The sequence below is a fragment of the Elaeis guineensis genome, chromosome 1 (genome assembly GCF_000442705.2).
Source record: "Elaeis guineensis isolate ETL-2024a chromosome 1, EG11, whole genome shotgun sequence".
In the NCBI taxonomy this organism is placed as follows: domain Eukaryota; kingdom Viridiplantae; phylum Streptophyta; class Magnoliopsida; order Arecales; family Arecaceae; genus Elaeis; species Elaeis guineensis.
Window position 1 is genome coordinate 119,258,897 of NC_025993.2, and position 59,950 is coordinate 119,318,846.

General features: G+C 37.3%; 1 protein-coding gene and 2 pseudogenes across 5 annotated transcripts; 2 read left to right on the forward strand and 1 right to left on the reverse strand.

Annotated features, from left to right (window-relative positions):
• Positions 1-25,827: 25,827 nt before the first annotated feature.
• LOC140854794 (arabinogalactan O-methyltransferase 2-like) lies at positions 25,828-28,868 on the forward strand (annotated as a pseudogene).
• Positions 28,869-29,614: 746 nt separating this feature from the next.
• On the reverse strand, positions 29,615-43,468 carry LOC105032426 (uncharacterized). 5 transcript variants are annotated; one of them, XR_012142925.1, is made up of 6 exons: positions 43,192-43,467; positions 40,552-40,655; positions 39,417-39,530; positions 36,258-36,341; positions 35,929-36,105; positions 29,615-29,860 (listed from the first exon to the last, which is right to left on the reverse strand). XR_012142925.1 is itself a non-coding variant. In XM_010906873.3 (5 exons), exons 1-5 carry the CDS (start codon positions 43,433-43,435, stop codon positions 32,806-32,808), a joined length of 552 nt encoding a protein of 183 aa, XP_010905175.1. In that variant the 5' UTR covers positions 43,436-43,467; the 3' UTR covers positions 32,467-32,805. The 5 variants fall into 5 exon arrangements, 2 of the variants coding, with proteins under 2 accessions (XP_010905175.1, XP_010905173.1); XR_003798717.2 differs by lacking the exon at positions 29,615-29,860 and adding an exon at positions 32,467-32,811 and having other exon boundaries at positions 40,552-40,652; positions 43,192-43,468; XR_829804.3 differs by lacking the exon at positions 29,615-29,860 and adding an exon at positions 32,467-32,811.
• Positions 43,469-46,667: 3,199 nt separating this feature from the next.
• Positions 46,668-47,947, forward strand: LOC105032455 (probable galacturonosyltransferase-like 9; annotated as a pseudogene).
• The last annotated feature ends 12,003 nt before the right edge of the window (positions 47,948-59,950 follow it).

A 59,950-nucleotide genomic window follows, 5' to 3' on the forward strand; every position in this document is an offset into this window, starting at 1 on the left:
AAAACATTTAAAGACGAATAAGCTTGGACCAAAGTTTGATAGATGCTTGCTCGTAGGGTACCAAAAGGAAACTAAAGGGTACTACTTTTATCTTGCTGTAGAACAAAAGGTGTTTGTCAGCAGTCGGATAGTCTTTTTGAAAAAAAAGTTCCTTGGTGAAGGATCTAATGCCTGTAAAATTGAACTTGATGAAGTTCATGAGGTAAAAAAATTGACACATACAGAATTAGGTTCGATTGGTGAATCGAATCTGGAGCCAGTAGAGGCACCATTAAAGGAGATCTGGTAGAGTACTGCATCAGCCGAACAGATACTACGATTTTCTGATCTGAGACGGTGATCCTATTGAACTTGATAAGAATGATGAGGATCCGATCACCTATATGGAGGCCATGCAAAAGCCCGACTCTCAAAAATGACTTGAGGCCATGAAGTCCGAAATGGAGTCCATGGAGATCAATAGTGTCTGGATACTAGTTGATCCACCCGAAAGGATAAAATTCATAGGATATAAATAAATTTTCAAGAGAAAAAGAGGAGCAGACGGAAAGATAGAGACCTATAAAGCCCATCTAGTTGCTAAAGGTTACCATCAGCGTTATAGTATTGACTATGACGAGACATTCTCTCCTATAGCAATGCTCAAGTCCATCCAGATTATGCTTGCTGTCGCTGCACACTTAGATTATGAGATCTGACAGATGGATGTCAAAACTATTTTTTTTAATAGAGAGCTGGAAGAAGAAGTGTATATGATACAATCTGAGGGTTCATATCCACAGACGAGTCGAAAGTGTACAAGCTGAAAAGGTCAATTTATGGACTTAAGCAAACATTGAGGAGTTGGAATATACGTTTTAATAAAGTGATCAAAATATATAGCTTCATTAGGAACGGAGAAGAGCCTTGCATCTACAAATGGGCTTCCGATTCTGTGGTCATTTTTCTTGTACTGTTTGTGGATGACATACTGTTACTAGGAAATGACATTTCGACTTTGCAGAGTGTGAAGCTATGGTTATCATCACAGTTTTTCATGAAGGACTTGGGAGAAGCATCCTACATCCTAGGGATGAAGATCTATAGGATAGATCTAGAAGGTTGCTTGGATTGTCCCAATCCACGTACATTGACACCTTGTTGAAGCGGTTCAACATGAATAACTTTAAAAAAGGCTATTTTCTGATAGGCCATGGAATTACTCTCTTCAAGAAGGATTGTCTGACAACTCCTGAGGAGAGAGAGCGCATGAGTAGAATACCATATGCTTCGACAGTGGAATCTATCATATATGCTAGGACATATACAAGGTCAGATGTGGCCTATTCACTAGGGGTAGTGAGTAGGTACCAGTCAGATCCGGATGAGAAGTATTGAAATATTGCAAAAGCAATTCTTAAGTATTTGAGAAATACTAAAGATCAATGGCTTATCTATGGAGACTCTGATCTGAAACTTGTGGGATATACTGATTTTAATTTTCAGTAAGATTGTGATGACAGCAGAAGCATGTCGGGCTACATTTTTATCTTGAATGGAGGAGCTGTTTGCTGAAAAAATTTCAAACAACATATTGTGGTCGATTCTGTATGTGAAGCAGAATACATTGCTGCATCAGATACTGTAAAGGAGGTGGTGTGGTTGTGAAAGTTTATTATCGAGCTGGAAGTTGTACCTTCCATTGATGATCCTGTCTTGCTGTATTGTGACAGCTCCAGTGCCATAGCTCACGCGAAAGAACCTAAGTCGTACCATCACATTAAACATATTCTGCATCGCTATCACCTAGTATGAGAGATATTGAACTGAGATGACGTCGAGCTTCAGAAGATCAATGAAAAGGAGAACCTAGCTGACCCCTTCACTAAAGCTCTCGAGATCAAAGAGTTCGATGACTTCAAATAGAAGATGGGTATAAGATACTGCCCCGATTGGCTTTAGTCCAAGTGAAAGTTGTTGGAAATTGTATCCTAAAATTAATTGTGTGACGATTGAGTTCATCCTTGTATATGAATTATTAATTATTGAATAATAGTTATTTTGATATTTTTTCATCATAAAATGACATCTTTCTTGAACTCTTGTACTGTGATGAAGTCCCTAGAACTATGCTAGTATATGATAAAGAGAGAATTTATTGTATAGTTCTTAAATAAGTTCGCGACCAAATGATACGTCATTACGGGATGATGATGTTTATCGAGTGAAAGTCATTGTGTACCATATGGATTGGTTATCCTCTTAACCAAAGAGTGTGGTGACACTGGTATGGCATACAGGTGAGATATAAGGGTACATCATCACTGAATAAGTGACTCATTTGCTGAGCGCTCTGCTGTCAAGAGCTGCTCGCGAAATACATGGGTATAAATATCCTTCAGATCTGAGATCACCATAGTGACTTGCAAGCAACTCACTGTGCTTTGGTGCCGAACTACCTGAATTTTTAATGCAATGACGGAAGGCTACTGGGTAAAGTCAAGTACTTGCGAAGTCTGTGTATGGATCAAGATGGGATTGACCTCTCTGGATTATTGGAGTTGATGTATCACTATATTTTAATTTAGTAAAGCCTTGGCTAGGGTAATCCATGAGATGGATTTGAAAGGTTGAAATACAATGTAGATGAAGCAATTTTGGTTAACAGTTAATCTGAGACCATCCTAGAGCATCCAGAGTCAAAAGGATGAATTATGCGGTAACCATGAGTATGAGTTCTGAAATATTTCTTTGCGATAATTCAACCTATCTGGATATTGGAAACCATTACTAGATGGTATCTCGATTAGTACAGGAATTGGTTTCTGTGCTACCGACTTAGTGTTTGAACCTATGGAATCACGCACACAAGTCAGATAAAGTAGAAAGTAATTGACCTATGTTTAGATGTCCAATCTGGAAGTACTTGACTTGATTGAACATATAAGCTAACTTAATTGAGAATTGAGTTATGGGTCAAACGGAATTGAAGAGTTGACTATGTCTAGCTAGCACTACACATGAGGTTCAGATTTAATCTCGGAGATGAATAATTTCTATCTATGATCCATGGAACATATGAAAGATTGAATTTAAGTACTAATTAATTTCATATTAGATCTGAATTAATTAGACTTAAATAGGTCTAAAATCCAAGTTAGACTTGGTACAAAAAGTTTTAAAGAGTTTAGGATTGACAGCCTTTCGAAATTATTTCGAACCAGCTTCGAATCAGATCTGTTTTAGATGAGATATGAGTATTCCTACTTGCACTAGGAATACCCACTCATGAAGCATGACCAAAAATTGGTTTGGTGCTTATTTGGGACGTCCTAAGTGGGTGTGGGAATGGGTGCAAAGTGGATGTCATAAGTGATGGCAATTATATCTCATGTAGGAGTCCTTCTTTCATAAGTATTGGACCAATTCAAATCAGATTTGAATAAAGAGTCCTCTTCTCATTGGGTCATGAGAATCATCTATAAATAGAGAGGATCTCTACCTATAGATGAGAGAAGAAAATAGAATAGCAAATAAATCAAATTGAGAGAAGAGAAAAAGAGAGAGAGACAGACGTGTGAAGAGAGAGATCCTCTATCTTCTACATCTCTCCCTTTGTTGCCGCCTCCTCTCCTTGGACGTGGATCCTTCATGGGCATCCCACCTATTGGTGTGAGGTATCACACCATCACATCTCATCCCTCGATTAATTGAGTTGTGAAGCCAATTGGATTGGAGTTCATCCTACTTTCCTGCGGCATCTGACGTGCACGCAAAGTAGAGGATCTGCATATCCAAACCTCCGTGAAGGTTTATATCAGATAATTTGATATTTGATCTCTGGTTCCACTATGATTCAGGTAAGGATTTGATCCTTAAATAAATAGAATATTAGAAAAAAAATTTAGATGCAACCTGGGCATTTTGGAGGAAAAATGTTTCCTTCCCTTCACATACTTGCTTACGTATTCCATCTCGCTCGGAGTTATCGGTCCCGACCATCTTAGATCGAGACCATGGAGTGTTAATATCGCCTCAGCAACTATATGGGGAGGGATGAATTCATGCAGACATACTTTCTATTTTTTTTAATCCTGTTGGGTGGATATCTGGTCAGGACACCACCTCCCAAGATCTTTTCAGTATTGCGCGATGCAGCAGGAAGAAAAAAAAAATAAAAATAATCAAAATATGTGGATCAGCCAAAAAAGGGCTTGCCTCCACGGGGCATGCAAACTTTACTATGAAAAAGAAATTTTACAAGAGGAGATCTCACCCTCAACCCTCGTACACCTAATTTTTCTCTCACAGAAAGTTTTTCCTCACAAAAGCTCTCTCTAGGAAGAACCCCCGAACCCCTGAAGTGACCACTATCCGCTGTCCAGAAGCCTCCTGCTCCTTCTCTCCACAGCGTCACGGTGCAAAAAAATCTTGGGAGGTGGTGTCCTGGCCAGACATCCATCCAACAAGTGGTATCAGAGTGAGGTGGTACAAGGATGCAGATTGCAACAGTGATGAGTAAGATTGAAGATAGAGAAGACAAGATCAATCAAGATGAAGATCAACAAGTTTGATTGAAAGAGTAATTTCTCTTTGTGGCAGGTAAGGGTGAAGGACGTGCTCATCCGGCAAGGGTTGATTGATGCTTTCTTGTGCGAAGAGAAGCTGATCATCATGGAGGTGCGGGATTGAAAATGGCTATGATGCATGCGATGAGTACCATCCGTATGTACTTAGCGGATGAGGTGGTGATCCATATGCTTAGCGAGACTTCTCCGACAGTGCTGTGGTCGAAGCTCGAGGAGTTGTACATGATGAATCTCTCACCAATGCTCTTTTCCTCTTGAGGTAGTTTTATCAGCTGCGGATGACTGAGGGACAGAGCGTGTAGGAGCATCTCAGCCACTTCAAAAGATTCTCACCGACCTCCTCAGCATTGGTGAAAATGTTGAAGAGAAGACTAGGGCACTGGTTTTGCTAGCGTCGCTTCCACCTTCGTATGAGTCCTTGGTGACTGCTCTTCTAGTGGGGAAGAGCACCATCAAGATGAATGAGGTCATCACGGCGATACTCCAGAACGAAGTTCCCAGGAGGGAGAACCCAGCTTCGAGCTTAGATGGCGGTAGCTCAACTTTGGTGGTTTCTGGAGGAGCAGGAGGCAGTAGACGAAGCGACAGAAGATCGTGACGAGGACGGTCCAAGTCCAGGAGGGACTTGAGCAAGACCAGGTGTTACTGGTGTAAGAAGTTGGGGCATCTAGTCAGAGATTTTCCTCAACTCAAAAATCGAACGGTGGCCGCTGTGGCGACGGCCGGCAGTGATTTAGAAGGAGATATCCTGGAGATATCTGATGAGGTATCTCCTTCTTTCTAGTAGTGGATATTAGATTCTGCATGCACCCATTATGTATGTTGCAGAGAGGAGCAGTTTGACTCTCTGGAGAACAATGAGGGCACTGTTTATCTGCCGGATGGATTAAACTGTGCAATCAGAGGCATCGGGACGGTCAACTGGAGGATACATGATGGTGCAGTAAGGAGATTGGGGGAGGTTCGATACATATCCGATTTCAAACAGAATCTTATCTCACTGAGTAAACTGAATTCGAGAGACTACAGGATGGTAGCTGGTGGAGGAATCCTGAGGGTGCTATGCGGCGATAGAATTGTGCTGGAGGAGAAGAAGGGAAGCAGAGGACATTATTACCTTATAGGGAGCTCAGTGCAAGGTGGAGCTTCAAGAGCCAGACGGAGCCCAGAGCGAGGTGGAGCTCCAGATAAAAGTGGATCGGACACGAGACAGGAGACTCAGGAGGATGAGAGGCGACGTCACAAGGTGAGATTCCTATTACCGTAGGATGATGCCCCGAGCAGGTCTCAGGTCAGGAAGAGCACAGCATACGACAGAGATGGGATCGAGCGGTCTGGCTTGACTCCCATGTTTGTCCATCCATAATCAGCAGGCGATTGTCCCAGGACATGGGGGCGAGGAGATCCAAAAGCTCTCAAAGTTAAGAAGAGGTCGAATATCGAATCCAAGTGGAGATTGTTAGATTTGACATCTCAAGATTTGATCTACATTGAGCCCATAGCGAGGTTCGCGATGAAAAATGGAGTCCAACGAGATCAAGATCACCTCAAATGGAGCTCAGACAGAGGAGATACGCGCTTTTGAAGTCAGCACGGAACTCGAGACGATGGAGGACCGTCGACGGCTGGCGGCGGGCCCGCAGAGCGATGGTGGTGCGGCCGCAGGCGGTGGTGCATGGCCCAGGCACGGCCAATGCGTGGGCTGGGCGCACGTAGGGCGCGGCCCAGTAGGGGGGCCCAGCCTAGGCCCGGGCGCACAGGCCCGAGCGCGCAGGGTGCACGGGCCGGCCCAAGCGCGGGCGCGAGGGGCGTGGCTCGGGCCCAGGCGCACGGGCGCGGGCCGGCCCAGGCCCACGCGCACGCCCTCACGAGCTCATTAGGCCGATTCTCTGGTCCATGGTGGATCATGCGATCTACGGTCGGGTCCGTGGACCGCATAGGCATTTTTCACGCATTTCGTGAGGTCCATGGCACTATTCCATGGATTGGCATGTGATCGGATGGTCTGAGAGGCTTGCGATGATGATCCAACGGTCCAGATCTCTTCCAGGTGTTCTCAGGAGTCTTTAATCGAGTCTAATTGGTTTTTAACCCGTGTTTTAAGCCTATAAATAGGTCTGATCAAGGAAACAGTGGCGGTGTGTGGGTCTTGCGGTTCGGCTGGTGGTCCTGTGCAGCAGACAGGCTTCAACACTGAAAAGCCTAAGCCCATGAAGAGAGAGAGACCGTGATGCTGTGGAGAGAAGGAGCAGAAGGCTCTTGGACAGCAGACAGCAGTCACTTCAGGGGTTCAGGGGGATCTTTCTAGAGATAGAGCTTTTGTGAGGGAGAACTTTTTGTGAGAGAGAAATTGGGTATACGAGGATTGAGAGTGAGATCTCCTCTTGTAAAATTTTTTTTCATAATGAAGTTTGCATGCCTCGTGGAAGCGAGCTCTTTTTTGGCTGATCTACGTATTTTGATTGTTTTTATTTATTTCTTCTTTTTTCCTACTGCATTGCGCAGTATCGAAAAGATCTTGAGAGGTGATATCCTGGCCAGACATCTACCCAACAGATCCATAATCAGATTGCAATATAAATCAGATCTCAAATAGGCATACTTCTTACGAAATAAGATTGGGGAAAAGAGCATAAGAGAGAGGCACCTACCTTGATGATCATGCTATTTGGTTTTTGATTTGGGAGTGGTGATCTGAGTATTGAACTCAATTTTGCTGCTTCATTTTCCCCTCCAACTAGAGACTGCAGGTAAAGCATATTAATGATACTCCCTACAAATATGAATCTAAAGAAAGAATTTTTATTGCTTGAAACTTACGAGAACATACCTTAGGTTCCATATGGAGAATAAGTTCTTCAACCCTATCTCCTGATTATTTTTTAGCTCATGTACTAAAGAAACCAAGTGATTTGCTTGGCAGTACTGACAAGCAGGAGGAAAGAATGAAACAAGGGCTTGTTTGATGGGAAGAGACCAACCCAAACTCACCAACAAGCTCTCTTGTTTCAGGTGTTGATCCAAATTGGGATGCTGTATGTGGTGACAACATAAATATACCATAAGAGAGCAAAAAGGAAAACAACTACCACAACAATGATAACAGCAATGTACTGCACCTTAAAAACAATAGAGCACAAAAATAATCAATCAACATGACCATAGTTTAGTGATATAATATCTACAGACTTTAATCTTCTGAACAGTAATTTCGGTAGCTTACACTAAGAAGTTATATTCTGGATTCCCCAATGATAGGATAAATGGCATTGCTTAGGCTTTGAGTAACTTATTTAGCTGATGGAGGAATGATAAAGATTGAATGAGCCATTTGATTGGGTAACTGGTTAAAGAAGTGAAGGCTTTTGGTTTGCAACCTTTGGTTATGTGATCAATATATTTGGACAAGATTTCTACCTTTACGAATCTGAATAGAATAAATCATGTGGAAGAGTTCAAGGGGAAGGTGCAATGGTGATTCCAGAGGGCAGTGTCAGTATGGAATTTAAAAGGTTTGAACGGATGGTTACCGTTTGGGTGGTTTGCGAGAGTGGGGGAACCGAAGGGACCCACTCAAAATTTTAAATTTGGAAGGTGTAACCTTGTGGCGGGACACGGACGAGTATTGGAGTCAGCAGAAAGAGATGGTAATCAGGTTGGGTGGGATACAGCTTAGGTCAAAAACCAATCAACCCGGACTCGATCTATTTATTAAATATATCAAAAATTCAAATTCCAACCTGATCATTTCATTATACAGATAATCTAATAGGATTTGCAATAGATTAAAACAAGTTAAACAGATTAAAAAAATTAAGCATTGCCACTCAGAAGGTAGCCCGTGAGAAAATGATGGGATGAGCCTAATTATAATTTTTTTCCTAGCTTCCTTGAAGGTTCAGATTGATCGGGTGCTGGTCTCCCATTCTGCATTTTAGATTGATTGGGTGCTGGTCTCCCATTCCGCATTTCAGATTGATTGGGTCAATTTGAGGAGTGAGTCATAGTCATGGTGATGGTGAGGGCCACAACGACCAAGATTTGGTGTTTCTTAGAGCAATGACAAGGTCATGATAAACTTGATCGAGTTTGCGACACTGACCTGAATTTGAAATTTAGATCCATGGATCAGATTAAGACTCAAAACCTGGATCCACTTCTCCCACTAGATGAGCATATATTAATCTCAACCTTTTAGTCATAATACTGAATCTTGTTATTGATGTTTTTATGTTTACTGAAGTCCTAAAAATCTTCAGAAGTTCTAATTTTCGGACATTGTTTAGGGAACTTGTGAATCAAAATTTAATAAAATACCTGCCATAATGGTGTATATCAAGTGAAGAAAATTGACAGACATTCAAAAGATTGTGCACTCTCTTTCCATCATAAATTCATAACAATGCCTTTATAATGATTTCTTGTTTCTTTTTTCTTTTTTTTTTTTTGAGAAAAGAGTAAATGAAGAAAGAAAGATTGGAAACGTTAATGCATTTGTTTAAAGCTTAATGCTTGTTGAAATGTTTTTGTGAAATGCAGAAAATGTAGAACGGCTTGCTATATGTAGTAGATTGATCGTGCACTTAAGATCCAAAATAAACACCAACCAAAAAAATATTTATGAAGAATCGCAAGAAAAAATAATTGTTGAAGAACAAAAAATTGGAAAACAAAAAAAAATTATTCAAAATAGAACAAATATCTCTTACCAAAAAAAAAAGAAGAATAAATATCAAAACCTCATAAAAATGCCTCACGAAGGAGTCTCCACGTACAGAAATAGTCTCTCCTCTCTCTTTTCTCTACATCTTTCTCTATGATTTCTATACACTAAGAAGATACTAAGGGTCTCTTTAAATAGACCACCATATGGGTAGAAGTTTGACTCCTATCTTGACTCACAAAACAAAATCCACTACAATACAAACTCCTAGTCCTATTTCAAATAGAACACACATAAATAAATAAATAAATAATAGAGTCCTAGTTGGACATGCAATGAGTCTCAACACTCCCTCTCGTTGCGAAGTCTATACTAACGATGCTGAAGTTGTTGATGTTATGAAGAACTATCATAGTCATTGCCATCATCACCGCGGTAACAGTAATATGTAATAATTTATCGAAATAATCATTAAATAATGAAACTTTTTTATTGGCTTGAACTATAATTCTTTTGCTGGCTCATCCTCTTTGATGCATATGTTGGAGATGATAACATCTTGCAATACTTAATTCCTCTCGATATTGACTCCACAGTCATGATATCGAGACTCCTTCAAGCATCCAGCTCATCCCAACAAACATCAAATTATCGATTGCAATAACTATGAGCATCGATCATTACTTGCATACAAGTAAAATCAAGAACAAAAGTTTTATTATATGTATATGCCTTCATTTGGATTGAGTTAAGTATCTACAAATAGTTGGCTTCTTCGGAACATGGAATCAATTCCTTATGCATAGAGTCTTCTAATAGCTCAAACTTTAGAGTAGCTTCAAAATCAATTGATATTAAGATACAACAAGAATCATGTCCAGGGATGCCTTCATATAAATCAAAGTCGAGCTGAGCCCAAACATCTGGATCAGCTGTAACAGCCAATGAAGAAGCCTCTGCAGAAGACGCAAGCTCCTCCTTTCCAGCTCCGTTCATCTTGGAACTAGAAGACTTTGCAAATCGCTCAGTTTCTTGCAGAGGAATACTGCATGGAAGCTGATTGTCGGCAGATCCAGTAAGACAAACCTCAAGAGGCTGCTTTATTTCTAAGTTATCATCCACTCCATTTCCATAGACAAGTGGGACTACAGTTGATCCAACTCGTTCATTGATGCTCGAAGCGTCAACACTTGAACTTTCTTTCTTTTCACCGTTACTGAGGTCCAAATTACAAGCCCTCAAGCTATCAGACTTCTTGGTCTTGGACCCATCATCATTTTCAGGACAAAGAACTTCATCAGCACCACAAAGAGCAACAGCATCATCAGCACTTCTATCTAAAGCCTCTGCATGATTTGCCGCAACGGGAGGTTGCTGTTGGTCCGCTAAGGTGGCACCACCAGGCGATTCTTTGTCAATGGGAGGACAGGAGGGACATTCTTCAACGAGCAGCTTCTCAGATTTTCCGCCTGATCAAGCAGTCTTTTCAAACTCACAACCAAACGCCAAGGTGCTGCAAACAACTCCACAACTGCACATACCGCCCTCTCCAATATTTTCACGGGCATAATCAATGGGTTTACTCTCATCCATTAGTAACCTGCCCACTACTCGTCAACCAGTCCCGGTGTAGATAGGCTAGCTCCATCACCATCACTCTCCTTCTCCACATTTGATGGACCAGACATAGAATAACATCTATCAGCTCTCTCTTCCTCAAGTTTTCCTTCTGAACTTGATTGATCCTTAAGTTGATGCTCTAAGTCCTTAGAAATTAATTCAATCTCTAACTCATCAAGCTCCTCCTATTTCAAAACTTCATCTTTAAATCAATTTTGTTTCTCTTTGAAATTTTTAGGAAAGCTTGGAACCAAAATCTACTCTTTAGGTAATTTTCGTTTGGAATGTCCTGTATTACTAGAACTTGAGTAGACAGTCGCAAGAATATCCCATACTTTCTTCGGCTCTTTTACATCATGAATATAAAAAAAATTTTCTTTATCAACTAAAATTTGAAGAATCCATGTAATCCTTCTGGATTTTATATTCTACTTAATTTCTTCTCGCAATCTCATCTGTTGGCATCATCTTTGACTCATCCAAAATATCCCATAAATCTTGAGCTTTCAAATAAGCTCTGACAAGATCATTCCAATATAAATAACAGATATTGTTCAACTTATGAAGATAAGTGGTAATAGTAAAAGCAGCCTTACCGATGTCAGTAAGATTGGACATCTCATGTTCAAATCCATTGATAGAAACAATAATAGCATCGGTCATAATATTCACCCTATAAATCACCAAACAAGAGTCCAAATACTTGCACCACCGCACAGCAAATTACTGAAAGCTCTTCAACTACGTCGAGCTACAATGCACGAATCAATAATCTCTAAGACTATGGTTCTGATACCATGTAGAATAGTACGCTGCATGTAGTAGATCGATCGTACTTACCCAAGATCCAAAACAAACACCAACCAAAAAAAATATTTGCGAAGAACTGCAAGAGAAAATAATTGTGGAAGAACAAAAAATTGAAAGAAAAAAATAATTTATTCAAAAAAAAATAAATACCAAAATCTCACAAAGGTGCCTCACGAAGGAGTACTCTTCACATGTATAAATAATCTCTCATCTCTCTTTTCTCCACATGCTTCTCAAAGATTTTCACAAAATAAAATCCACTACAATACAAACTCCTAGTCCTATTTCAAATAGAATATAAATAAATAAATAAATAACAGAATTCTAGTTGGACTAGAGGTGGCAAAAATCAATCTGATCCACCAACCCGACCCGCATACAACCCGCCTTAAACAGATTTGATTTTAGATTACATAGATTCGGATCATAAACGGATTGATCTGTTTAACCTATTTAATAATCAGGTCAGATTTAGATTTTAAACAGCTGATCTATTTAATCCGTTTAATAAATAGATTGAGTCGATTTGGATCGGATCGGGTTGTAACCCATTTAACCCATGATAACTAGAGAGCTTTAACTCTTTAAGGACTTTAGGAATTAGGGTTCGGTCATTCACCTACTTCTGTACGTGTCAATTACATTGCCCTCCTTGCCACCATCCTCGCCCTCTCACTCGTCTCCCATGCATCCCTTCTCCCTCCTCATCCTTCTCGGCCTCCTCGCCGCTTGGTGCTTCCTTTACCTATTCCACCCCGCAAATCTACCCATCATTCTATTCGGCTACACCTTCTCGGACTACGAGACCCTCGGCTCCCTCATCCTCCTCTCATCTTCGTCATCTTCCTCACCTCTGTCAGATCCCTCCTCATCTCTGCTCTCATATTCGGCGTTGCCATCATTTGCACCCATGACGCCTTGCGCATGCCGAGGACCTCTTCCTCAACGACTGAGAGATCTCAGTGGGGCGAAGGAATGGAGGCGGCTGAAGGCCGTGGTAGGGCAAGGTCGGCAACCATCGCTGGGGAGATCAGAGGGCTGGCGGCAGGTTTCACCATCGTAGGGAAGCAGGCGGTCAAAAGATACGTTCTCATCTCGATTTTTTTTAGGGTTTAGGATTTCTTTTTAAATCAATTTCTTTTTGATTTTTCTGTTCCCATCCTGTAGTCCCACTAGGGCTTTTTTTCTCTTCTCCTAGGCCCTCCCCTTTCCTTCTTCTTCGTGCCATCGGAGGCTTGCCGGAGCGCGGTGATGTAGGTGAGGGCAGAGGGGGTTCAGGCGGAGGGGCGAGCGGCGGCAACACCGGTGAGGGTGGAGAGGCGAGTGCGTGGTGATGCCAGCGAGGGTGGAGGGGCGAGCTGCGGTCAGGCTGAGAGCATGGCGACTGGCGAGCCACAGAGATCGAAAATAGAGGTGAAGAGTTGATTTTTATTTTTTAATTTTTTTAAACGGACCATAATTCATAAGCAAATTTTTTTTTAACTGGTTATAAATATAAATAGGTTAAACAGGTCGAAACGAATGATCTGTTTATTAAATGGGTCAGGTTCAGATTGAAAAATCTGACCTATTTAATAAACAGGTCGGATTCAGATTTGATATTTTCTGATCCGATCTGTATCTGATCCGATCCGTTTATAATCCGATCCGACCTGATTGCCATCTCTAGGTTGGACATGCAGTGAGTCTCAATACAAAATACTAATAAATTTTTGGGGGAACACTTTATTTGCCTCCATACAGTTGGTTTTCAGATCAACTATGATTTGTAAACATATTAATTTTACATCTGGCTTGCATTTTAATTGCTCGCTTGACAGATTGATTTTAAGCATTGTCAAGAGTCGCCTAAGACAACTTTGAGGCCTGTCTTGGAACCTTGAAATCCAACCAGTGGAAATGAAATCCTATGTCATTTCTGAAGCTTTAAAAAAAAAGACCAACCTTCAAGACTATCAAACCTTGAGGAGGTAAGATAAAATGCATGTTATCTAAGATGCAAAAGATCCATCATAGGAAATTGCATTCATCTCTGACATATTATATACCCAACATTCTAACTACAAGACTATCCATAGGTACACCTTGCAAGACCTGAGTACCAATAGTTCAGAGCACATTAACATATTATGTGCTCACCTCTACCATGGAAACTACAAATATATTGAAGTCAATGATAACTAAGTGATAGAAACATAGTCCTATGCAAATAGGAAGATCATCATAGAATCGGTAGTTCCTTGACAGTGCTGGAAACTAATCAACTAGTCTATACAATTGTTATGTTGTTTTTATGATTTTAAGATGGTATTATAAAACAAACAAACTACTAAAAGAAAATAGAAGATTGAAAAAAAGTTTGTTTGACTCAAGATGTATGAGAACACTGTCCTAAGAATATGATTCGCCTCCTATGTGTGGATTTGAAGCAATCTTGCCCCCAAGGTACAACATTAGTGTTTTGATGATCTTAGGATAGTTGGATCCAAAGCTCATTTATAGACTTTGTTCAGGTGACCAAAAAGGCACTATGGTTTCGATAACACTTTGGAGGCACAGCATGGCCGGCTGAGACAAGCAAGCTAATGCGGGTGTAGTCACCACTTCCATCAAAGCCTGGCTTGAGCTTCCTGGGAAAGAAAACCTATTTAAGCAAGGAGACTTGCCTTCGCATATCATCTATTTAATCTTCTAAATAGTAATTTGTATAGCTTACACTAAGGATCCATTTGATTGGAGTATGTCAGATTAAAGAATAATCTAATGACCTTTGAAAATTATTTATGTGAAAAAAATGATTGTAGAGGAAAATAATTTTTATTACATTTAGTTGGTGAAAAAATTACTCCAAAAAAAGACACCGAAAAAAGATTACTATATTTGATTGGAGATAATCCTATATATAAATATGATCAAACTTATAAATATGCACATCAACATAAAATAATTTTTTTAATATCAGAATAATATTGCCATCTCCAATCAGCTTTTATATAATAACTATAATGAGACAGCCCTTTGCATAATGCCATCCGTATCTTAATATTTGTGCAAAAGCTTGTTATTAAATGAATTTAGGAAGACATTAAAATAAGTTCAATGATTATATATGTACCCTATTAGGGGTATTTTTGTTAAGTATAAATTACCACCACTCCGAAATTTACCAAATACAACTTTTCCTATGGTATTCGTTTTACATTTTCTCTCTGAAAAATAAATATAGAACCTATCAATTTTTTTATCATCGCTTTCTTTTATTTTTCACACCAAATATGATAATTTGATATGAGATTTATTTTTTTATATCAGATTAACCCCAACCAAATAGATCGTAAGAAGTTATATGGTTGATCCCCAATGATGGGATAAACAGCATTGCTTAGGCTGTGAGTAACTTATTTAGCTGATGGAGGGAAGATTCTTCTAAGATTGAGTGAGCCATTTGATTGGATAACCGGTTAAAGAAGTGAAGGCTTTTGGTTTGCAACCTTTAGTCATGTGATCAATATATTTGGACAAGATTTCTACCTCAATGAATCTGAATAGAATAACCATGGGCCGGGAAGAGTCCAAGAGGAAAGTGAAATGGCGAACCCAGAGCGCAGTGTCGGCATAGAATTTAAAAATTTTGAACGGACGGCGACCGTTTGGGTGGCTTATGAGACTGGGGGAACCGAAGGGACCCACTCAAAATTTTAAATTTGGAAGATGTAACGTTGTGGCGGGACACAGCGACCAGTATTTATTTATTTATTTATTTATTTGGTAGAGACAAAATGATCAGTATTGGAGTCAGCACAAAAGAGATGGTAATCGGGTTTGGGCCGGATACAACTTAACTCGGCCTAATATCAATCAATCTGAACGTAAGCTATTTATTAAACAAATCAAAAATTCATACATGAATCCGTTTATTTTATTAAACAGATAATCTAACAGGATTTACAAATAAGTTAAACGGATTAAAAAGTTTAAGCATCATTACTCAGAAGATAACCCATGAGAAAATGATGGGACGAGGCTATAGAATTGGATGTAAGCAATGCTTCAATTATAATTTTCTGCCTGGCATTCTTGAAGGTTTAGATTGATTGGTGCCGGTCTCCTATTCAGTGTGCGTCATGATCACAGCGGTTAGATTTGATAATCGAGTTACAGTCATGGTGGTGGTGAGGGCCACAACGATCAGGATTTGGTAGTCTTTGGAGCAATGTCAAGGTCATGATAAACTTGATCAAGCTTGTGACACTGACTTGAATTTGAAATTTAGATCCATGGAATAGATTTAGGTTCAAAATCCGGATCAAATTCTCCAACCAGATGATCATATATTAATCTCAACCTTTTAGTCATAACACTGAATCTTGTTCTTGATGTTTTTATATTAGTTGAAGTCCTGAAAAATCTTAAAAGTTTTAATTTTCTCATGTTATTTGGGGAACTTGCGAGTCAAAGTTTAGTAAAATACCTACTATAACAGTGTATATCAAGTGAAGAAAATTGATAGACATTCCAAAGATTGTGCACTCTCTTTCCATCATAAATTCAAAACAATATGTGTTTATAAAGGATTTCTTTTCTTTTCTTTTCTTTTCTTTTTTTGAGAAAAGAGTTAATGAAGAAAAGAAATATTCTGAACATTAATATATTTATTTAAAACTTGATGCTTGTTGAAATGTTTTTGTGAAATGCAGAAAATATTAATAAGTTTTCAGGGAAAACACTTTATTTGTCTCCATACAACTGGCTTTCAGATCAAGTATGATTTATAAACATGCTAATTTTACATCTGGCTTGTATTTTAATTGCATGCTTAACAGGTCGATGTTGAGCATTGTCAAGAGTCTCCCAAGACAAATTTGGGGCCTGCCTTGGAACCTTGAAATCCAACCGGTGGAAATGAAATCCTTTAACATCTCTTAAGCTGTATAATAGAAGACCAACCTTCAAGGCCATCAAACCTTGAGGGCAATAGATAAAATGCATGTTATCTAAGATGAAAAAGATCCAATCTAGGGAACTGCATTCATCTCTGACATATTATATACCCAAGATTCTAAATTCAAGACTATCCATAGGTAAACCTTGCAAGGCCTGAGCACCAATTGTTCAGAGCACATTAACATATTATGTGCTTTCCTGTACCTTGGAAACTACAAGTATATATATTGAAGTCATTGATAACAAGTCATAGAAACATAGTATGCAAATAGGAAGATCATCACAGAATTGGTAGCTCCTTAGGGAGGTTACGGTGTTGGAAACTAACCAACTTATCTATACAATTGCTATGTTGTTTTTATGATTTTAAGATAGTATTATAAAGCAAACAAACTAATAAAAGAAAATTGAAAATTGAAAAGAGCTTGCTTGAATCGAGACATATGAGAATGCGGGCCTAAGAGTGTGATTCGCCTCTTACATACGGGTTTGCCGCAATTTCATCCCCAAGGTACAACACCAGTGTTTTGATGATCTTAGAACAATCGTATCCAGAGCTTAGTTATACACTTTGTCTAGATGATGCTTTAGAGGCATGGCACGGTCAATCGAAATGAGTGACACATGACTATAGAGAATCCTAGGTCAAAATATCATGTCTATCATAATCGCATGACTATAAAAATTTCAAGACCAGACTTACCATGTATATTTACTTGATTGTGATTATTGGACATAATTGTATAGCTATATAGCATATTTTTTTGGATATACAATTGTATAGATATTATGTTGCCTTTCCACTTTAGTGTATGTATAGGATTGTATTCATGTGATTGAGATATGAGAAATATAATATAATCTTTTCCGTTTTTATGGTATCAAAGCCACGAGATTCTGTGGACTCTTTTTGCGAATTTTATAGTTTTATGTGGTAAAAATTTCCTCAGAGATCATAGTTTGAATAATTTTTCACCATCCTTGAGGTTTTGTCTATCAACATCATTATCACCCTCGCCACCGGTCATGTTATAGCCCAAAACAAAAAACAAAAAAAAACAAAAACAGGGGATCAAAAACCGGGAAGAAGACTCCCGGTAGAAGTCTTCTTCTCCGGCGAAACCCAAGAAAATCGGGACTCCTAGGACCCCTCGGAGTCCTAGGGTCCTCTATAAGAAGACCCCCTCCCCCTTGAGACCGAAGATCGGCCTTCTCCCTCTCTCTTTCTCTCCATTTTTCTCAATCGAAGCCGCGGATATCGTTCGGATTCTCGCCGTGATTGCTCGCCGGCGAGGTCACCGGAGGTCAAGGTAAGTTTCCCTCTTCTTCCCCTCTTTCTTCTCCTTCCTCTCCGTGCATTTGTGCGCGGCTGCTGGCGACGAAAGTCGCCGATTTTCGGTCGAGAAAAGGACCTCTGTTTTGGTCTCCTTTTCGTGAACTTTTCCGGCGCCGGCGATCAATTTTTATCGCCGGCCACGCTCCTCCGTGATCGGGGGAGTGGCCCCCGTCGGCCGCCGGCCTCCGCCACGGCGGCCGTGGCCTGAACGGCCGATCAAGGCCGGAGGACTATCGTCCTCTGTTCTGGCACGGGAAGAACCAAGAAAAGAAGAAAAAAAGAAAAAGAAGAAAAAGAAAAGAGAAAGAAGGAAAAAGAGAAAAAAAAAAGAAGAAGAAAAAAAGAAAAGAAGAAAAAAAGAAAAGAAAAGAAAAGAAAATAATAATAATAAAAATAATAATAAAATATATATATATATTTATATATATATATATATGAACAAATAAGTAAATAAATAAATAAATAATTGAAATTGATGAGAGAGAGAGTTTCTCTCTCTTCTCTCTCTTCTTTCAGACTGAACCCTGATTTTCTCTCTCTGGATTTGGACTTTCTCTCTCTACTTTCTCTCTCTAGAATTTTCTCTCTCTAGCTTATTTTTCTCTCTCTTGATGGATTTCTCTCTCTAAAGTTATCCTTCTAAGATTAGCATAGGGGAAGGCTTCATCTGATGATTCTGATCGAGTTTAGAGACGAGTCTGATTTTAAGCGAGATTTTAATTTTGAGATTTATTAGATTTAATTTTGAATTAAATTAATGTAAAAATATAATTTTGGATAATAGGCGTGGAAGAATCTACTAGAAGTTAGTCGATCTATTCGTTCAGTGCTCCGTGAAAGGTAAGTAATGAATCATCTTCTCGAGATATTCTATATTTATTCTGAAAATAAATAATTATTCTCTGAAAATTATGCATGATTTATGAAATTATGTTTTGAAAGAAAAGTGCTTTTGAAATGTTATGGTATATCGATTTATGCACATGTTTAGTGAAAGATTATGATATATATTATGGTACAAAGTGTTTTGATATAGATCGGATTTATGCTCTCAGCCTAACTATGTTTCAGTGGGCCCCGCCAATGGGGATTATACGTTGGTATTTGTGGACCCTGCCAATGGGGGTTGTGCGCTGGTATTTTGTGGACCCTGCCGGTGGGGGTTGTGCGCTGGTATTTCTGGATCCTACCAGTGGGGGTTGTGCACTGTTATTCTGTGGACCCCGTCAATGGGGGTTAAACGTTGGTCATAGTCAAAGCTGTTGAGTTACGAGTGTTTTGAATCGAATCGGATTTATGATTATATTATATGTGAATATTTGAAAATATTGGATTTGCATTAAATCAGCATGAAATATATTTTTATGTTTAATTGCAGCATTATTCTTGAAAATTATATAATATCTGAAATATCTGGTAGAGATATTTGTTACTTACTGGGCTGTCTAGCTCATTACCTTTCCTTCTATTTTTCAGATTCAGATAATTAATTTCGAGCGTGAGAAGAAATATTGTGACAGAGCTTTTAGAGGCGAGATTTAGTATTGTCAACTTCATTGAACTTAGATCTAATGTTTTATTTTTAGCAAAAATTTTATTGGATGTAAGACATTTGATTTAATTATATTGAATTACAGTTGAATAATAATTATTTGAATTTATTCCGCTGTGATGCATTGATATCGTGATGAGATGCCTTGCATGCTTATGGAGAGAGTTCTTCATGAGTATGCGGCGGTTGCCGCGACCCTCGATTCACAAATCTCGGGTCGGGGGCGTGACAGGTCATCTCCATGCACTGTCATGCACCACTGCACTAATAGCCTATTCTATCCATTTCTGCTGCAACATCATCCATTGCACATTTTCAGTTTACCTTTTTTTCAATTCTTTCTTGTTTTGTTTTTGTCTCATGGCTCAAATTTTGACTCATCTTTTGATGCAAAATGACATCTCTCAGCCTATTCAAGCCATCCTTGATGGCAATAATTATCTTCATTGGGCTCAACACAAGCATAATTTTTAGACAGATGAAAAATTTGAAAATATGTTAATGGTGATCTTAAAGTGCCTGAAAAGCATAAGGATGAGGATGACAAGACTTTTCATGCTTGACTTGAGGATTGAGAAGGAATAAATTTCAAAATTATCACATAGTTTGCTAATACCTTTATCCAATCTATTAATATATAATTTGGTAATTTTGATACTACAAAAGAGGTTTGAGACTTCTTAGCAAAATGACATATTTTCTCTGATTTTGCTCGTCAATAGCAACTTATGAGTGATTTGCTACATATGAGATGGAAACTAGGAAAATCCATTATAGAGTTTCATATTGTCTTCTGCCCATATATTTTTCCACTATGTCTTCTTCTATTTCTAATGAACCTACTATTCATATTGTTAATAGTTCAATTATGTCTGCTACTAGTTTAGGATCTATTTCTACTAATAACCTTCTTTTTCCTAGTGTCTACTATGTTTCCAAGCTAGCCTTAAACTTGCTTTCTGTTGGATAACTTTGTGAATGTTGGTTTGACTTGCATTTTTCTTTTCATGATTACACCATATAGGATTTATAGACAAGACAAGTCATTGGAATAGGCCGTAGAATTGGATGGATATTTGAACTCTCATCACTTCATGTGCCAAGCCATTCTTTCTTTACAGCCTCTGCTAGCTCGTCTATATACCTTTAAAATTATGGCACTCTCGTTTAGATCGTGAGTTTTTATCTCATTTATGGTCTTTAGTTTCTAGTGGTCAATTAGGATATGTTATTTCTAAAAAATTTGATTGTGTCACATGCCAGCTTGGAAAACAACATGCATTGCCTTTTAATAAAAGTAAATCCATTGCATTAGCACCTTTTGATTTGATTCACTTTGACATATGGGGACCAGTCCCTATACCTACTATGGGTGGTCCTCGTTATTTTATAATTTTCATTGATGATTTTCTCATTTAATTGGGTTTACTTAATAAGATATATATCCGAGTTTTATGATATTTAATGAGAATTTGCAAAAAAAGATTCACATCCAATTTTCTCAAACCATCAAAATTTTTCGATCTGATAATGCACAAGAATACAAGTTGGAGTCTATGCTTGCCTTTCTTAGAAGTGAAGGAACTTGCTCTCATTTTTCATGTGCAGGCACCTCCCAAAAAAATGGTCATACCGAGCATAAACTTTGACATATTCTTGATGCTACCAGAGCTTTACTCAATTCTGCTTGAGTTCCATAACAATTTTGGGGGGAGACCATTATGACCACAATCTATACCATAAATAGTGTTCCCTCACCGGTCATTCATAATCAACCCTTTTATGAGTGTCTATATGGTTCTCGTCCTAACTACTCTCAATGGATCATGTTGATACTCTTGAGTCGCAAGCCATGCCTCATTATTCCACTCGAGCAAGATCTCTACCCTCACATCTTAATGATTACCATTGTTATTTTGCATTAGGTACTTTACATGAGCTTCAATCATATCATGAGGCCTCTTCTGATCCTCTTTGGCAAAAGCTATATATGACTGAGGAGCTTAATACTTTGGTTAAAACTCACATGTGGGACCTAGTTAAGTTGCCTCCTGACAAATTTATGGTAGGATGCAAAGGGGTATACAAGATCAAAACTTGGTCAAATGGTACAGTTGAGCATTACAAGGCATGTCTAATGGTGAAAGAATTTATCCAAGAATATGGAATTGTTTATGAGGAGATCTTTGCTCCTGCCATTAGACTAACATCAATTCGTTCTTTGTTACCTGTCGCTTCTATTAGAAAATGTTCTTTCTTTCAGATAGATGTAAAAATGCTTTTCTCAATGGTAATCTAGAAGAAGAAACTTACATACAACTTCCTCCTAGGTATACTCATCCTCCTTAGACTGTTTGTCGACTATGTCAAGTATTATATGGCCTTAAATAGGCTCTCCATACTTGGTTTGCAAAGTGTAGCTCCACCATTGCTCAGTTTGGCTTTATAGCTAATGCTCATGATTTAGCACTTTTTACTCACAAAACTTCTAGTGGACTTATTTTATTTCTACTTTATATAGATGATATGATTATTATTGGAGATGATACTAGGGGTATTTATGATTTGAAGTATTTCTCAATCAACAGTTTAAGATGAAAGATTTAGATTCTCTCACTTGATTTCTAGGTCTTGAAGTCTCAACATATGATGATGGACTTTATCTCTCATGAGTCAAGTATGCTTCTGAGCTTGAGCAGGGTTGATCAATAACAAAATAGTTGATACTTCTATTGAGACTAATGTCAAACTCTTTGCTACGGATGAGAAGTTACAGACTAATCCCACTCTTTGTCGATAATTGGTTGGTAGTTTGTTAATAGACCAGATATTTCTTATGCAATACCTCAGGTCAGTCGGTTTTTGTCTACACCCTGCTCCACACTTATGCAGCGATGATCCGTATCCTATAGTATATAAAGGGGACAATATTTCATGGCTTACATTTCTTATCTTAGTCAATTCTTGAACTACATGTTTTTTCTGATGTTGGTTGAATAGATAATCCAACCAATCATTGGTCAACAACTAGATACTATTTCTTACTTGGAGATTCACTTATTTTTTAAAGAAATAAAAAGAAAATGATAGTTGCCTGATCAAGTACTGAACCTGAATATCGTGCTCTTGTAGATACTACTGCTGAATTGACATAGTTGCATTGGTTATTACAATATATGGGTGTTTTATGTACGACTACTCCATTATACTGTGACAATTGAAGTGCAATACAAATAACTCATAATGATATTTTTCATGAATGAACTAAAAATATTGAGATTGACTGTCACTTTGTGCACCACCATTTACTTCATGAAACTTTACATCTTCACTCTATTTCTTCTACAGATTAACTTGTTGATATTTTTATCAAAACTCATTCTCTAGGTCATTTTTGTCTCCTAATATCCAAACTTAGACTTGCATCCAGTCACCCATCTTGAGTTTGAGGAGAATGTGAATATTATTATGAGTTGTCAATATCATGACTATTATGATCGATGACTATAGGGATTCTAGGGTCAAACTTATCATATTTACTTAATTGTGATTATTGGACACAATTGTAAAGCTACCATATTTGTTTGAATATAATTATACAGCTACCATAGTTGCCTTTCCACTTTAGTGTATATATAAGGATGTATTAATGTGATTAAGATATGAGAAATACAATATAGTTTTTTTCATTTTCACCGGAAAGGAAAATCTATTTAAGAAAGGTGACCTTTTTTTTTCACTTATTTGATGTGAGATTAAAAATGGAAAGAGTTTTTAAAACATTTGAAACTACTAACAAATAGGGGATAAGATTGGATTTATTTTTAAATTTTTTTCATAAATTAAAACTCCAACATACAGTTGGTCATCAGCAAGATCACATGTCCATTGCTCAATAGTTTACCGATACTTAGTGGATTACAAATGATTACAAATGCTTGATATATTGTAATACCCAGAACCCAGCCCCCCAAAAAGAAGACCACATGAATTTTAAAACACTAGAGAAAAGACAAAAAAAAAAAAAAAGAAATCTTAAGGCCAACACGTGCTGGGGAATGCTGACCATGAACAAAACTCCCAAAGGAGTTCTTCTTCCTCATCCGACCAAGACTCCAACTTTGAATTGGAGTTGGATTCTAGCCTAATCCCCTATTGTTTGGCCCTCTATTTGAAGAGGATCCACCTCTATTTGAAAGCCAACAACCTCAGCCAAGCTATCCCCTCTTTTATTCCCAAATCTTTTCTAGAAAATATGTCGATTAAGCTCATTGTGTTCGTCGGAAATCAAGGTCAACATCGACAAAAATAAGGTGATGGTCTCTTGAATCTTTTATTAATCTCTCTCCTTATTATTTCTAGCCTTTAGAAGCTTGATTTCGACCGATCTATCACTGGATTTCTTCTTGAAAAGCCAAGCCTTATTTTCTCATATTTTTCTCTTGATTTTCTTTATTTTGTTGGCATCGTTTGTTGCCATTGATCACTAGATCAGGGATGCTAGGCTGTGCCACCATGGGCCACACCCTTGGCCACCATCTTCTGGCAAACCACTCTTAGATTTGGGGGAGAAGGGGATTCAAACGGAATCCCTGTTTCGCCCAAACGAAAGAAGAAGAAAGAAAAATAAAAAAAAATAAAAAAAAAATAAAAAAAATAAAAAAAAGAGAGAGAGAAAGAAAAAAAGAAGAGAGTGTCTCTCTCCTCTCTTTCAACTTTCTTTCTCCACCTTTTCTAGAAAAAAAAAAGAAAAGAGAGATTTTCTCTCAACTTTCTCTCTCTAAAAAAATTTTACTTTCTCTTTCTAAAATTATTTCTTTCTCTATGAAATTTATCTCTCTAAGATTGATTGAGTAAAAAAAAAAATTTTGATGATTTTGATCGAGCTTGATGAAAAATCCTGATTCATGGTCGTCGGACAGTGTGTGGACATCCACCTAAGTCGGATCTGAATACCATCAAATTTGATCTATTTGATCTCTATAAAGCCAATTATATTTTAATCTGATCTTAATTAAATAAAGTTATTTAATTAAACTAATCTTTGATCATTGAGTACCGCACCAGCCTCCATCATGAGTCCGTGACCCTTATCGAATACTACTGATTTGATCATTTTTATCTCTGTTGAACTATATGTTTCCTATTCTAATTATTATCAGATAAAATTATCTTAGTTAGACCAATTAGGATGTTGGATGCTACCACTTTTGCTAGCCCTGTGAAGGTACCAAAACTTAAGATTTTATTCTTAAATATTTATGATTAAATTTTAATAGAAGAATATATTTTGAATAATAGATTCTAAAAGATACTCTCATGATTGATTGAATTTGTCTATTCAATATTCTATAAAGATAAATAATGAACCATCTTTTTAAGATATTTTATAATTTATTTTAAAAATAATTAATTAGTCTTTAATTCATGTGTGATTTATAAAACTATATTTTAAACGAAAAATGATTTATAAATTTGAAATTTTTAGAATATTATAGTTTATTAATTTATTATAGAATATGCATATAATGAATGGAATATATATTATTTTGTAAAAATGCTTTGATATACATCGGATTTGAGCTTTCAACCTAATTATGTTTAGTGGATCCCATCAATAGGGGTTAAATATTGGTATTCAGTAGATCCTGCCAATGAAAATTAAATATTGGTAGTCAATGGATCCTGCTAATAGGGATTAAACATTGATATTCAGTAGATTCTATCAATGAGGATTATGCATGGATACTCTGGTTATTGAGCTCTGACCGTACCATAGGATATAAGTATGGTCATAGTTGAAGTTGTTGAGTTATATATGTTAGTTTCGAATTAGATTTATGATTATGTATATATATAAATATCTGAAAGGATTTGATTTGCATTAATTAATATATAATATATTCATATATTTACTTATGGCATTTGTTTTTGAATATCATATCTTATGATAATATCTAAAATGTCTAGTTGAAATATTCATTATTTATTAGACGATCGAGCTCATTATCTTTTCTTTCTTTTCAGGTTCAGATTCTTTTTTAAAAAAAATTATAGATGTGGATACTGCTTTCAAAGTATGTTTAGAAATGAGAGTTGACAGTATCAATCGAATTTAGACATAGGCTTATCATTATATTTTACAAGATTGATATTTAAGGTTTAATCGATATAAAATTTTTTGAATATCGTTGAAGTTTTGTGAGGGATTAAAGTTGATTCTAATTAGTTAAGTTTTGAATTTAATTTATTATTAATTCTACTGTGATGTATTGATATCGTATTTAAAATATCTTACATATTTGTAGAGAGAGTTTTACATGAATATGCGGCAGTCATTGCAATCCTGAGTTATAGATCTCGGCCAGGGGCGTGATATATATAATCTACCAATTTGTGCAAATATGTGCCATTATATAAGATTCCACGGAACAGGGAGCACATAATGACAAGAGCCCGGGGTCATTAGTGTTAGAAGGCTGGGGACCAAATAAAGTGTTTGAAGAAGAGAGCTGACGCTGCTGACCCTCCAGTGAAAAGTGAAACGGGCTGGTACTCCATAACATCCCTCCAGCATCAACCTTGTCTCTTCAACTTTAATCAAACTATTAGCTTTGATGTTGAAATAATCACCATGAAGGTTCGATGAAGCTACAGATAGCTCCAATTTTTTGGACCACACCAAAGCAGTCCATGGCCACATGAAACTGATGCCTCATGCTACACCTTTGCACACAGATCAGATCCAGCGAAGACCTGTTTGTTCTGCAATTGTTTAGACATTAAGTCATAAGAACCACAGATGATTAAAGAAAGGGGATGTTTGTGGTTGTTGAACATGTCCATTAGTTAAGGGACAGCAATTTGATAGCTTAGCATGCCCATTAGGTTAAGTATAATATATATATATACACACACAATTTTAGCCATTCTGCATAGTGTAAGACATAATCTGGAGCTTGGAGGGTCTTTTCTATAGAAGAAATCCTGAACTCTATTGAATCACTCCTCATTGGCCTAGGTTTCCAGTTTCCCTATTGGCTTCTGGCATATGATCATACAACATACTTAAGCACTGTCATGTATTAACTACAAGTGGCATCAACCTATATAGTAATCACTGACCTCAGCTTCAGAAATTCATTGAATCCAGAGTCATGGACTATATACTTACTTTAAAAAACAATTTGCATCTATAGAACTTATGATAGCAAAAACCCTCCAATTTTGAGTCCACACTCAACTTGCATTGTGGGCAAAAATGGATTTTTCCTCCATAAGTGATGAAAAAGTTGGCCTGTTAAAGAGAAACATTTCACATGATCAATTACAATATACATGGCTATGTGTGCCCCATCAGCTCAAGTTGTTAAGAGGGCACAGTGAGGTCAATGCTGGAACCTAACCACCCCATGTTGAGAATAGTTGATAAAATGGATGGTTAGTCATGGAAATTGGTTTCCTATGAGCATCATCCCCAAATATTACAGTAAATGAATGATAAAAGAAACAAGTTAAGAGCCAAACAATGATTAATAAAGGAGAAATGATTAGAATGTGGCCCCTAAATGAAATAATTTTAGCAAAGCTTTCCGTTGTTGGTGCAGCAAAAGGACCCACATGTCTAGATGAGTGATCTGAAATAGGAATTCAAACTCAGGCTTTTAAAAATGAGTTGAGCATATAGAATAAAGATCATCATCCAATTGACCAATTGAGAAAAGGATTCGATAGAAATGAGCCTACCGCCTCCATTTGTTATGGTATATGATCATCTCATTGCCAAGCCACCAGGGTCACTTTTAACTTCTGGAGGGGAGTAATAAAAGTTAAACATCATTAACTGTTGCTCAGCAGTTACTCTTACTGTTTCTTCATATTCACTCAACTGCTCAACAAACCTGAAAAATAATTTGCAAAAGGGAAACACCTAACATCTTGCCATTCTGGAAGAAAAGCATGCAGGATGCCATATTTTGCTGTCCCCCCCCCCATCAAGAAAACTCTTTTACCAAAAGAAATCATCTCTCTTAGCTCTCAAGAAATCCAAAGGCAACCAACACACCCACTACAATAGGCAGAAGAAGTGAGGGCAAGACTAGAAAAGGAAGACCAACTTACAGATCTGATTTTGCCTTTCAGCCATCTTCCTCAAAACTCACAACCATAAGCGCAGCAGCAGGAAATGAGAGGGTAAGAAAAGAAAGAGAAGAAAATGCCATTGAAGAATCTCATCTTTGTCCTTTTCATTATTTTCTCAACCATTTCCCTCCTTACAGTCTTTAAATTTGCAAACATTAGTTCACCCCCCATCCTTCTCCCTTCTCCACTCCTTTCAAATTCATGTGCTTCTACAAATTCTGTACCTGTGAAACGCCTTCCTCATGTATCACATATAATGAAACCTTATGCCAGGCCCCCTGAAGACATCCTCAGCTTAAAAGAGCACCAGCTCCTCAAAAATTTTATAACCCACAAAGCCCCTGCAACCTCCTTTTCTTTGGACTTAAACCACAATTCCTTGACCTTGCCATCTTCAATACTGAAGGTACTACTATCTTTCTAGAAGACGACTTCGAAAAGCTCAGAACTCGAAAACTCAAAGGCATGCAGGTCTACATGGTTAAATACCATAAGAAAGCTAGTGAAGCATACGAGCTACTTAAGCATGCTAGAACAAACCCTGCCTGCACACCACAAGAAGGTCTCCTCCATAGATCACATTGCAAGCTAGCACTCACAGGGCTGCCAGGCATAGTGTGCAAGAGAAAATGGGACGTGGTGGTCATCGATGGACCAAGAGGAGACCGACCAGAGGCACCAGGCAGGATGGAGGCAATCTACACGGCTGCCATGATTGCTAGAGCTGGTAAGACAACAGATGTTTTTGTCCATGACATAGATCGGATGATTGAGAAGTGGTACTCTTGGGAGTTCTTGTGTCATGAAAATTTGGTTTCTTCCAAGGGAAACCTATGGCATTTTAGAATAAAAGGAAACTCCTGGTCTGCTAGGTTTTGCTCTGAGGCTCCACCTCTGATTCAGTAGGTATGTTCCTATTTTTCTTTTTCACCTTACAGATATGAAATCATTTGTTGATTATGAAACCATATTTGGATCAAAAATAGAGTCTTGAGATGTATGGAATATCTTAGCCTAGGACAGACTTGATCAATGCGATATTTGATTGGCACCATCATTTAGGTCAAAGATGTGACAACTGAAAGCACAATTACAGGAATATGAGCAAATTGCACATTCTTGTTATTTCTGATTTCTGAGTCTAGGTACCTGAAGAGCACAAATGAAGATCACCAAGCCACAAGTCTCCACCAGAGCAATAATGCTGCAAAAACAAATGGTGAAGGCAACCAACATTTTCTCAGCTTAATATTTCTAGATTTAGCACATAGATAATAAGGAAAATAAGTTAAAGGCCAGTTGATTCATGTATAATTTTGCATGATGGACGACCATGGTACACAAAACTGCGAGCAGCAGGAGAAAGAGGGGTTTCCTAAGCTATGGTGAAACCGAAGCATATGTATTCATTAAATGTGATACGTAGGTTGATCTTCATTCAAGATGTTTCACAACCAAGGACACATCTATAAACTGAAGCCTTCCTATATGCTATCAACAAAGTAGATTACCTTTATCCATCACCATTTTTGGGGAGGGGGATAAAGTGGCAGTACAAGGAAACAGACTTAAAATACAAAAGAGCAGACTCAACCAGAAAGAACAAGAGAAGGAAAAAGAAGGAACATACAAAACAACTCAAAGACGATGAAGATATGTGAGGTCAACTGCATCCCTCTGCAAGATGGACTTTAACTATTGGGGCCAGACCATTATAAATAAGTTCATCCTACTTGTTGAAAACAAGCATGCTTGGACAAAAGTGTCAATGTATCAGAACAGATAGGCACCAAATGTGTGCCCTCTGAATAATGCAAGTCAGTAAATCCTTTGAAGTAAGATGGACAATGAGCAGATCTAATTCCAAAAAGAAAAATATATGAGAAAAATATGGAGGTTTCCCCACTTTATGCCAATTAATAAAACGATTAAATTCTCATCATGCAAAATTGCAAACCACATACTGGGGCTCAAAATCATGTTTAAGAGCATCCAAAACTCTTACAGATGATATAATAGTTACCAAGTTTCCAATGGAGGACAAAGTTTATGGGACACGATAAAAGCACATCATCTCAAAATGGCACGCCGTTAGTAATAGTCAACAGAGTGAATACATAGGTATCTTAGAATCACATAACAAACAATAAAATATTTTTCATAGCGGAGTAGCCACCGAGCTATACTTGTATACTTGGCAAAGAGAGCCAAAGTTCTCGAATACTCTGCAAAGGACAAATACAAAACCAAGATTAAGGTTGTACAGATGCCTAGATGTTGAATTCCTTAATTGCCTCGGCAGGCTCCTAGAGCTTGAATGCCACAATAATTTACTACGTTCATATATGAATATAGAAAGTATTGATTTATATGTAACTGTAATATGTCAGATACATGAATGTATAAAAAATATTTTTCATGAATTTTCTTAAAAAAACAAATGAGTGGAATAGAATATCCTTATATTTTGTGGGATAACTTCTTGCCGCCCGGTTTGTGGTCCTGCATTTGATGACTAAGTTTCTCAATTTGAACCCCAAATCCAACAAAATGCAAGCATTAGAAGCAAGCAAACACCTACGAGCAACAAAATTTCTGAGCATATCAAAGCTATTTCATGTTTGATTACTTCTACTCGAGAAGATTCCAATGAAATTTGTTCAAGGCATGTTCTTGGACCACCAGCACCCGAGACCTCTTGAATTGAATGGCAAGTCATTTCAGTAAGTTACAAAACGGGAAACCTAAATAGATACTTAAATGGATAAGAGAGTGGATTACGTCGAACATATCCCAGTGAGAGCAGCATAAAGAATCCAAAAAATTCAAACTTTCTCGTGTTGTGACCCCAATTCCATCGGATTCGTAAGAAATCGATGTTTGCCGGTCGATCTAATGCAATGCTGCTGCGAATAGAAACATTAAAAGACAAAACCTGGAGGCCTCTTCGCCAGGGTCACAGACCCCATAAAGCTCGACGCCTCTAGAATATTTATGGTAAATTTTCTGCAAATTTTTCTTGTTTTGATGAAACTATGCAAATATTGCTTGAATTCTGAATCTTCATGTCTAGCTAATAATTGTTCTCAAACCTCGTGACTTTCACCACGGACATCTCACCTGGATCATCACAGACTGCTGATTCCACTGTGATTCAATCAGTTCAGCTTTCCAGCCATATATTATCCTAAGAATCTGATGAATATCTCAAACTCTAAATTCTAATTTTGGCAGCAGAAGAAATATCTATAAAATACAACATTTAATCAACAAAGCTTCTTCTTGCTCTACACGAAGCGTCTGCCTCAATTCTTGATCAGAGATAGATGTAGCAAGCTTGCTTCACCTGAGGAATTCCACAAAGGATGCAGATGATAGTGCAGGAAAACAACCCAAGATGAGTTCAAATATTAATTAGTAATTTATAGCAAACCCAACTGTACTTGTTTAAACTTAGCATAAAAGCTACTGAGCCACTTGCAGCGCAAATCATAGTAACATGATAGCACCGGATGCTTGTAACTTAAATTAAAGTTGAATTGTTTGTTGGACTGCAACTCAAGGCTATCTTTTAGTAAGTCGACTCACGGTCAAAATTGATCATCAGACACTTCAATAGTTATCGTAATTTTTGAAAACAAAAATTTTCTTATTCCATCTTGATCAAAGCCTTAGCACCCCATCTCATATCATCGCCTCCCAGCTCTCTAATGCTCCATTCGGACCTCGCCTCGCGAAAAATCTCCTTGGCCCTATCCCGTCGAAGCTCTCCCCAACCTCTCCTTCTCCTCCTTTCCTCCCCTTCTCTTCCTCTGCCCTACTCTCGAGTACCTCTTTTTAGCCACCCTCAATGCCCTTGCCAGGCCCCACCACTTTTCAGAGCCCCACAGCCACTTCCTTTGCCTTAGTCTTCACTATAGCAACTTCCTTGTCATCTGCCTTCTCTATTTCCTTGTCGACTGCCACATCCCTACCCACTCCTCATCTTCACCTAGGTCCCTTGCCCCACCCCTTTCTTCTAAAACGCCCTCATCTGGAACACCATCCTCCTCCTCCACTTCGCCTCACCACCTTTGCCCCCTTGCACCACCCCTCTCCTTTACCTTCTTCTTCCTCCTCAAGACCCACATTGTCGCCTGCTCCCTCTCTATGGTCACCTAAATCTATGTCCCGGCCCTCATGACCCATGGCTTCAATGCTCACCAATTCATTCAGAACATCCACATCTTCATGTACGTCGCTTGATCCGACCTGAAATCTCCTTACAAGATATTCAACAGAAACACCATATCCTAGACTCTGTTGACCGCCACCTATACTAGGACCGGCAACATGGACATTGCCGAGAGGCTGGTTGAGAAGACCTTGGTGAAGGACATGGTGGCGTGCATCACCATGGTCTCTCTCCTCTCCATCTTTCTCATCTTGCCCTTCTTTTCCCCAAACTCTTCTCCAAACTGCTGCAACCCAAACGGAGCCAAACCCAAGCCTCTACTTGTTTTAACAAGCTCGAACAAGCCAGCACATGCTAGGGAGTCATGTCTTGACTTGCTAAATTTACTTCAAGTAACTACTTCCCTCATGCAACTTCTCGGCTGTTCTGACCCAGAGGCCAAATCCAACTCATGCTTATCTGGACCTATAGACCATGGAAGCTCAAGTCCACTTGCTGCATTTTGGCGTATAATATATCCATGTTCGAGCATAGCTGCATGAATCTTGTCTCAATCTTTTGTTCGAGCCCCGATAACTCAGGCCATTCCAGGTTCAATTTCCATACAAGTATCTATGAAAATAAATAACTTACTTACTTTGCGAGTATAAAAAACCCTATAAATCAATGCAACAATATGCTTCGTCTGACAAGATAGATTCACACACCAATTACACCCTAGATTCTTTCAGTCAACATGCCATGGCAAAAAAATACAGCAGTCTGACCACAATTAATTTCTCTTAGAATCAGCAGTATTAACTAATAATTGAAAAAAAAAAATTTATCTGCCATTATTGTTACAACAACTAAACATAGTCTCTTCATTTTAAATAAATATTAATCTATAGGTTTAAGTTATCTAGAATCACCATTGAATGGATTTTAATACATATCACCTTCTTGATTCTTCGGATAAGAAACAAAGTAAAAAGAGCACGAGCTATAGCTTCCAACTCAAACCTGCCACAAAACAAAAAGTTCTATGTTAGTGCTTCACAGAATCAGTGTCATCAAATCTTCATAAGATTTATCCAATAGCTTATAATCCATGTTCATGTTCTGTATAAAATATAATTTTTTTATTATTTAATTATTTTTAAAATACAAATAAAATAGATATAATAAAATAGATAAATAAAATAAAATATTTTTTAAAAAAATTTACATCCCATGCATCGTAAAGGATTGAAAATAGAGACTTTTATATTGGCAGAATCTCTATTCACCATCTGTATGCATACTATATTTGTAACGTGTACACGAAAATCAAAAATGGTATTTAAGAATATGCTTTGAAAGGACAAATAGTATTTAATAACTTGATGCCATATTTATATATGACATATCTTCGGAATGTCTGCCTTATATATACACGATATATTTGCCACGTGTATATGAAAATGACAAATAGTATTTAAAAAATATATACTTTAAAAGGGAAAATAGTGTTTAATAAAAACTAAATAGTATTTAGAAATATATTTATGCCATATATATACATGGTACATTTTTGAAATGTTTATACATGATATATGCATGCAATAAATGTGAAGGTTAATTTATGAAGTGGGATAAATATGAAAGAGATATCTTCCTTTATTTATTCTAGAATTTTGAGAGGAAAAGAGTCCAAAATTAGATAAAATTTTTGAGGATCTAGAATTCTAAAAAAAGATATCTTATTATATTTAGATATTAAGAAAATATCTAAAAAGACAGATCTCTTCCCGTATTATACCCCCCACCTATGACATCTCTCACCATAAAAACCAAGTGGTGGAATCAACATTCCCTTCAAATCATCTTATTATATTAAGAAAATATTTAAAGTGGATTTTGTTGGCCACAAGATATCTAAATTGTAATGGTCATTTTCTTTAGCAAAATAGATAAGGATAGCTCATGATGTATACCACAAGTAATCAAGACTCGTGATGACTAACCATGTATATTTAATGAAATGCATTAATATCATTACAATATCAGTAGGTCAGCACAAAGATTTTGTTGGCAGCTTCCATCCCCTTGCGCACAAACCTAGTGGTGGAGTCAACATTCCCTTCAAATCTTGTTATATTAAGAAAATATTTAAAGTGGATTTTGTTGGCCACAAAATAACTAAATTGTAAAGGTTATTTTCTTTATCAAATAATATCTAATGAAATCCATTAGTATCATTACGATATCAATATATCAGCATAAAGATGTTGTTGCCCGCTTCATCCCCTCCCCCACAGCAAACTGGAGTTTATTTATGAGTAGAACTCGCAACCATTCATCCCCATCGCAACAAAGTGTTGATTAGAGATATGGGGCCTAAGGCAGCACTTTGCATTGTGTTGATGTTTACATTGGCTCTTGATACCGGTCTTTGGTGAAAGAGGTGAAGGGCATTTTAGGCGGCTCCTTAGAGCTGGAGGAATCCTAGCGACCCAAATCCACTGCATAATGAGACTCTTCCTCCAAGTGTTAGAGGCTTGAGTGGAACCGAAAGGATCCTTCATGAAGTTAGTAGAGGCCCAGATCCGATGCATAATGAGGCTCCTCCTTCAAACACTCGTGGCTTGAGTGGAATCCAAAGGATTCTTCATGAAGTTCCTAAAGGTCCAAATCCGTTGCATAATGACACTCCTCCTCTAAAGGCTAGAGTGGAATTGAAAGGATCCGCCGTATAGTTCTCGGAGATCCCTGCTACATAATAATGCTCCTGCTCCAAATGCTGAAGCTTGAGAACGAATACTACGCCGTCCTCATTCCAATGGTCAAAATACTATTATATACCTGAATGATGTGATGTTCAATAATTGAAGTTGTTACAAGTTTTTAGTTAATGAATGCTAAAACAGCTTATGAGGAATGTGTTTCAACTTTTCTATTCTTCATCCCTACCTACACACTTAATAAGACAATCCAAGATAAAAGAGCATACCTACTGAAAAAATTTTAGGTGTATAATGCCTACAATCTTTGATAGGTCAAAATAGCCTGTTTGCAACATAAGTTACTCATAACTCCCATTTAAATTAGATGCCCAACATCCAGCATATGCAATATAATAGGTGTGGTTAAACATTTTTTTTTTTAAATAATGATAAGAGTTTGGGAAGTCCTAACTCGGATATTTATTATAGTAAACATGATGATACCCAGGACTAGGATTTATTATAATACGTGCAGTTAAATGTTGAACAGCTCAATCGTGCCGTAATACCCTGTGCGTTGCACCAAAATGTTGCCATCCCTAAAATAAGATGCACGATTGTTTCTTTTATGAAAATAAGAAGGTGCACATTATTAGATCTCTCCTGGCCTTTCTACCAGAAATAAAATGGATATCACTAAAACTACGTACCCTAACTTACAATAGAGGACTTGTTTTTTTATTCTCTGTAGAAAAACCATACGGCTACCAACAAAAGAGAGTGCTTAATCCTAATTTCAATAAGTTGAAATTTATACAAATTAGGACTTGCTTGTATGAATGAACCGAAAAAATTCTATTGAATTCGTGGATTAGATCAGTAAAATTACTCAAATAATATACTTATCTATTGATGTTTTTTTTCTTCTTATGGGATTTGGGCCTAAATCCTAGATAGTTATGGATATAAACCTAGTCTAGCATGTACACCTATTATCTAATTGATTTTACTGGCTCAATCCGTAAATCCAATGGGATTTTCAACACATTCATCAAAACAACCCCACAGGTGGGAAATGGTTATAAGGCTTAATCCAAAAGGAAAACCAATGCGAAAAGAAGAAAGTATGATAACCCAATCAGCCGCACGACTCGTAAAGCAGTCAAAAGAAAAACAAAAAACAAAAAGAACAAAAATGCTGGAAGAAGAAGACTCTCATCGGGGAGTCTTCTTCATTTGATTCTGGGAAAAGCTGGAGTCCTAGGGCAAAAAGGAACCTATGGCTCTCTATTTATAACCCCCCTGACCCCTACGGCTCTCCACCCGCGAAGTAAAACAATGACAGAAGCTTTAGTAATCTACTAATAACAGAAACTCCAAATGAAATTACTAGAACTAGAATTTACATACTATGCACCGAAAACATCTGATGTACCTGAGACCTGGTTGCCCACATGACAGATTGCTGTAGATTACTAAAGCTAAAATGGAGCTACAGCAATCCTAGGACGCCAAAGCATGGGGACTATTTTATGGATAAACATGTCAATGCAGTCTACAAAAAATACTTCATTCTGTCATCCCTCCTCATGGCATTATATACAGCTTGGACCTGGAAAGACCAAATTGAGTAACGGGTCAACAGATCATGCACCTCTTATAAAATATCATAACCAGCAAACCAAATATTATGCATCCAGCTGATTGTGCTCGAAAGGTACAGCGCACAAGCTAAGATCCGTGTAAAAGGAGAGGAAAGGATACCTGCTCACTGGAGACAACACGAATAGGTCCAATGTTTACGGATACATACTTGCCCCTTGAAGACAGTTTCTGAGTCACACGACCCTGTTCAGCATCCAGCAAAATGTGGTTAAGATTGTAAATGATGAACATGAATATCATAATAAAAATAACAATCACCAGAAGTTGAGAGCTAGGATGTTCGATAACCTCACTGGGAAAAAAGAAATTACAAACAAAGCTAATAACCTATGTATATCCATTAAGCTGTTAGGACATTTAAAAATAATATTAGGATATCATTACCAACACTAGAAAAAATTCGAAAATATCATGGAAAAAGTGGAGTTTTTGCAAATATGTTCGACAACAATTCACCAATAAAGATGTCTGAGTTACTGTTTTCATGTTTCATTCCTATCTCTACCTCATTAGAGGCTAAAGAGGTCATCGATCTATACATAAAGCAAAAGTTCTGTGCCCCCAAGACTCCAACCTATACAAAAGGTCCACATTTACCATTTGGCATGCATGACTTTTCAAAAATTCAATGTACTCCTCAATTTGAGATCCCAGATCAATTGTAGTAGCATAATGCCATGACCTCCAATCTATTTGGATCTTCTTGTGCATCTCATATTAATCAATTCATATCTACCATTAAGCTTATTGACATGAACTTCCAGAAATGATGATACAGACAAATAATGAGGGTTTGCAGCATGATTTCATTGAGCTTAGTATTTTGAATTTATTTTATTCAAAAAATTTAAAAAAATTTAAAAGTAAAATAAAAAGGATGAAAACAAAAGGGACAAAAAGCAATACAGCAATTGGTAAGGCCATAAAATATAGCAACAGGTAAAGAAGAACATTAGGGAAGGCAAGTATGGCAACATAACAGCTTCCATGAGCAATTAAACCCACATCAGAATAATATCAGTGATTCTTCAATTCAGCTGTGAGAGATCCATGCAAGCCAAGAACCAAGCAGTTGCCTTTCATGTAACACTTGCAAGTAATGAAGGGGCACTTAATATATCAGCAAATAAATCACAAATTTATATCAATCAACTTGAGAAAAAAATTCATTAACACCAGAAAGACCCAAATCAACTGCCAAGTCACCAAACAAAGATGGAAAACAAAGCAGAAATATATTATACCACTCCTAGGATAACTAGTTGACAAGACATCATATGTTGCAACAACCAAGGTGTAAAATCATATGAGCGGATGAGCAGCACTGAAAGAAAATTAGGAACAATGTTGGGAGCAGGGATGACATCAGAATGATAAGTTTTATACTGCTCGCAGTTCAAAGCGGCAAAGGGAATGTGAGCAACAACAGAATCAGAGTTCGGTAATGGGTTTGGATGGTGGTCCCTTCTTCTAGGAAACAGCAAGACAAACGACCACGGATAATATATGCCAGTCATATACAGCTACTGGCAGCAGACCAACCTTCAAAATCAATACTAAAGCTTTCTCAGCCTTCAAGTTTGGATAACAGACTAAAGTTTGCATGGAGAGTCAATCCTGTAACTGGTATAGATAATTGTTAAAGAATGGCGCCTTGTTGAAGGGAAGAAGGAACTGATCTCAAGAGATTGCTAACATTTTATCTTCTCAAAACCTTCCCTGGAGTCTTTGCAATCCAAAAAATATCCTGTCCTAATTTTGCATCCTATCTATGTATATCTAAGGCAAGGGTTTAAATACCAATGCCAAAGCTCATCCCAATCTGAGGCCAGGCCGGTATGGTACCAAGACAATAGTAGTATAGATCAGGAGGACCAAAACAACCATCAAAAGCAAGAACAAAGATTAAAAATTAATAACAATAAAATAAAAATAAATTAAAAAATTGATGTTCGAGCAGGCTGGGCCATCCAAGTGTTGGGATACAACAGGCAATGGCCGAGACAGACCGAGACAACCCGGTCTAGAGAGATCCAAGATTCCAAATGCATCTTAAGACCAAGTCTCTCTCCATCTGACATGGTATCACTAAGACAGCCAGCCCTCAAATCCTTGCTATAAGGCTTCTTCTACCAATTCATTCATCACCATCAACCATCTCCCATTTTTATCATCATTACTAAGATCAAGTATAATGGGAAGAAAAAATGAAGCCCACGAAAAGCATGAATATATTCTTAAAGTCAAAGCGTCCCAATATAAATCAGCAGAAGGTGAACACTTTTTGTCTCTTTTTCCATTTTAAAATTGCACCCATTTACATAAGATTTAATTGATTATCATTCATTTTGTTCATTACCTTGCATTACTAATTATCTTGCATCATTGTATCTCGGGACCTAGGGTAGATCATCACCAACTAGAATAGTTTCTTGAAATTTCGGCAAACTTCCTTGAATTCTTTTTGGTTGGGGGCTGTGGGGGGTGGTGGGGGCAGAGGAATGTTGAAGAAGGGGCAGACCTTGATTCTCCTTCCTCACCTCCTTGATTGCATATTCATCTTGAACTTCTTTTTTTCTTTTTTAATAGAATATTGCAAATTCATTTACTCAACCAAATCTCCCATGCCTCTTTCTCTTTATCCAGTGAAAGCCTTATACGAAGTATGTATATAAAGAGAATGTTCATGTTATTTTTAGTGTAACATCTAAAGTTTCCCATAATCCAACCAGCTAGGGTTTTAACTTCTAAGAGAGAGAGCCTACCCATCTGCCTTCTCTGCTTGTCTGTCCATCATTCAACATGTCTAACTTACCCACAGAAGACCATCCCAGCAATTTCACCCATTAACTGTTTATTCCACCTCCATGATTTCTTTGCCCTTTGCCTTATATTTTCCTTCCTCTACTTCTGCTACCTATTCCATGTCTTCTTCTTCCTCCTCTTCTTAATTTACCTCTTGAACAGCCAAAGTCATTGTTCAACCAATCGAAGCACCATCTAGGCATTTAGGGGTTCCCACAGCCTAGGATTGCCTAGCATCTTGCAGCCTTGGTTTATTAATAAAAACCCCATTCACAAAATATACATGAATCATGAGTTTAGTATTTCGGTGATGACAACACTTTAAAAGTATTAATTTATATAAAATATGTGAAGTTAATTCAAGTTCACATGCACCTTAATTTTTAACTTCTTTTGTGTATGCTATCAAAACAGACCAGTTTATTCAGTATTAAACATGATCTATGCACAAACCTTTGGAATTGGTTGCTGAAGTACAGATTCAACAGCAACAACCATTGCTTGGACAAAATCATCACCTCCGGTTCCTATTGCAGTGAACCCTCTTGTCATGGGATATGAGTTTACCTGTAAAATCAACAATAACAACAGACAGGTTAACAGTACTAGCTCCTGACATGGTAAAAACTGAACTGCAAATTAAATTGCTTATTCTTGGTAGTCTACATACCAGCTCCTATTCTTCGGTAGTGCATATTAAAAATTGGATTATCTACTCCAAATGGATTGTCTACTCCAAATAAATTGGATTATGTACTTCTAATAAATCAATATTACCAACTTAGAGCCAATGCAGGAAGAACCTGACCCACTCCCTGCAGCAGATAATGATCTAACTCAAGCCTATTACTGATATAACACTAACCCAATAGGTCAGCCTTAGGTTTCGATGAACTCGACATAAACATTGAGAATTATCTATGCCATAGTAGATGCTAATTTTACCAACACCAATTAAACCCTACGACAATTGACATAAGACAAACTAAAGGGATTGTCTTTATATGCTGTCAAACACCATGCCTGTTAGCCAGCGCTACTTGGTCACCATTCAAAAATGTTGTTGCTTATGCATCTACAAGCATTTCTCATGAGGCACAATTTGGGTGCTGCCCATGTGCACACACACAAGCATGCCACAGACACAGAGAAAGAGAGAGAGAGAGAGAGAGAGAGTGTGTTTTGGGGGTGGGGGGATGAAAGGATGAAAAAGACAAGCAATTCAGTTGGCCAATGAATGAGATTCATTGTACATGGCAACACAAGCCAACTTTCCAGTTGAGATATTTTCAATCAAATGAAAAGAATCTGGATCAGACAGCACAGAAGCAAAAGAAAATGGATAACAACAACTAGCCCAATGGCAGCATAAGATAGACATCTAAAACAAAATAAAAGCAACAGTGGCTGAGCGTGGTTCTGAATTTTAACAAGGGGGCTCAACAGGTACATTCTAGACCAATTCATGAATACATGCAAGTAGGCAGATAGACCAGGCACAATCACCAATACATGTATGCAAAGCAAAGTCCACCAACATGCATAAGCATTCAGATGCGAACCACAAAAGGAGCGACAAATACCATACCTTCTGATCTAGAACAAGCCATTCATTGCTAGCATCATCTGTCACTGTACCACCAATGACAATATTTGTGGTTTGTGCAACCCTTCCTTCAGACTTTGATACTTCTGGATGCAATGCCAACACAAGTTAAAACAGAAACAGGATATGACAATTTTAATAAAGATACTGTTCAATACTTTAAAGTCTAAACTAATAACAATCAGCAAATTGATCAGGCCTAGCAGAAGTGGCATTCACAGCAACCTACTTATTATGGAAATCCATGTTTCCAGTCATAGATGTCCTGTTTATTGCATCGAATATCAAGGTTTTCAGTTTCTTCTATTTGTCACTTTGCATTTTAATATACATAATGACTAGACATAGTATCACTGACTACCTGCTTGTCTCCATAAAACATGTGCCACCCAGTATTCATGGTAGAGATGTTCCAACTGACATAGGGTGGGGCTCAAATAGTGGTTGGTTATGTCAGCAAAATTTTTCATATACTTTCAATCATATACCTAAAAAGTACAGCTTCCAGTCAAATGGTAGCAATACCCCCTCTCTTTGAAGAAGTTGTTTGAAGAAGGCCAGGTTCCAAACAAGCAGTGATCATATCAGCAAGTCAGATAAATGGAGTCAATTGCACATTGCATGTGTTTGAATGGCGTATGTCTCTGACAGGCATTAACATGCAAGTATCAGGACATGAGTATGTGTGTATGGGGTACCTTCACAAAGCTTCCACAGCCTCCCTTACTTTGGCAGCTGTTTCTGTAGTAACACCCAGCTCTGTTTGCCAGAAAGCTTCCCAAGCCCCACCACCGGGCCCACTTGAACCCAATTATGGCCAACAGCCCAGGCCGCTTGAATGAAAAACAAAAAAGAGAATGGACTATTATAGGGTTAAGTGATTCTATTCCACACAGCACACTCGGGTGCCTCCCCTTCCACTCCCATCCCTCCCCACAGCCCCTCCTCTCTCGCTCTCTCTGTCACACACTCTATCCCAGGCAGCTTAAGATAGTGTTTTGTTATATCATGTTTCATAAAGAAGTTTAAAGGAGAAAAGGTTGTTTGCTTTGTTTGTTTTATCATGTTATACGGTTATGTTGGTATTTTTCTCTCTTCCACTTAAATCTTATGATTAGACAAGCATTGTTTTTAGAGCCTCTTTTTCAAAGTTCAATTCTAATTGTCCAAAATTTAATTCGTTATAGATAAGAAAATGAAAACATTTTGGCATGATCTCCTCAAACTACTGAGAATAAAACCTCAAAATCTTCTCCCAAGAGAAGAGGACATATTCGCTGGTATGTATCCTTATTTGGCATTGTTATCTAAATGCAGTGCAACGGCTGATGGCCTTAACATGAGATACTTCTTAGGTGCATGACCCCATATGCACTTCTTTGGCAGAGCCATTCATCTGCCATTCACTGGTCTACCAAGATTCACTTGTGAAAATCTCAATACATCATTACTTCAATATGCAAATTTCTCCCCAGTAATAAAAGGTCAATGTCGATTAATAGGATATTGTTCCCATAAAGATTTTTGGTCAGTCCACCTAGTAAGAGATGTATACCATATGAAAAGACCTTATTATATACTACTTAGAGGGCCTATCCCAGAAATGGCAATCATCAGGTGATATAATTTATTGATCTTTTGCAAATGTGCAATTTAAAGAGCCAAGTTTGGGCACACATTATCAAGCTTCACTCGAGCTTGATTACCCTTTTTCATATACCAAGCTGAGCCTGAGCAGTGTACTGCTCAACTCGCCTCCCTCAGCTCATTTGCACTGCAAGTAGTGGAAGAGGAAGACTTATCCAAGAAATTAAAATGGGGAAAAAAAAAGCTGTCAAAAGTTAGTTATCCACTATCATGAATATCCATGTATAATGTTGTTCATCCCAAGTAAAAAAGAACAATGCATCCCAATTCTGGAGAAAAAGAAAGGGAAAAGTAAATTGGGTTTATTAAGAATATCAATTGCTGCAATCAAGCATAATTCAAAATCTATTTCAAATCACTTCTCCATCTGTGATAGAAATTGTATGAGTGGTTTTCTGTTTAAGTATATAGAGTAAAATTAACCCCAAAGAAGTGCAGAGATTACACTTTTTTTTTTTTTTTTTGAGGAAGGATTACACATAAATTATGCATCAGTGAACCAGCCCATCCCAAATGAGTTTAGGTTGCAGATCATTGATGACCATTGTTAAATCTTATTTCACAGTCTTATTCGAACTGATTGCTTGACAAGAATTCTAAATATAATTCCAAAATTTAACATATCCAGTCTCCATCCTAACAACAACATCAGTATGGTGACCATACTATAACAAGATTCATCTCTGGATTCTACCATCACCAATAGAAACTCCAATAACCAGCATTAAGTTCAACCATTTCATTTCCTTTTTCTTCCATGCCGTGCATCAGCTACTTCCTACCCTTCCACAAACTAAACATGTTAAGCAGATGCAAAAAAAATACAATTTTTTTTCCATAATTTGCCTTCCAATCAATGCGTCCCATTGCTACAAAGAAGTAATCGAACACGAGATTAAAGTATAGCGGAAAAATCGGATTCAAGGTATCGTATTATTCCAATAGAATTGGGAGAGAAGGGGTGAGGGGGTTCACCGGAGATGGCCTTGAGGACGGCCTCCTGGGGCGGACCCTGGTCATCCTGAGGAGAGGAAGAAGAAGAGGAAGAGGTGGGCGACGGCGCCTCGCTATGGGAGCACCGAAGAAGGGAAGCTCCGTGGAAAACCGTAGCCCTAGATGGTCGGAGAAGGAGAGGAGGAGGTCGGTGGAGGGAGGGGGGGCGCCATGGCCATGGCTCCGAGAGGAGGACGGAGGAGCGCCGCACGGTTCGACACGCCATCGCGGATATTTTGCGTGGTTTGCCTGGAAGCCACACATGTTCCCGACGTCATAACGTCTTCCGGAACTCCGCGGTTAGCGCATGCTACAGCGTTAAGGACGCCGTGAAAACACGCATTGTGGACTTGAAGATTCGTGTTTTGTTTCTTCCCCCATGATACTAGGAAAATTTTGTAAAATAGCCCTCTTTCCTGTTTTTATGAATCGAAGCTTCTCATCGCGCGCGCGTGTATATATATATATATATATATATATATATATATATATATATAACAATATTTCATGGAGGATCGTTGAGATATTGCCAACTCAACTCCTTAAATGAATTTGGTTGTGCCACCTAGACAGAAAAGCATTGAAAACCTCCATCAATTTAAGGAAGTCCCCTACAAAACGCCAGAATCCGAACCCCCGCGGCTCTACATGAGCATCGGCGAACCTTAGGCACCGTCTAAGCTTCCCTATTCAGCCGCTCCAAACTGACGATCGTATGAGCACCGATGACTGCCCACAACCGGGGCCGAGGAGGAGAGACGAGGGGGGTTGGTGGTGCCAGAGTCTGGAGAGGGGAGGGGAGGAGGGGGGGTTGGTGGCGTCGGAGCCAAGGGAAGGGAGGGGCGGTCGTTGATGCTCACGCGGAGCTATGGGGACTCAGATTCGTCGGGGTCGGGGGAAGGAACAGGAGGGGACGGCGATGAAGTGGGCCGCGGAGGGGAGGGGAGGGGGGTTGGTGGCATTGGAGCCAGAGAAGGGGAGAGGGTTTGGTGGTCACATGGAGCCAGATGTGGCGCAAACAATGGGTGTGGCGCAAATGGTTATAGGGTAGGGCCAGGTTAGTAGTGTCGAAGCTGGAGGAGGAGAGGGGCGATCGTCGGTGCTCGCATGGAGCCACAAGAGCTCGGATTTGCCAGGATCGAGGGAAAGAACAGGAGGGGACGGTGATGGAGCGGGACCGCAGAGAAGAGAGGAGGGGGGTTGGCGGCATCAAAGTCGGGGGATGCGGTGGGGGGGCGGCGACAGAGACGGCGAGAGGAAGGGAAGGGAAGGGGAAAAAAAGAAAAAAAAATATTTAGAAAGGAGGAGGAAAAAATATTATTATTTTATTACTAATAATAATTTAAAATATTATTTTTCTAGGATATTAATTTTAAAAATTAGGGGAGGAAAAAAAATAAAAAATTATTATTTTATTATTATTAATAATTTGAAGTAGAAGAAAAAATATTAATTTTAAAATAATAATAAAAATATTATTTTTTAAAAATATTATTTTAAAAATATTATTAATAAACAACATATTATTTTTAAAAAAATTATTTTAAAAATTAATAATAAAATATTATTTTAAAAAATATTTTTTAATAATAATAAATATATTATTTTTAAAATATTAATTTATTATTAATAATAATTTGAATAATAACAAGAATACAGTAACATCAAAATAATTATTTTCATGTATCCAGTGCGGATGGGATGGGGCGAGGTTATGGTGAGGGCGACATAGATAGTCATGACCTAGGTCTCATACTGTAGGGGCGGGGGCGGCGAGAGGAAGAGAAAAAAAATTTTGAGAAGAGGGAGGAAAAAAGAAAAAAAATATTATTATTTTATTATTATTAATAATTTGAAGTAAAAAAATTAATTTTAAAATAATAACAAAAATATTATTTTTTTTAAAAATATTATTTTAAAAATAATATTTTTATTATTAATTTAAAAATAATATTTGTATAATAACATATTATTTTTAAAAAAATTAATTTTTTAAAATTAATAATAAAATATTATTTTAAAAAATATTATTTTTTAAAATAATAATAATAAATATTATTTTTAACATATTAATTTATTATTAATAATTATTTAAATAATAATAAGGATACAGCAACATCTAAAAAATAGGATAGTAATATCTAAAAAATTATTTTTGTGCATCCGATCGGCAGAGGATGGGGGAGATGACGGGAGGAAGAGAAGGGAAGGAAAAAAAAAAAGAAAGAAAAAAATATTTGGAGAGGGGGATGAAAAAGAATATTATTATTTTATTATTAATAATAATTTAAAATATTATTTTTCTAGGGTATTAATTTTAAAAAGAAAATATTTAGGGAGGAGAAGGAAAAAGAAAAAAATAAAAAAAATATTATTATTTTATTACTATTAATAATTTGAAGCAAAAAATATTAATTTTAAAATAATAATAATAAATATATTATTTTTTTAAAATATTATTTTAAAAATACTATTAATTATAACAACATATTATTTTTAAAAATTTATTTCAAAATAATTAATAATAAAATATTATTTTAAAAAATATTATTTTAAAAAATAATAAATATATTATTTTTAAAATATTAATTTATTATTAATAATAATTTTAATAATAATAAGAATATAGCAACATCAGAAAAATTATTTTCATGCATCCGATGCAGATAGCAATGGGGCTGGGCCATGATGGAGGTGGTGGGCCGTGACCTGGGTCTCACACTATGGGGATGGGGGCGGTGGAAGGAAGGAAAAAGAAAAAAAAATATTTGAAGAGAGAGAGGAAAAAAATATTATTATTTATTATTATTAATAATTTGAATTAAAAAAATATTAATTTTAAAATAATAATAAATATATTATTTTTAAAAAATAATTTTATATAATTAATAATAAAATATTTTTTAAAAATATATATATTAAAATAATAATAAATATATTATTTTTAAAATATTAATTTATTATTAATAATAATTTGAATAATAATAAGAATACAGTAATATTTGAAAAATAAGATAATAATATCTTAAAAATTATTTTTGTGTATCCGATCCCACGTAACGTATGAGTTTTTAACTAGTTTTTTAATAAAATATTTGAGATTTGAAAATTCTAATAGCTACTGCCCCTCGTTGGATGAATATACTTCGTACTATTGTATAAGTCTAACGTAGCTATTTTGTGTATTCACTTCTTTAAATATAAATTTATACAAAAAAATATATATTTATTTAAAAAATAAAATTAATTACTTAAAAAAAATTTATTTTTTAAAAAATTTTAATTTTAATTTAATTTTTAATTTTTTTAATTTTATATATATATATATATATATATATATATATATATATATATATATATATAAAATTTATTATAATATTGATCTACCGTTAATCGATATTGAAGGTAGTCGTTCAGATGCTGATGTTGAATGCACGATATCAACCTCCTGCCTTACGTATTATCTTATAAGGATGATGTGTTATCCACGCTATTAATCATGGGAGGATAACGTGTTATCCTCTGCCTTTTGAACTCTCCGCCAGACGTCGACAATCGCCCCCACCGAGATTAGCACCCGCGGGGCAGAAACCCCACCCTTGACCTGGCGCCGTCGATGATCACCCGGAAACCCTATTGCTAGATGTTACCGATGATGAACACTCCGCTCTCGGTCCCCGGCAAAGGCAAAGCAGAAGGTCCTCTTGGTGTCCCTACCGGCGTCGGACGGTTTGCGGAGGCGCCCCAGTTCTGGAACGGCGATGCCTACCCGACCTTCCCTTCCCACAGTGGCGCCACCACGTGCGACTCCTCCCATGTTCACATCGCAATGACCCTCGATTCCCACCACCTCCGCGGCTTCGTCGCCGCCATCTTCTCGCCTCTTGCCCCGAATCTCTCTTCTTCCACTTCGTCGCCTCCGCCGGCCCCTCCTCCTCCGACCTCCCTGCACCATCCGCTCCGTCTTCCCTTCTCTCCGCTTCAAGATCTATCCATTCCAGGAGAGATTGGTCTGCGTCCTCATCTCCGCCTCTATCCGGGAGGCCCTGGAGAACCCCCTCAACTACGCCCGTAACTACCTCGTCGACCTCCTCGAGCCCTGCATCGAGCGGGTCATCTACCTCGACTCTGGTTTCATCGTCGTCGATGACATCCACCGCCTCTAGGGCACGCGCCTCCCGGAGGCGACTGTGATCGCCGCGCCGGAGTACTGCCACGCCAACTTCAGCCGCTACTTCATGGAGGAGTTCTGGGAGAGCTAGGATGGGCAGAGGGTTTTCTGCGGGTGGCGGAGGCCGCCGTTCTACTTTAATATCGGGGTGATGGCGATGGACCTGGCAACGGTGGGCCGGGAAGTACCGCCAGAAGATTGATCCCTGGATGAAGGTGTAAAGAATGAGGCGGATCTACAACCTGGGATCGCTGCCGCCGTTCCTGCTGGTGTTCGCCGGCGAGGTGGAGGGGGTGGACCATCGCTAGAACCAGCACGGCCTTGGCGGCGACAACTTATCCGGGAACTGCCTTCCGCTCTACCGAGGGCATCTGGCGACGTCGAGCCGGCAGCATACGAGACTAGGTAGAGGCATGACGGACGACGGGTGTCGCATCTGGCGACAGAGCGGCGCCTCGCAGGCGTTGGCGGCGTAAGAGCGGGACTGACAGGGATCGAAGATGGGTCCTTCCTTTCCAATCCAATTCCAACTCATTTTGAATAATTTAACCAATATGACATCTCATTCCCACGTCAGCACCTTAACTGCTAACTTCAACAGCAATTGACAGCAGATCAATATTACAATAAATTATATAGTACATATATTTAATTAAAAAATTATATTCAAATTAAAAAATTTTAAAAAATATAAAAATTTTTAGATAATTAATTTAAAAAATATATGCACTCAATCATGCTTAAGTGTGTACGAAGTATGGAGCATTAAAAATTTTTAAAACTAGACTATCTTTATGAACAAAATAATAAAATTAACGTAAAACTAATAAAAATACATAAAATACCTGCTTTAATTAAAACTCCCCTTCCTCCTCCATGGGTTGCTGTTACATTGCTATTTATTGTCAACTAGCATTCGACATGGCGTTCGATATGATTTGTTAAAAGAGAAGGAATATTTAGATGATTGTTATAATCCCACTAACTAAAGTTGTTTAAAGCAAATTTGACCACTACCTCCTATTTGATCTCATGTAGTTCTTTCTCTTTCATAGACATTTTCGAGTAAATATGTGAATATGCATATATTAAGAGAAAGATGTATGTAAAAGAAAAGGGATACGCACATCCCAAGAAATCCACTCAAAAGGTGACAGAGAAGAAAAAAAGCAAATAAATAAGATATGAGGGATAGTATCAAGGCATTCAAAATGATTCATTTGATCCAAAAAATCATTATTAAGAATGTCCGACATGCCATATTGATGTATTTGGGCATAAGGGTGATAAAGTCACCATTATTTCATAGACTTGAACAAGTGATAAAGAAGGAGAGAAGAAAGAATATCATTTATTAGGAGGCGAGAAGTCGGCATTTAATTTGTACTAAATTTGAGCACGTTTGAATCTAAAAACCAAATTTGATTCCTAAATTTGAGCATGCTAGTAAATTGAGTAATTAGTACTAAAAATATTTAATTAAATATAATTTTTGTGAACTTCATATTTGATTATTCTAAAATTAAAATTGATCTCTCATTATTAGGGTTTGAATTGGGTTCAGGCTTATCCAAAGCCTATCAAGTCAGATTGATCTCAAATCAGGTTGTGGGCTAGGCTCAAAAGATTTTGGACTGAGTTTAGATTTAAATATAAAATCTACATATTTTTTGAGAGGCTCGAATATATAATTGGTCCGATCTGAATATGGCCCGAGCCTGACCAAGGCCCCAAGCAAAATCCAAACTTAGGCTTGGATCTAGCCCAAACTCAAACCCAAAATAGAGTCCAAACCTACGTACTTGTTTGTGAACGGCTTCGAAAATAGAAGTGTCATTTCCAATTGTGTTATCAATTTATTTTTCTAATAAACATGTTTCTAATCAGATAGTTGCTAACATGAAGCTATAATATTTAATCAAAAAATATGAAGCTACCATATGAAAGATTAAGCTTCAATTGGATTCAGAATAGCTCAATTTTTAGTCCAACTGAATAATTTGGACTAGCCCAATACTATTTGGGTTAGACCCAAACCTCGGCTTAGGTCGGGCTTGAGATAGAATTTTCAAAATTTTTTCAGACCTAATCCTAGACCAAAGCCTGAAAAAAATTTTGGCCTGAGCTTAGGTAAAGGAGTGGCCTGACCCATTTCTAGCCCTCATTATTGTATTTTCTTTTTTTTTTTTTGAACCCAAGGGTTAAAATATTGAAGAATATATCAACCCAAAAAAAGTTAAGAAAACAATGCAAACTTTTGAATTTCAAAATAGAAAAGCTATACCCCTTTGGAACGAAAGGTTCACTTTAGCAATACAACATTAACTAAATATTGATAGGAGCCATGCTTGTTGTTATTGGATATTTCTGTTCAATGTTTGAACTCAAATTTTGGAATGATTCTTTACCCATTGATGCTTGGGTCTTCCACAATTTTGAATTTGCATACACGCCGTGCTTTTAGTTGTTAATTAAAACTCTGACTTATTGTTTTCCTTAAACCACAACACCATCTCTCATTCCTTTTGATATTAGGGGAAATTAGATCATTCGTTGAGTGTTTCTTCCTCTCTGTTAAATTTATTTCTAAAGTGCATTTTTTGAAAAAATATAGTTTGCTATTTAATATTTAGATAGAAGTCAAAGAGTCAAGTATAGAATCAAGTCATGAGTAGTGTAAGAGTCACGTAAAAGTCTAAGAGTGGTATTTTGAGGTTCCAAGAGTTATATTAAATAGTTAGTTCTAAAAATCACTTTTGTATTTATTAAGGTTGGGTTCTTAAGTTCTCTCATGTAATTATAAATATGGGAATGAGAGGTCAATGCAAAATAGAGTACTCAAAGAGGATGATTGTAGAGAACTCCACTTGTAATTTTTTATATAATAGAAGTCTTTTTCTTGCCCCCAATTTCTATTATTCCTCTTCTATTTTTGGTGTAATCTTGGACTAGTGTGAACTTTGTGTTCCTCCATTTTACAGAGGGATTTCCAAGCTTATGAAATCCACTTTTCTTAACATGATATCAGAGCCACTAGAGTGGTGATTGGTATTTTTCAAGATCTCTTTGTGAAGAAGAAAATTGGTTCTATAGTGTCAATGGACTCCAGAGGTCATCTTATTGGACTTAGCGTGAAGCTTCTCAACCGTCCTAACTATAAAATTTTGGAGACTTGCATGAAGTCTTACCTTGTAGGCAAATTTTTATAGAAGGTTGTTGGTGGTGATACAAGGGTGGCTCCAAAAGTAAATGAAAGAAATACGAAAGCCATGTGAAGATGGAAGATCGCTAATACAAAAATAGAGTTTGTGCAAAAGAAGACCATTAATTATGATTTCTTTGAGCACATCACAGGCTGTAAGTCAGTTTTTGAGATTTAAAACACTCTCTACAATAAAAACATGGCTTGGCTTCAATTTCTCGAGAATGAATTAGCTAATGCCACTCAAAGTGATCTCTCTATGTCTCAATATTTTTAAAGGTTAAAAGTTTATAGTCAAAGATTTCTCTCTTAGATTAAGAGAACCTGTTTTAGAGTATGTATGAAGAGGTATATTATTCGTGATCTTCAAAAAGAGCATATTCCTTATATTACATTTATTCAAGGGTGGAATCGACAATCATCCTTGGTGGAATTCAAAAATCTTCTTATTTTACAATAATCTTTGGCTTATCAAATGATCGGATATACTGTTTCATGGGAGAAGGAGAGGCTCTCTTTTCTAGTAAAAAGAAAGGTCAGGATAAGGAGAAGCATAAGAAGAATAATGCTAATAAGGAGTCTTTCTTCTATGACGATGGTAACCAGAAGAAGGTCCAGTGCTATAAGTGTGGCATGATAGGCCACATCAAGAAAAACTATCGAGTCAAATTAAAGGGAGGAAACACCGCCAACAAAGAGGATGACTCAGATAAAGTGGAAGAAGATTGGGCAAATATTTTATGGTAACCACTACTATGATGGAGGCCATAGCTTCCATCAATTTTGATGGTGATTGAATTGTGAACTCAGGATACAGTCACCATCTTATCGACGATGATATAAAATTCTCTAATTTTTGTCCCTATGAGAGAAATGAGGCTATCATTACAGCGAATAACATCATTTATCTAATGAAGAAAGAAGATACCATCACTCTTCTTGGTAAGAACAATCAATCCATCACCCTCAAAAGTGCATATCATGTGTCTGGAATGAAGAAGAATCTCTTTCCTATGGCTAATGTGGTGGATGTTGGTTATTATGTTCTTGTTGGCCCAAAGAATGTGAAGTTTCTTCATAATATCAAAGATTTGAAAGTAGATGTTATTCACACCAATAAAAAGATTAAGGATTTGTTTGTCTTATTGGCCTCTACTTCTTATATTGATAAGATGAGTTCAAATGATAGTACATCAATTTGGCATAAAAAACTTGGCCATATTAATATAGACAAGTTGAAAGCTATGGTGACAAAAAAATTTAGGTTGTAGGCTTCCTAATTCCATTACTTTTAATGGTGAAAAAGTTTGTAAAGGTTGCCAATATGGAAAGTCTCACCAAATGCCCTCTTGATAATCTCTCTCAAGATGTAAGGCTCTTTTAGAGCTTATTCATAGTGATTTGATGGATCATATGCAAAAATCTTCTTATTTTAGTTTTCATTATATGTTACTCTTTATTAATAATTTTGCAAAATACACTTGCACGTATTTTGTTAAGAAAAATCAAAAGTATTATTCAAATTTCAAGAGTTCAAAATGATCATGGAAGTTGTGCTTGGGAAGAAGATTAGAAGGTTGCGAACCAACAACAGAGTCAAGTTCACTTCTAATGAATTCTTCTCTTTTTGTCGTAAACATAACATCAGAAATGAGCTCATATGTATAGGTATGCCACAATAAAATGGCATGGTTGAGCAAAATATCTGGTATCTTATGGAGACTTGCAAGAGTTGGCTTCATGCCAAGAATTTACCCAGGTCCTTATGGGTGGAGGGTATAGCATGTATAACTTATATTATCAATCGGATGCCTACAAGTTCTAATAATATAAAATCTTCTTATGAATTATTGTTTGGAGAGAAGCCTATTATCAAGCATCTCAAAGTGTTCGGTTCTCCATGTTAGTTCATGTTTTCAACTCAAAAAGAAGCAAGCCTGATCGATGCTAAGGCAAAGAAGTATATCTTCATTGGTTATGATTAAAAAAAAAAAGAAAGGATGGAGTGCGTGGAGCAAAAAATCTGCAAGAATATTATTTCTAGAGTTTTGATGAAGCTTCTTTTTATTGTCTCTCTATGAGATGTTATTCTCGAAGAAATTGAAAGCAACAATCAAATTGCTAGCTCTCCAAATTCAACAGTTGATTTGTCTTTGTCATCTAATGCATCGATGGTTTTGGGCTCTTATTCCTTCCCTCCTTCCTCTAGTTTTTGTTCTTCTTCTCTTTTGGTAGAGCAAAGAGAAAGGAGGAGCAGTGATATGCATGAAGAATAATATGGTGGTAATGAAGAGGAGCTTCTATTAGCTTAATGAAGAAAAAAAAAAAAATTATGAAGCCAGCTTGTTATCAAGATAGAAACTTGGCAAATATATATTCTTGTTTCTTTTCTGGCCTTATTGATGATCAAGAGCCTTTTTTTTTTTTGGATAAAGCTAAAGGTATCAAAGCTTGGGAGGTTGCTATGGATGAAGACATGAGGGCTCTTCTCAAGAATAAAACTTGGAACCTTGTGCCAAAATCCAAGGATGTGATCCCGATCACTTGTAAGTAGGTCTACAAATTAAAGTGCAAAGCGAATGAGAGTATTCACCATTATAAGGCAAGACTTGTCGCAAAGGATTTTTCTCAAAAGTTTGGGAAAGATTATGAAGAAACTTTTAGGCCCATGGCTAAAATGATATTTATTCGATTTGTGAGTTCTTTACAATTAGTCTTGGTTGAAAACTTTGGCAATTAGATATCAAGAATACCTTTCTATGTGGTGAATTGATAAAGATATCTACATAGAGCAACCACCAAGTTATGTTTGAAGCTTTTGTTTGAATCGTGTTTGCAAACTCAAGGTCTTTTATGGGTTAAAACAAGCCCCAAGAGCATGGTATGGCAAGATTACTCAATATTTATATTTTTGCGGTTATCTTTCCTCTCAGTTGGATCATAGTTTATTTATCAAATGGCAAAGCAACTAGCATATCATTATGCTCTTATATGTGGATGATATGATCATCATCGGCAATGATGGTGAAGGAAGTTGCTAAGCTTCATGAAGAACTCTATCTTCCATTTGAAATGAAAGATTTGAGAAAACTTAATCATTTTCTTGGTTAGGAAGTGAAGAATGTAAAGGTTAGGAAGTGAAGAATGTAAAGGATGGAATTTTTATTTTGCAACAAGGCAATGCATAGAAAGTTGTTGAAAGATTTAGCATAAAGCATAGCAAGCAATACTCTACTTCTTTTGATACAAATATCAAGCTAAGATGGAATGATAGTAACGCTCTCTCAATCCTCAACCATTTCATGTGTTGCCCAGCTATGCAACCCAAGAGGGGGGGAGGGTAAATTGGGTTTTTAAAATTTTAAAGTTAATTTAGAACCACAAGAATTAAGTAATAATAAGCAAGTTATATGTAGTAAGTGATTTAAGCAAATATAGAAATGAGATGCAAGAATGCAAGAAAATAAAAAAATTTAGATAGAGAGTAAGTAAGCACACCACAAACAATCAAAGTTTATAGTGGTTCGGTGCCAATCTTGCACCTACATCCACTCTCCAAGCTCTTACTTGAGAATTTAAATCCACTAAAACGTATTCAACAAGAATATAACATCGGTACCTCCGACTCTAGTATCCCAAGTTAAAATACTTATTTTTCAGGTACAAGCCAACTTAATACAATTCGATTCAAGGTTCGGATCAACCTATCTAAGTTTTGGAACCCTTCCAAAACTAAAGATCAAGACAGAAATAGAGTATAAGAGTTAATGACAAAGAAATACAAGTTTAACTCTTTAATGATCAAATAAAATTTTAAGTACACTTTACACAACAAGGAAGAAGCTTTTCTGATTTTTCTCAAGGTTGTTGAAGAATTGAATGAGCTTTGAGGGGTTGGTAAACTTGAAATGAAAGCTTCTTTTGCTTGAAAAGGACTTTTTTTTAGGGCTGAAATGAATGCTTGAATCTTTTCTATTTTTCTCTCCTTTAAGTACCTTTATATCTTTAATAGATGCTGGAGAGAAATTTGGACAGGTTTAGAGCCGTTGAAGAGCTTTAAATAAGCATTAAATATGATCAAAATGAGCTGAAAAATTAATCATTATGGAGATTTTCCGTCACAGGATCGATTCATAGGGTCGTCCCCTGTACAGAGGTCGACCCAGGGGTCGACCTCTACGACGTAGAATAGAAAGTGACTGTTCTGTATCTTTGACTTGCTCAGACAACAAAGATCGACCCTAGGATCGTTCCCTTTGGGTGTGCCAACCAAAAATAACGTGCCATTCAGTCTCTTTTAACAGGGGTCGACCCCTATCTTTTTTTTTAAACTTGATTTTTTTTCAAAATATATATCCAGAAAATATGAAATTGCCTCCAATAGATCATAAATCTTCTGTTCTTGCTCTTGAGACTTTCGAATCAGAACTTGATAAAATTATGATTTTGCTCCTGAAATACAATAAATCTTTTTTGAAGCCAAAATTATTAGTAACCTCCTCAAATATTTGTTGGAATAGTGTCCCAAAGCCAATCGTCAGTCTGTTGATGGTTGTGCTCCTTTTGTATTAGTACATGAATTATAAATAAATAAAAATTATTTTGATATTTTTTCATCACAAATGTTTCATCTTCTAATGAACTTCTGTGTTGTGGTGAAGTCCTTAGGACTATTTAGACTCGACAAAGGAGGATTTATCGCTTAGTCCTTAAACCTGTTCGCGATCAAATGATATGTTGTTACCAAGGACGACAACGTTTATCGAGCATAGGTCGTTGTATGCCATATGGATTGGTTGTCCTCATAACCAAAGAGTGTGGAGACACTGGTATGGCATACAGGTGAGATGTAATGGTACATCTGCACTGAACGTGACTGACTCCGGAGCTATTTTTGCTGTCAAGATTTGCTTCGATGAGATATGGGTATAAATATCCCTCCGACCTGAGACAGCCATGGTAACTTACAAGCAACTACTGCACTTAGGCATGGACTACCTGAATTTCTAATTCAGTGATGGAAGGCTGCTGGGTGTAGTCAAGTACTTGACTTGTCGGTGCGTGTGTCAAGATGGGATTGACCACTCCAGTTTAGGAGCTGTGTACAGTCATGTTTCAATTTAGCAAAACTTGACCAGGGTAGTCCTAGTGAGGAGTCACAAGACTAATTAAGTTGAGCACGATTCAGATGATCTCATCAGGGTTGACAGTTTAACCCTGAGTCGTCCTAAACACAGGGTCAAAAGGGATGAATTATACGGTAACCATATTCACGTAGGTTCTGAATATTGCGATTGTGACTATTCGACCTATTCGGTCGTCGGGTATCATTGCTAGATGGTCACTTCGATTAGTACAAAATTGGTTCTTGTGCTACTGGCTTAGGTTCGAACCTGCGGGGTCACACACATTAGAGGTTTCTTTCTGATCTGATGGCTGATTATGAGTCTTATGTGTCTGAAACTCTATGATTGAGAATTAGATTCTCTAATCATGAGTTCCACACATTTTGGGTATCGGGGTTAAAATTTTGAATTTGAAATTTAAACTCTTTGATCATGGTTTCATATCGATGGTCTCTGATGCCTAATTGCCCATCGGATTTGGACTCAATATTTATGAGAGGTTTAATTAGTGATTTGATCGCTAATTAACTCAATTTGATTGAGTAATTATTTTTAGATCAAGTCCAATTGAATTGGATTCAGTTTGGATTGACCCGATTAGGTTAAGTGTTGATCTAATCGCTAAGGTGGCTTAGTCCCTGATTTGATCAGAGGTTAGGTTTAGTTAATTTCTGATTTGATTAGGATTTTATTGAGCCTAATTAAGCCTAATTGTGTTGGGTTTAATCTGGTCTAATTGTGCTTAACCTATTTTAATTAGGTTGGCTCAATTTGAATCAAACCACCTTATTTTAAATTCCCTGCGCCACCCAACTTCCTTGCGCCCATTTGAATTCACGAGAAGAAATTTTCTCGTAAATTTTTTCCCACACAAAGCTCTCTCATGTCCATGTTTCTGTGCACCAATTATTTGTATTAACTTGGTTTGTTACCCATCCAAATTCAAAGGGATTTTGAATTTGAATGGATAACCAAATAACCATGCGCCAGCTTATCCTCTTTTGTGCGCCCCATATTCCACACGAGAAATGGTTTCTCGTGAAAGTCTCCATGCACAAAAAAAAAGGCCACGCCATCTCTTCTTTCTCGCACAAATGGATGAGGATAAGATTGGTTGGCACTTAAATTCAAATTTGATTTGAATTCAAGTGAGCAACCACCTCTTCTTATCCACTCACACGCTTTCAACATCTCTTGCGATGTTTTATAAAATGAGAAAGGGAGGGGGCATGGGAAAAAAAGAAAGAAGAGATAAGGGGCGTGGGAGGTTCTGGAAAAATTTTGAAGTGTTCCAAATTTATCGAGAGGAGAGAAAAAGGAGAGAGAAGTGGGCGCAAGGTTTTTTGGTGTGTACCCTAGGGTTTCTACCTAGGGTTCGAGAAGTGAGATTGGTGTGCCACGAGTGTCGTGAGTCCACCAAATTTTAGGAAGAGATCCATCAGCCTCTCAACCAATCGTGCATACGATCCAGAGCATCCGAGGAGTCGGCACACATCGATCGAAGGAGTTCGATCAACATCAGCCATCAAAAGGATGAAATCACGAACTAGCATTCGTGAGGAACCGATCAGACGGGAGCTTCGTGTGGATGATCCGCAGAGGCCAGACACTAGCGTGGCTGTGACATGACGATCAGAGCCCCCGACGGTGATCAGATTGCAGTGATCGACTACCCCAAAAGGTGATGCGTTCTGAACACAGTACAGTAAAAAGTTTACTATTTAAATTTAAATTTCAAATTTAAATGCATGCTATTGTATCATATTTAGATCCTAATATAGAGTTAATTAGTATTAATTAATGAGATTAATTAATAATTTGCTGTAAAATAGTAATTTTGAAAAGATTTTAAAATTACTATTTTGCCCCTGCACTGAATTTTTGCTTCAATATTTTGTAATCATCAAAATTAATTTATGGAGAAACAATATCCTCCTTTTTGATGATGACATAATACTTGAGCAAAAGCAAAATATAACATATATAAAGCATTGATTAAGAATTTTAAATTTATGAAGATGCATCACTTAAATATTATAGTCAATTATTTGAATAAAATACATCATGAGTAGTTTGAATATTAGTTTGAAAATTGCTTATAAGATTATTTTCTTTGACAAATTTACTTATTGTCCGATTTTATTTCTCTACTCTCCTTTTTTGACAACATCAATTAAGATCTTAAGGAGTTTTTAAAGAAAAATGAAAAAAGACTCCCCCTCACTATAGCAATCATAAAGAATATTTCAATTTGCTCATATAGAAGATATTGCCATTCATAATATTTCATAGCACATATATAAGATATTTTTTATATCACATAATTAAGACATTTCAATTGATGCCATTCATAAAAATCAATCCAAATGACATTCATAGAAGTTAAAAGCATATATATATATCCAAAATATGACTAAAGAGTTATCAGATATATAAATGTCACCATACATAAGAGTCAAGTCAAAATACATAGGCCATACAAAAGTCATGGGTAACAAAAAATATAACTATCCATGAGTCAATCAGTCAACAAATACAAAGGCTATAAGTTAGATCCTAGACATAAAAGACTAACTATGCTAGATCTAATAAATATCATAGCTCGAGGCATCAGAATCAGAAGAGTCAGAGATATGATTAGGAGACTCAGGATCAAAGCCACGGGCATATCCTCGACCACGTCTACCTCAGCCATGGGTAGAAGTACCGACACGAGCAGAAGGACGAGAAGGTCCTGGAGCCTGAAAAGATATGGACTGAGCTAAGAGAACAAGTCTGATGGTGTCCAATTATTCCAAAACCCTCACATGGACTGCATCAGGGTACCAATCTGAGTAGAGACAATCTCACTGGAGTTCCTGATCTCTCTCTTTAAAAAATCAAAGCTACTCTCCAAAATGCCTCAGAGCCAAGCCACCTCTGCAGACAGGTTGGAAACCTCCGTGATGTCCTCTTGTGGCTGGGATGGACTAAGACTAATACCTATCTCTACAAATCTAAAACTCTTCCGTCAGTCTCAAAATACATCCTTCAAGCTCCTCAAATCGTACGGACTGAGCTGTAAGTATCTGAAAGACAGTAGAGATATGAGGGATCATAGTCTGGTCTGGATCAGCCTGAGATGTCATCCTCTGAGTAAAACTGAAGTGGCAAACTACTGGGATAAGATAGAAGCAACCTACTAAAAAATCAACTGAATCTGATCATCTGCAAGTCTGATCACTGAAGGATCTACTTTGCTCCCTGACTGTGGTACAAAGCATCCCTCCTCACTGACTCTGAGGGACCAGCCTCGTGATCAGACACGAACTGAATATCAGAGATGCTCTATGATCACAGAGGTGAAGACGGTTCCTCCTCCTCTCTCTCTCCTCTCTCTCCTCAACACCCTTCGACCAACCGCCATCAGTCTTTGAAAAATCCATGCGGTGCAGTGTTGCGGTTGATGGTGTTAGAATATGATAATCTGGTGACTGTCTCTCCCTCAAAATAGACTTCGAACCTCCTAAAGACCAAGGTGAGTGCATACCATAAGGAGGTGAGCCTTAGACCTATTTAGGATCTTTCTCATGGCTCAACATCAGAGCAGGAAGATTCAAGGGGGTCTCAGTGATCACATATACATGATGCATATATCCCTACCAATAAGAGTCATGCCTGTCACTCCTAGGGATAAAAAGTTTGATCACCATGTGATGCAAAAGTCTCATCTCTACTGAAAGTATCCTTGTTCTAATTTATTTAAATTTTTAGTAAATACTCTCCTCTAAAATAACACTTAGTCCCTCTTCTTTGATTGGAGCTCATATGAGTATAACCTTCATAAGGCAAGTGCAAGATTTATCCCAAAAGCAATGGATCAAGAACAATGTTAACACCTTTCACTGAAGACTTTATTGTTCATTGTAGTAATTTAAATTTAAATAGAATCTCTGATCAAATCAACATAAGATTTTTTTAATAGACAGTAAAACTTTCATCCTTGACTTTTAATTTTTGATTAATTAGAACCCTCTTTTTCAAAAAACTTAAAATCTATGTTCTTCCGGGATTCTACTTTTCGATTGGAGAGAGGTACCTTACTTGGACTAAGTGGGACTGTGAAGAAGCTGGAGCAGGACCTGAAATGGGGTTGGAGCAGGAAGGGCTCGGCTGTCATTTTTTTCTATGTACTTCCTCCTCTAACCCACGAGCAGACTTTCTTCTCCGCGGAGGCTTCATTTTGGGAGTTATTTCGGACAA

What these genes read in the sequence shown, in the direction of transcription:
- LOC105032426 (XM_010906871.3), bottom strand. Translation starts at nt 43,435, where the DNA reads ATGGCGTGTCGAACCGTGCGGCGCTCCTCCGTCCTCCTCTCGGAGCCA. An exon ending in CGTCCTCAAGGCCATCTCCG is followed by an intron (nt 40,656 to 43,191) that starts GTGAACCCCCTC and finishes CATTGCATCCAG; the next exon opens with AAGTATCAAAGTCTGAAGGA. An exon ending in GGCTTGTTCTAGATCAGAAG is followed by an intron (nt 39,531 to 40,551) that starts GTATGGTATTTG and finishes TTGATTTTACAG; the next exon opens with GTAAACTCATATCCCATGAC.